The following is a 62,691-nucleotide window of genomic DNA, read 5'->3' as shown; positions in this document are numbered from 1 at the left end:
AGCTCCCTGCCTGGGCAAACATGCCACACTATATTAGTGGGAGTCCTTGGAAGTCACAAGGTCACACAGGTTGGTGTCCTTGCCAAGTGACCCTGGCAGTGTCTGAGCTCAGGGGTAGTTTGGACTTGAATCTATTTGTACTAGCTAGGAAACATTCTCTTAGTGGACAACAAAGCAATTTTATGAGTTACTATGGATAAGAGTGTGTGTTGAATGCCATAAATGCAAATGTAAATGTATTGTCTTTGTGATGCATTTATGTGTACATCAGATACACACAAATAAAATGTATAACATGGGCATTATCATTAACAACAGGAAATCAACTGAAAGATGAAATTAGGTGAGGGGTGCAAATTTGGGGGATCAACATTAAGAGGCTATAGTGCACATACAAACCTAGCACAAAGAAGTAATAAGATACCACTTTTTCTTTCCAATACTGATACTGAATCCTGCTGTATATAATTTCTGCTAACATTGGACCGATCCCATCGACTTTGCTAGCACAGCAAAACAGTTGCAGATTTCATGCATAAAACTAGGTGAACAAAGTACAGCTATGCCTTTTTCTAACCATATTCTCATGATATCTAGTGCTTTCTAGTCAATATTAAAACACAAAAACATACAATATTATTAACAGGAATTACATTTGCATATATATATATATATATATATATATATATATATATATATATATATATATATACACAAGTGGAATATATGTCTAAACAGGTGGAATCAGGTGTGCTGCTTGTTTGGAATGAAAACCCACAGCCTCACAAGCCGTTTGCGGACAAGACTGAACCCCTGTCTTAAATTGTATAAGATGCATTAAATTTACGTTATGCAGTACTGTCAATCTTGCATCTGTTTGTTACATTAGTCATTATTTACCGACTTCCAGTTAGCAACAAAATTCTGCTATAGATTCAAATGAATTCTATCTGAAGCAGATTGCTGCCGTTATGCAGAATGTTCCCGAATGCCATCTTTAGCTTATGGCAAGAAAATGTCCGTCAACAGACTCTGCACCTGAAACGTCAGACAGGCAGATGTGTGTGTGAGAGAGACTGATGGAATTTTTTTCACCTTTATTTTCTCTGCGTTTTTTTTTTCTGTCACTTGTGCAGTTCGCCTTCAGCAGCTGCAGCGGGCTTGATAAGAGACTCAGCTCTGCTCCTGAGTCGCTCTCCTTCCAAATGACCGTCAAACTCAATCTCACACACACACATAGGCCACACTCATGCGCATACACATATACAAACCTACACACATGTATAAATATATATATATATATATATATATATATATATATATACATACATATATATATATATATATATATACAAAGACCGGTTTACCATATTTTTGGTGAGTTTATAAAATCATTCCACTGCATACCTGAAGTTAATCCTGCTTTGCATTTTGATTCATATTTCCATAAGGTTAAAAAGATATTAGCATGCCAATGCAAAATGTTGATGCATTTCACATTTCACAACCTACAGAAACATCTGTAACACTTCATTTGAAAGTTGCCTACATAGGGACTTGATGACGCATGCGTAAGCACTGAATAACCTTTGAAAAGCAATACTTGTGTGTTTATGCACAGATCATGTCAATATTAGTAAGATGACATGAGAAGTAAATGAAATTATTTTGACATCAGGGCCCTTAAACTAATGTGACAGACATTTTCTGCATTTATAACACTGTTATGAAGCATCATTCACATGTAATGTAACTTCTAAAACAAAGGCCTAGTCAGGATCTTTATATATCAGTTCTATAAAGATTTTGCTGTCCTCAAACTAAAGTGGTCATTTTCATACATCTTCATGCCAGTACAGTGTCATAAAATGTTTCATGTCCTCACGCTTATGGATGTGTTGTGAAGTCCTTATGGAGGAAAAAAAAACTTATTGTTCTGTCTTTCTTTCTTTCTTGATTTCCTTCATTCTTTCTCTGACTCTGGTGGATCTAAGTGCCCGATTTCCATTGGAAATACTAAAGCTATCTTTTGTGCGCTAAGCTAAGTCTCAACCTTTGGGTGGGCCTATACTCTTGCTGGCTAAGTGCAGCTATCTGAAGCATCTAGGAGAGATTGACCAGTCCATCAGCTCTCCGAACCCTGCACTGTCCCCTGCCTTAGAGTCAGAGTCTTCCCAGAGAACCCTCTACACACCTCAAGTCTAATCTCCCTCAGAGCTTTTAACTAAAGTCATCAGCATCTGGGTCAGCATTTAGCAAGCCATCCAAGCATGACTGGCTTCTTTCACAGAAATTTTCACTCACCATCAATCAAGATGCAATTTCCCAAGGTAAAAGAGGAAAACAAGGCAATCAGCCTGATAGATCAAAAGTGCCTGTCGTTATATGTAATTATTTGAATATGTGTAATGTTTGAATGTTTAACACCAGCAGAATATTTTAAAAGTTTGTAGTGGTCTATTTACATAGCAATTATCTAAATACATTTTAACTAGCCTAGATCAGTACAAACTATATCATCAGGATAACATCTCAGAGGCACAGTGTTTCAGACTGTGATTTTTATGATATATACCCATTTTGTATTTAACCCGCAGTATTTAAAACATTTGAAATATATATGGTCATAAAAGAACCACCTATCATAACAGTGATATTATAGGTGAAGGGTAAACTACCATTAAATTCAGGGCAACATTACTGTAGATTTTATTCCAAGTAATTCTGAACCACTTCTATACATCCATTCATCATGAAATGTGCACACAATGTAAAGGGCAGCTGGCATTTTCCAATGTTGTAAAAAATAAATAAATAAAATGAATAATGAAAAAAGGATACTTATGAGCTCATATTACACTACCTAAATACTGCTTCTATTTCTACAATAGCCTATGCTGAAATGCTCGTGTCTGCAGTGACTGTGCAGTAATAAAACGCATGTGAAGGATTATAGCGACCAGCGGCAGGTTTCTATTTTAACACTGGAGCCGGTGTGTCTGTTGGCATATAGAGTAAGTGTGTGGAAATGAGGACACGAACACTGAAGAAGTGATGAATTAGAGGATGTTGATCTATCAGACAAACTGTCAGAGCAGCAGCTGGTGTTTCACCAGGAAGCTGCCACAGCCCAGGCTGTCCGCTGCGTGGACCAAGCTGCAGAAATTCCACATTAGAAATCACAAACACCTCACTACACCACTGCGTTGGGATGTGCGCTGTAGCGTCTAAGAGGCTGGAGGGCCTAATAATAGCTATTCACTGAGGCTGTGTGGCCTCAAGGATTTTTGAAAATTAAACTCGGTGTACATCATCCAGAGCAATTACGATCCTCAAAGGCTGCCGGTGGGGAGCAAAAAGAAAAGTCAGTGTCTATCTCAACCAAGACATGCATGTCTTACATGTCCCTCTTTGAGGTGTGGATGCAAACACACTTGCACGTACACACACACACACACAGACAGACGGGCACTTCGGACACTGCCTTGGCGTTCTGGCATGCCTTCCTTGGCATGAGCGCTTGTGCATTTTCATCCGTTGGCTTTGGCATAATGCGGTGACATTCTTTGTTTGAAGGACACTGGCAGACATCCAAGAGCCTCCACTCACCTCTCGTGCCCTTTAATTGAAACCTTAAAGAAGTTCTCGGCACAAAAGCCCTCATGTGGGCTTTGTCGCAATTAGATTGACCAGAGAGGGCAGGCCAGCTGATGAAACAGGATTAGGCAGTAACGTATTGCCTGTATATTATTATATGCAGCTGTGATATGATCATCTGTGCAGGAATTAACAGGGATTGGTCTGCTGAGGATAAAGATGTGGCAGGCAAATGACAGAACAATAGAGAGGCAGGAAACAGGTGCCGGCTGACGGAAAGCCCAGACGTATTACTCGAATTTGAGTTTAAAATCAGGTGCAAGAAGAACCGTGCTGGCCCAAGAGATGTCTGAGGCTTTGGAGTTAGAAGCAAAAGACTGTACAGAGACTAATGGATACATGGTTTATAGTTAACAGAGCAGACATGGCCTCAAGGCCTTCATAACAAAACATCTCGGAAATGTTAACTACAGTAACTGAAATGGTAACTGCTATTCCAAGAAATTTTGGACCATTTCCGTTTGTCCATTGCTTCATTACATGCAGTGTAACGGGCAACTGTCATTTTTTAAATTGGGAAAAAAAACATTAAAAACTAAACTGAAATAAAAATTTTGATATAACAGCAACAATATGAATCACAGGTCCCTCCTGAATAACTCCACCAATTATTCAATATTTCTGCATAATTAAATTGTTAAGATGTGAACAAAGTCGTTCAAAATGATTTGATGTGAAAAGTTTAATTTTAGAGAAACTCTTCAAAATCGTTCACAGTGATGGTGATAGGAACCAGAGGTCAGAAATGTTTCATGCCTCTCAAAGCTACGTCACAGCAGCTGCTACACAAAATGGCTGTGAATACGCTGCCTCACAACCTAAATGCTGCTTTACAGTAGAACTGAGATAAGGTTTTGGTCTAAAAAATTATTTTGTTTAATGTATTCATTGGTGGATAGGTACATGCAGGACATTATGAGACAAAATAGTGAGAATAGTGACTTTATATTTTTAACATTTTTTTTTATTTACCACTAATTTTCCACTATTTTATTAACAATACATATAAAAATTCAGAACATGTTTAGGTTTTGGATAGCAACGATATAAGATATAGAAGATAAGATATAATGGCTATATGTGTATTGTAGACATTGTAACTCACCACTGTAAATTCTCTGTAAATTTCCCGTAGAATGGAGCATTTTACATCACTGCGCTCTTAATGACTCACATATCCATAATCGAATTATGAAGAAGTTTTTTAAAAATCGGTGAAATTCCCTTTTAAAACAAAAACACATAAGTCATTAATAATAATACAGTCAGACATCATGGATGCGTTGTTTGGATTACTCTACAAGTGTGAATCAACCTCTCTGGGTCAGTTCCAGTAAGGGAGGGATGAGGTCAGTGCTAAACTGTGAGCTCAGAGTTTATGCACTGGGCTATGCAGAGCTGTAAAGCTGCCCTGACCTCAACACTCGCACTCTTTAACACAGAGCATCCCCATAGCAGCAACACCACAGCTGGATTACTGCTGTAAACCGCAGATGTCTGTACATATGTCGTATCACCACCTTTACAGGAGAGCAAGAAAACATTCTTATGTTTAATGTACTAATATATGTTAATCCTAAAAAATAGACAGTGTTTTAGATCCTTTCTGTTGGTCCATTCTAAATGAAATAATCATATAGTGTAAAAGGCTGCTGGTGTTTTCAGATGGTGTTGTGAGGTTTTGACTCTTGTGTTTTTCAAGTCCATGATCATGCAGATCTGTCCAGCTACTCCTCCATGAAAGACCATGAAATGAATGTGAAAATCACTGCTTGTCTGCGCACAGAGAAATACAACAAATAACTGAAACAGAATATAATTGGGTTTAAATTGAGTCTCAGTTAATGAATGCTATTAACAGAGTCTGATGCAGAAAGACTGGCTTTTGTCTTCATTGTGCAGTGATGCCTAATGATGAGAAGTCTGATATGTCTACGTGTTTGTTTGACAGGTGAGTTTGAGCTGTTTTCTGAGGGAAGAGGCACAGGGGATGAGTGGATGAGAGGAGCAGACGGACGCTCTGGTGGGGCGGGTCAGCTGGTGTTGTGAATCAGGCCGCCGTAGTGAGAGGGAACGGCTTCTTCACAACACCAGGGTCACACCCTACCACACGCAGCACCAGCGCACACACACACGGGTCTGTTTTTGTACAATGTCAGGATGTGGGGTCGTACATATGTGCCACATAAAGTACACGTGCATCTGAGCAAATAATATCTGTTTATCAAAAATACCAGCATTAGATTAAAAGCAAATAAACAAATAAACAATACATTGTGATTAAATGAGTTAACCCAGGGGTGGCACAGTGTGGTCCTGGAGGGCTGGTGACCAGCACAGGTGATTTTGCTATTCTTAACACACCCACTAAACCTGGCAATTACTAATGAGTTGAATCAGGTATGCTTGAGTAGATAAAACAACAATCTGTGGTGGACACATGCCCTCCAGGACTGAAGTTCATCACCCCTGGTGTAACCAATTCCAAACCTCTCCTCAAGGATGTCCAGTATTTATGGTTACCTTCTAATACCTGCTTCATATAATCAGTCCATCATTACATGTACATGCGTACACTGACATTCAGATGTTTGGAATAATCATTTAAAAAGATCAGAATCAATGCTTTCAATAATATAAAACTAATTTGGTTATGGATAAAGGCTTTAAAATATGTGCAACTTCTCATGTTCCAAATAAATAGTAGGAAGCCAGAAAAAAGGAAGTTTCAGATGGATCCAGAATGAAGAACATACACAGAGCAGCATGGTGTATATGTATTGTTCTAAAATGACTGAGAAAGCTATATAACATCAATAATGAACTAACGCATAAATATCCAGAATGCCTTGTATTTAAATCTTGAAACTGAAAACTCATATTTGCTTAAGAAGTATTGTAAATAAATATAAAAATGTATTGAATATATATTGAGATATTGATAACAAAATCTAAAAATACCATTTGGTATCTAGTTTAAGTCTACATTGTGTAAATTGTTATTGTATATAATAAAATGACAAAGATTATTAATCTGACTTTTTTGGTTTAAAAAAATGAATCATGCAGCTTTTGCTTACAATAAATACTTAGAACTTTAAAGTCTCCATTTTGATGATATGATACTGTATGTTAAACTTGTTTTTTTCTGTTTTCTTTCCTGAAAATGTACAAAAGCAAAACAAAAAGATACACAGTGTTGTTTTGTGAATTCAACCCACAAGTGCACTGTTTCTTCACCACCACACCCAATAGATCCTGAGCAGTACCAACTGACGACACAGCTGAGAAGATTTCATGAGAGAAAACTGGACTGAAGCTGCACTCTATGGTCACATACACATTAATGATTTATTGCTCCGAGAATAGATTTATGGTAGATTCGACAATACAAAGCAAATATTCATACAGAGAGTGTTCATGATGTGATGATGCAAACCTGTATATAAAATGCAAAGGTATACTTGTATGTAAGATTTTTTTTCCTTAAGCAAAAATGTGATGATGCAATGACATTTTATCATTTTAATCTAAACTGAATGTAGTTAAATGGATAAGGAGTTTACAGAATGTTCATGTTTTTTAAACTTGATCCTGAAAGTTTAAATAAAAATAATACAACAAAGCTGAAATTCAGTGTGTCTTGTTTTTGATCATCACGTAGCAATCTTCATAAATCAGTGTGAACATATTAAGTGAGCCCTAATAATTATTATTAATAATGCGTCATCTCAGTTGTATTATTTATAATTTATTCATATTCATTTTATGTATACTTTTTAAACAATTGACACAAAGCAGTATAGCACTAAATATTTTTAGGCTATTGTTATATTTGAACTCCAGCTTTGCAGACTTTACTCTAATAGCACTTATGTAACAACCTAAATATTTCAACCCTAGTTGTACATTTTAATACGATAGTCACACTCTTGAAGTCAAGTCATTGTAATCCAATATTGTGACACTAAATATCTGCTTTTATTGCCAGCTTGGGGCAGCCTAGCACATCAAATTCATCCAAATTCAGCAGACATGACAGCACTTTTTGCCACAGTCCCACAAACACACTGAATAAAAAAGGGAGTCTACTTGCAGCCTCAACAACTTATTCACAAGCAGCTCAGTTTGTATTATCAGCAACAACAGTGGACTGTAAAGGCAAAGGCCACATTACATGTTTAATCTTAGAAGTAGCTTCTAATTCAGCACTAATAGGCCTACTACACCCACAGGTTATTTGTACATACATTATGAGATACAGAACACAAAAAAAGAAACAAAGAATGTGTGCCATTAGCTCCCTCTAGTGGACACAAACCTTACCCGAGTTGAGCTGTAGTGGCTCGCCTAATCCAGTGTGGTGAGGGCAGGAGGGAGTTTATCTAACAGAACATGTTGAGACACTAAAGGGCCCATATCATGAAAACCATGTCAATGTTTCTCACTTGAAATACAAGAATTAGTATGCAAAACATTCTGTTCACTCCTCAGTCCACAAAGTCCATATATGAAAACTAATCAGCAAAAACATTCTGTTTTTGAATTCACTGTTTTTGTGATGTCACAAAAACCAGAACATTTACATATTTCCGCATAGACAGCCTAAAGCAGTTCGGCCCCGCCCATTCAAGCTGAAGTTGGGCATAGTTGGCAAAGTTGAATAAGGCATGATACAAAGCAGCCGAATAAAAACAGGTCATTTACATATATTAGTTGTAATGAGGCAGTCACAAAAACAGTCTGGTGATAAAGAGAGGCTGGAAAATGGTTGTGTAAAATCAGTTATGACTAGTTTTGGTACATAAACCTACATAAATTGTAGGATATGGGCAACAGCAGGAGGGTAAGATTGAGCTTAAGGGTCTGCACACTCCTGCATACAAACTAATACCTCAATAATAAATTACTTTTTTGATTATTTTTAGACAACTGAAATATCTGAGATTGGCCTGCCTCGGAGCTTGGAGTCTTCTCTTTACTCAAGAAAATCAGCACATTAAACAGCTCAACCACCATGAACTTATGCACCAACAAATTCAGAAATAGACATTAGAGAAACATGTTTATTTCTGTAACTTTGACCATATTTTATACAACCCCAAATCAGAAAAAGTTGTGACAGTATGGGAAATACAAATAAAAAGGCAGTGATTTCTAGAATTCACTTTGACGTATTTAACTGCAGACAGAATTAACACAACATATTTCATGTTTCGTCCAGTCAAACTTATTTCATCTATAAATATACATCCATTCCTGCGAAATAATAATAATACAGTATTAAAAATAATTAAATAGTGATGTGATTTGAAACAAGTGATGCCAACAGCTGCTGGTAATCATGATTTGGCACAAAAGCGGCATCCAGGAAAGGCCTCACCCTTTAGGAGCAAAGATGGGCTGAGGATCACCAGTTTGCCAACAAATGCATGAGAAAATTATTGTATGTTTAAAAACAAGTTCTCAAAGAAAGTTAGATAGGCATTTGTATTTAACCCTCTACAGTGCATAACATAATTTAAAAATTCAAGGAATCTGGAGGAATTTCAGTGCCTAAAGGGCAAGGGCGCAAGCCTGAGCTGAATAACTGTGCTACCTGATCCCTCTTATGGCACTGCATTAAGAACTGTCATTCACCAATAAGTGATGTAACTGCATGGGCTCAGGATTACTCTAGCAAACCTTTGTTAAGCACTACAATACGTAGTTACATCCACAAATGCCAGTTAGGACTTTTCTGAGCCAAAATGAAGCCTTTAACTGTGTCCAGGAGCGACGCCGATTTCTCTGGGCTCGGAGGCATCTGGGATGGACCATCGCACAGTTGATTGTGGCCAGACAAATCAGTATTTCAGGTCTTTTTTTGGAAGAAGTGGACGCTGTGTGCTCAGGACCAAAAGGGAAAAGGACCATCCAGACTGTTACCAGCAAGTCCAAAAGCCAGGGTCTGTCATTGTATGAGGTTGTGTCGGTGCCTTTGGCAAAGTTACATAGACAATTTGGAGCAACATATGCTGCCTTCAAAGTGACATATTTTCCAGGGACGGCAATGCATATTTCAGCAAGACAATGCAAAAACACACGTCAAATGTCTTTGAAGTGTTGTGAAAAAGAATGGCAACATTACAAAGTGGTAAATGCTTTACTGTCCCAACTTTTTTTCAAATATGTTGCAAGAATCAAAATTGAAATAAATGTTTACTTTGAAAAAAAAACACAATAAAATTCATGAAGTAAAACATAAAATAATTTGCTGCTGTATTGTTTTTAATGTAATACAGGTTAACAACAATTTACAAATCACTGTTTTTTTTAGTTTCATTTCATTTTTTACATTTTAATTTAACGTACCATCACAACTTTTTCCAGTTTGAGTTATACCTTAGACAGTGCAGCTTTTGTTTTGTATTTTGCATTTTAATTTCTATTTCATTACTGATAAACTATATGTCCAAAAAAGTATCCAAACATCCCTTCTAATTAGTGAATTTCGCTACTTTAAGGTGAACCCATTGCACAGGCATTCGTTTTTGCGCACACAGCGTACAATCTCCATAGAAAAACATTGCCAATAGAATGGGACACTTTGGGGCGCCCACAAATTTTGCCCAATTGCAAGCGTTGGCTAGAGCGGTATAAAGCTCCCCCCCAGCTCTGGGCTGTGGAGCAGTGGAACTGTGTTCTTTGGAGTCATGGGGCTCCATCCAGCGCCTTTGGGATGAGTTGGAGTGAGGTTTGTGATCCAGAACTAATCATCCAACATCACTGATGCTTTTGTGGCTGGATGTAGTCACATCCTCATAGCAATGTAGGATAACGCTATGGTTTCAGTGAGCAGATGTCTACAAACATTTTGAACACATCGTAAAGAAAAGGCTTTGACTCTGAAATGCAGTCAGATTTGGGAATGCTGAACCAAGCCCACTGCCTGGTGGTTTAGTCCCAGCCATCATCTAACATCTTCATCTAATCTCCTGATTCTGCTGAAGAGTCTGATGATTTGGGTTGAGTGTGTTAGATCAGGATCAGATGTGAGGGGTGCAGAGTGTACTGGGTGAACTTTTGGGTTACACTCCTGTTTACACCACTAGATGTCAACAGCGCCACCAAAACAATGAAGAGGAGCCTCTGACTTTCTGTAAACGTGCTGTGGGTGTTTACTTGAATGGCATCCTGAATGAACCGGACCTGCTTCACTGATTCATTCTTCAGTTATCACAGGTGACATGCAGTAATGCACGGCTAAAGGTAAACATCGTGTAGTATTTAATTCTGTTCATACTTGTGCATCGGTGGCTCGCTAGCCAGCTGGTATTCGTAAGCAAAGCCATGCAGCTAGTTAGCCAGCTAGCTAGCGGGTTAGTTCGCCCTTGCCTTGCGTAACCTAGCTAGAGAGATTTCGCTATTGCAGCGATCTTTTCTTACTAAATGAGTGGAAAAAATAGCCCCATACGACTACTTCAGTTATCTGTCTGTCATTTTAAGCGAACCATATTCTCACTGTTGAGTCTTGCTAGCTTGCTAACTTTTACAACAAGTAGGCCAGCTAACTTTAAGTTAGGGCGAAATGTTTTTGTTGTCTGCTGAGTTTTGTCCCCCACATGTGATTGTGTAACACTGACCTTATAGCTGCTTCAGAGAGTAGGGAAAAACCCTCACTGCCTGTTATGACATGCTTAGATACTTTACATATAGAGGTATAGTTTGTTCGTTTAACTTGTTGATGATAAAATAGGCTGCACTGCATTTAATGTATGCGGTATTATTTTCCAGGGATGGTTTCAGAGCTTGACTACTCTCTCCTGCGACAGCTAAAGTGATGTCTGTGTCCTCCTTCCTGCGTATGAGGTTGGTTAGCTTAATCAACAAAGAGCACAATAAGTGTCAGTGATGTCTGCACATCTAGTTGCCAGGACATGGATTAATGGATTAAACCTAGTCTTAGACTAAATTTCACTGTCGTTGGAGAATTAACAGCGGAAAGTCGTCTTAGTCTAGGTTTAATCTAGATATGGGCCTAGTGTTTACCACGGCTAGACATTGCAAATTGCAGAAGAAGTGTCATTCCCAAATGCTTCCATTCTTAAATTATGTTTTCAAAAAAAAATCCTGGTTTAACCTGTACTGGATGTAGGACATCAACCTAATATACTGTCATAAGACTATTTTACTGCCCATAAATGAACTCTACTCCATTCTTCTGTTCTTCTCTTAGGCTTGGTGGCAGATGCTGTGCTGCTCAGATAGTTCAGAAAAGAGCTCTGTCCGGGGCAGACGCTGTTAACGCTCTCAGACCATTTTACTTCGCAGTGCACCCTGACTTCTTTGGCCAGCACCCGAGAGAAAGGGTATGAGACTTAAACCTGGTGTCAGTGGGGTTTTATTGAGGTGAATGCTGCCTAAGCATATTTAAGTCTATATGTATGTTTTTAAGTGTGCTTGTATCCCTCTCAGTTTTCTCTCTTTTTGTGCTCTGGTTTGCAGGAAGTGAATGAAAACTCTCTTAAACGGCTCAATGGCTATTTGGAGAGTCTTCAAAAGCCAGGCATGAGGTCGATCAAGCCTACAAAGCTCACTTTTTATGTCCGGGACACAAAGGAGAAAATAGACGATGAGAGTGACCTGATTCCCTCTGGTAAGTTTAATGTTTCCCTAGTCAGGTTTGTCTGATCAATGCAAAGTGCACTGCATTTTTTTTGCCATTTAAAAAGACACTTGTTTTACCCGTGTACCACATACCTTGACAATTGGACAGACTCTCTAGAACCATCTCAGTTACGTCCTACCCACTCTGACATTGTTGCAAGTGTCTCTCCCTATTAAATTTCAATGGTATGTCTCCTTGATAGCAAATTTACTTTGGGACACCCTCACAATGCCATTTTCTAACCACCCACTTTTCCAGGAGATTGGCAGAACTGCATTGCAAGTCATCATGAGATTGCAGTTATCTGTGCTCATTTAATCTTAACAACAAAAGCCGCTGTTTACACTGCTGTACAATGCATTGAAGCAGTCATTTGTAATAACATACTAAACAGTAGGGTTTGTGTCATCATGCATTGTAAGGTCTATTGGCCTACTACCTCATATAACAGCTTAATTTGTCTCTTAAACAATAAGCAATACTAATTTTGGTGTTCTGTCACGTTTCCAACCAAGAATGGCTGGTTTTATGATTCACCCTCATTTGGTGCTGTTTTGAGAATCATTCCAGCATGGTACAGGCTTACACAAAAGGAGGTGGAGTAGTAAAGGGGAGAGTTTAGAGGGCAAGATTCTTTGCCCTAGTCTGTGCTTCCCTCCCTTTTTCACTGTTCATTATGTTTCCACAATTTAGCAAATATCAGTAACTGCATTTCCATCCATAGGATTTTTGTAAAAAACACTAACACTAAGTTGGTCGATGTACACTATGGAAATGGAAATTGTTTGTAATATTTTATGCATGTTGACAACTTTTTTCAGTTCAGTTTTAGTGTAGAATTTGTTGATTGATATCTGAGATGTTGAGAAAACGATGCATTTCCACTTTGTGTCATGACAGATTTCCCTAATGTGCCTCTTACCTGAAACAGAAACATGAACAATATGTAGGTATATAGCTCAACCGGGGAGGAAATGAGAGCACTATTAAAAAGAATGCTGCAACATTTTAACACTTGCAGAGAGACAGATGTCCAGGAAAGGATATAGCCTTTCTAAATGAAAGGGCTCAGATGGTTTTATATGGCAGAGAAACGTGATCTCTTCTGTTATGGTTTCAGTGGAAAAAAATTTACTTACTAATCCTTATCAATAAGTTATGGGGAAGTCAGGGGGGGTCAAAGGTACTGAAGTTGTGACAAACATTAAATTAGGGATGGAGCACCACTTTGTTTTTAATCGATGAACCAAAAGTTTTGTGACAACAGTTTTTGCAGGAAATGATGTCATTATTTGAAACATTGTGTTGCAAAAAGTCAGTCTGATTGTATGGAGCTCCTAAGGTGACATAGTTATAATTTATTAATGAGGAATGGCCACAAATAAATAGTTAAGTTTCTCTTGGCCATGTGGCCTCAATATATTATTTTGTAAGAAACTTAACTTGTGGCTATATATTAATTTGTAGCCACGCCTTATTTAAAATAATCACCATGTCACCGATACATTTTCATTTTATTGCTTGCAGTTTGTACAGAAAGTCTGTGGAAACATAGCTAATATATGTTAATATGTTAACAATATAATATATGTTCTTCCGTTTACCAGGTTTCCGATCAGTGACTTTCACTCTGCAGTCTAAGGATGTCCTGAGTACAGTGATGGAAGTTCTGAAGTCTTGTAGCTTGTCAGTGGAACACATGCAGGGACTACTGAAAGCCAGAGCAGAGAGCCAGAACTCACCAAAACAAGGTGGAATTCCTTTCTATCGCCCCATAAAATGGGACAAGACATACTACAGCTTCACAGGGTTCAGAGACCCAGAGCAGGAGCTGGAGCAGGCCAAGAAAATGGAGACAACACTCAGGTACTCCAGTTATATTTACACAATCAAACTTGTTTTTCCTTTTCCTTGAAATCTCAACATGATCTTCTGTGCTGTGCCGTGGCATGGTTTTTCTAACCAAACTTGTCAGATCAGGTCAAATCAGATTGTAGCATACAATCCTGCTGTGCACACATTTGTTTTAAAAAAAAAATAAACATTTTTTTTTTTATTTGTCCTCAGTTTGAGAATTTATACCTGCTATATTTGAATTTCAGTAGTTGTAGTAGAGTATGAAAAACCTTTATTAACCCTGGCCAAAAAAAAAACCTATAATAGCTAACACATTATCACATACCTTATCATTGAAATGAGCTTTCGTCAGTAACTGGTACTAGTTAAAACATAACCTGGAAGAGCGTAGAACAGGTCTGATGCTGAAGCAGACAGCTGTATACCTACTTTTCTCTTTTGAGTTTGTGTGATATGAATAAAGAAAAGATACTTACAAACAGTGTGTTTATGCAGTGTACAACAGAAAAATGCTCAGTGCTCAAGACAGTGCTTATTTTTTGCCTTGCATTGACAGAGCTTCAAATGCCACTGGTACTGCAGGGCTATATCACTATGATTTGCAATATATTGTTTACTGTGCTCTGTTGTCTGTAAACCCAGAGCTAGTACTGACAGTAACTGTGGCACTGTGTTTAATAAAGTACTAACTGGGGCTTGCTGTCTTACAGTTTTTTATTTATTTTTTTTTAAATGAAGTGGTTATGAAATGCAGAATTAGTACCTATTATATAGTTTAACGAAGTGCTGCTCTGTCATTTTAGTCTGTGGCTAAGGAACAAGGAACCGGAGGCCACGACGAAGCAGAATGCGAGCGTGCCCCGTCGAGCTGAGCTGAAAAGACTGAAGAGAGAGCTCATTGAGAAACTGGGTCTGGTTGATATCAGGTCAGCTTGAGAGTTTTTGTGAAAAAAGTTCTTTTTTCTATGCATCCTTGACTGCCATTGGGTTGTTTTCCTTTAAAAGTACTTAAAGGTATGTGCTCTGTGTTCTGATTGAACAATTTGAGGCAGTAAAATCAATACCAATTCAGGTTAGTTCTGGCTCTGAACAGTCTTATTACAATGCTTAGACATGCACCACGATAGATTGACATGAATAAGTATGATGCACTGCTTATCATGATTTGGAAACTCCTCAGTGTGAGTTTAAACTTTGGCTTCCAAGTACAGCACTGTTCAGACAGGCACATCAGAAGGCATGAAATTTGCATTGAAATAGTTGCATGTTGTCTTCTGTCCTACAGGTGGCAGCGCAAATGGGGAGTTGCACACAGGTGCTGTCAGCTACAGAGTCTGTGTCGACTCGCTTTACAGACCCCAGAAGCCCTGCTCAATCTGAGAGGTACTGTGTCCACGAACGCGTTATATATGATTATACACTGTAGTACACCATAGTATACAGTATACGGTTCAAACATTTTGAGTCAGTTCTCACGTTATTAATTTTATTAAATAGTAATAATGTACCTTTGTTATCTATTTACAGTGACGTTTTAAAGTTTCCTGTTTTGAGATTTGATCATTACTTTTGTAATATGGGGCACTCTGGATATTAATGGCAATCATTTACAAACACGCACAGTTTTTCATTTACAACACTAGTTACCAACACATTAGACCTGTTACTATTACCTAATCGTTTAATTGCAGTTATTTGAAATGGTTGCAGTCATTTGCAGTCATTTTACACGGTCGTTACATTTCACAGTCATATTATGCAGCAGCAGACAAAAACATGAATTAAGTGCATTGGATTGAGGCCAATGAATGTAAATTAAAAAAGCAGTAAGTACATTCATTAAGACACACCTTATAACAAGATTATAGTATAATGTTTGTTTCTTTGCTGGCTGTGTAAGTAAGTCTAATGACTTTAGTATCTATGCTGGCAGAATAAGTGTTTTTTTTCTGCTTATATTTGCACTTTTGTGAAGAACATTAAGCTTTGCTTCACTTTACACTTAATTCTGTGTAACTGTAGGCATTTCTATGAGTGTGCCTAAGTATACATTCGACAGTACAATCAGTGTTAGCTTCTAAGTAAACATAGCAAGTAAGGTGGCTAATCAGCCAATCTGACCACTTTAGGTTTGTTTTTTAATAGTTGCATAGAATGAGCAAGAAACATCAATTAAATCAATAATCACAATTATTTATTAATTAATTGTCAGCTAAAATTGCATTGTAACAGCCCTAATTCAAATATTAATTAGGTTAAGATTTTTTTATTAGGCTTAATTTATGTCTTCCTTGACTGTGAGTGGTGTATTTGTCCCCTGTGAAACTATATGCTGTCACATGAATATTTATAAGAACAGATGGTCTGACTACTTCTGCCTTGGGTTTAACCTAAAAGATGAGGATTTAGATCCATTTCTGAGCCTTTTTGCTGCAGAAGGTTGCACTACAGCCTACCAGCCATTTGCAGGAGAATAACAGTAAATTCAATTGTTTGATGACTGATAGAAGAAACTGTAATTGGTGACAAAAGAGATTAAATATGTCAAAACTAAGACAAGAGCTAGACTCAAATAATGTCTTTTACATGAATGGTATATCCATTCTCTAAGATATAGCTATTCCTTCTGTCTGTATTTCACTCAGGTTTAAATGAGCTTAATTGCTAGAAGCAGAGTACTTCTCTTTGAATTAGCTTACAATAGGGAATCTAAGCACAGCCTCTAAAATATTTCTCAGTACTCATCTTTTAAGTAAATATTAGATGAACCAGTAGCGTAACTGCATCTAGGCAATCTTTCGACCTAAGAGAAAGAGAATTCAGCCAGAACAGCTTTGTTAGTTACATCTTGTAGCTAGGTAACTTTTCCTCAAGTGCAGTGATCTCTCCCGCTGTTTTCTTCACTCTCTCTCATCCCCCTCCCCATGCTGCGTTCATGTAGCAGTCAAATTAGAAGCATGTTGTTTTTTCAAAACAGATAAAAAAAAATGCTTAACTTTTTTTAAACAGTCAAAATATACTTAAAGGGTGTGCACTCCACTGACAGCTTTCACTATGGTTCTTTCCTCTCACAGTTGTGGCTGCTAAGCAACACATATATAACCTGATGTCTTTTCTTTCTGTAGAACTTAAAATGTATGGAGCACTTTGCACTGTGATGGTGAAATGTTTTCTAAAGCATTAAACGCTGCGTAGCTTCTGTAGGCTTTGCCTACTCTGTTCCAGTACCATGGCAGGTGATTTAGAATTTTAAATATTGAATGAGGAAATTGGATCTGATCAGTAGCAGAAACTACATTTGACGGGGGCAAGTGTAGACATGTTAATGTTAATGCCAGATGTGAACCTGGTCTTTATGAGTAAGCAGATGGGTCAAAGTCCATGCATAAGTTCTTTTGTTTACTAGTCCTTTTTAACCCACACAGGGCACACAGTAATCTTCACTGACCAGTCAGGGATGAACGCCTCAGGCCATGTGATGTTGGGAACAATGGACGTGCATCATCAGTGGACAAGAGTAACGTATTCATTTTATTCCACTTTATAGTACATAGTCAAAATACTCCATTCCTCTCTCTGTATGCTTATTAGTAGCTGGTTGTCAATGATGTTTGCAGTCTGGGACTGTGTGTTGCTCTTTGCAGCTTTTCCAGAGGTTGCCCAGTTACTGTAGTCTGTTCCAGCAGACAGTGTGGCTAAAAGACAGGATCAGTTTTCTTTTAGGAGGGATCCAGGTGATCCATATGGAGCGAGTGGGTCCTGTTCTGCCACTAGAGGAGCATTACAGCACCCTCAACACCTTCCACAAGAGACTGCTGCCCCACCGGCTCGCCCTGCACCCCCGCAGCCTGGAGGGCCTCACCATGACCCTGGAGAAGTAAGGCTAATTTAACAGTTTTCTTAAGCGATTGCCTGTTGTTCATAAATTCATCCTGTGTACCATTTCAGGTGCTAAAATATTCAGGTTTACACACATTTCCTTCTCATAATTTTGAGATGAGTGCTATTCCATAGACCCGAAACCATTTTTGTCTGATGTCTGAAATCTGAAGCTGTGGTCTGAGGATGTCCTAAATCTTACACAATAACTAAGTGGCCTTTTTACATAGGCATAGGTTTATCTTGACACAATGGCATTTACTGCCAAACATACATATATGCATGCATACATCAATATACATACATACGTACATTCATCTACACACACACACACACACACACACACACACACACATAAAAAAAAATTAATTAAAACAATAAAATAATTTTTGTTCATTTATTATATTAGTAATTAGAACCTTATTTAACAACTGACCTATGTGTAAAAAATCTTTATTGTGCAAAAAAAGCTGAATAATATATAATAAACTGAACAATATAAACCTGTGGTGTGTACTTGTAAGCATGCAGCAGCTTCTCTGGCTCATCATATATGGTGCTGAATGTCATTTCACACCCAAGTTTTGCAAGTCATTTGTCTGATATGTGCGTACTGTACACTCATGAATACGTGTTCTGAGCGACAGACTCTGCTAGAGTTTAGTAAATATTACAGCGGCAGGTGACCAAGTACTGAAAGAAGCCTGAGTCAGATATTCAGGTAAGGGGCTCCCGTTAGCATATTTACACTGTTTGTATGTTGTTAACTGGCTTATTTGTGGCATACCAGCAAAACAAATTGCTTAGGAAGAGATCCAGCTGGCATATCACCCACTGACTGTTTTCAAAATACTGGTTTTACAAATTTTGCAATGAATTTACAAATATTGCAATTTTGCAATATATATATATATATTTTTTACTGCTGCTTGTCAACCCACACCAGCGACATGTTAAGTCTACCATCAAAAGTGCTTTGTGGTATCGGTCATAGGTATGGTTATCCTCATCGCTGATACCAATTCTGCGTGTGTATGCCAGTATCGGCACAACACTAATGTTCACGTATGAGCATACTTGTGCCTTCTATGAAATAAATTCATATATGGGCAATTCTTTTTTTTTTTTTAATGCGGTGTTTTGAAGACCTGTCTCCTACAGTAGTGCATACTTATAGGTAGATCCCTTCATAAAACTTTAGGTAGAGTATTTGATATTTTGATTTTAATAACCTAAATCACTGCATGAGAAATACTAATAATATGCCCATACTTGGTAGGACGTCTCAATGAATAGGACAAATTATTAGAACATCGGTAGTGAATAAGTTCTTACCTTCATTGAGGCACTGTTAGTACAGTAACCATCTCTAACCATGACCAGACACAGGCCTGTTATGACCTTTCATACCTTTATTTACATTTTGTCATGACTTTAGGAACTGAAAAGGCTGCGTTTAGCTGACGACAGATTCAGCTTCTATATCTAATACATCTACACAACTAATATATCTTGCAGTCTAGTTTAAGAAAAGCTGGGAAGTGTGAATGCATGTTTCATACTGACAGAATATTTGGTGTTAATATTTCTCCTCCTGCTTTTCTTTCAGTAAATTATTTTAAATTACATTGCTTTTCTGTTGAATGCAGCAGCCTATAAAACGGTCAGATTCTGTAGATTTCACTTTCTGCTCACTGACTGAATGTACTGTTGGTGTCTTTTCTGCTTTGGACCAGTGAGTCCTCAGTGTTCAGCAGTAGACTTAAACTCCTCTGTACTCTGTGTTCTGTGATTGCCATAGTGACCGTTCCACCCCCAGACTCCATGAGATGGGCCACTTCATCATCCCTGTAATGTGTGACGCTGTGCAGTTGCAGAACTTCCTGCAGAGCCACGCCCAGGAGGCCCGCAGACGCATGCAGCACAAGGACCAGTAAGTGCTACTGTGGCGAGTGCACACTTACTTAAGCAAGCAATTTAACTTGTACTTCTATCATTACAACTGGAACAGAAGATATTTCCTAGTTTCATTTCAAATAAATGATAATCGTTCATCAATATCTGTTTGGACATAAAAATCAAAGATGCCATTGTATTTACCAAAGCTTTGAGAAGCATTAGAATTGTGGCAACTTGAACATCCCAAGATGAATCTTATGTCCAAATTACTGTGAATTTTTTGTTTTGTTGTTTTTAAGAAAGACATAGTTTACCCATTGTTTGCAAGGTTTGATTGGGCAAAATATCTGCCCAAACCTGACTCAAAACCTGGTCTAGGATAGCTGATAGCAGATTTTTGTTTTGTTTGTCAATGATCTGAAGACAGTGGCCTAACCAGAATTTACTTTTACAGTGGGGTGATTAGGGGGCCCAACTAGCAGGCATTATGCCCCAAAGAAATAACTATAGTGATAAACATAGCCTTGTTTGCTGCAGCTCCCATAACCAGAGAAACAAAAAATGAAATTTAATACAACATCCAATTGCTAACTTTGCATTCAACCTCCTAGCTGACAGCATACCACAGCTAATTAACCATGGGCCTGCCTTGTATTAGTGCAGTATGCATAGATGCCTGGGGCGAATGGTTAAGACCTTCTGGGTTTTTTTTGTTGCAGTATTTCCTTTGCAATATTGGATAGTATTTCATCTGCAGCGTTGTTTCCTTTGCCACAGTAAACTTTATTACTTACCTGGCTCGCTAACTAGGTGAGAGGGACCCCCTGTAGCTACACGCTTGTCTGAGGTTATCCAGAGCCAGATAGGGATTTAGAATTTGTGGGTCAGATCACATTTGGGCAGTATCTTCTGGGGCTATATTCAGGTTTGGAACAAAGATTCAGGCCCAGGTAAAGTCTATTGTTGGGTTACTTGGAAAACTACAAAGCTACTTTTCGTGGTTCAGCAGAATCCGTTTGTGTTCCTGCAGGTTGGAGGCTGAGGAGGAGAATGTGATGTCCAGCTGTGTTCAAGACCTGTCTCTGCGCAGTCTGTCCAAAGAGCCCAGCGTTTCTAGCAGTCAAATGATCCCGTGCTGCAGACGGTTGATGGAGGAGAGGTCTCCCCACATGCAGGGCCTGCACCTCCATGTCTCACACTTCTACTCTGTTATGCAGGATGGCGATCTGTGTATTCCCTGGGACTGGAAGGGCTGATGCACTCTCACACACTCGCAAATACAAACACCCTGTGAGTGCTTGGGCAGCAAGACCTGTAGGACTTGCAGCTATATAGATGTGGAAGGTTGTAGTGGTTTGCCAACTTGTATGTATATCATATAATCTGAATGCACTTTGGTTTCATGACTCAAGCAGATGGGAGGTTTGCTTTTAAAGCAGTCAACATGAAATACCAAATGAAGGGTTCTTGTGCCATAAATTAGTATATTGGTTATGTTGACTGTAAATGTGACTTTGAATTGAAGCACTAACACTAAGGATTGAGTAAGTTGCCATTAGCCACATATTGCTTTGGATGAGTCATTTGTACAGTCACTTTATTTACAGTCTCGCAGGAGCCTGGAACGGTTATTGGATGTAAAGTATCTTTTTGTTATGGACTTGAATTACCTTTCCATGACTCAACAGCGTGAACCTCTGTTCCATTTTAAATGGCAAATGACACAAGTGTTGGCCAAAAGGAGAAGGGAATAGCTGTTGAGTATTAGCACACTACACTGCCTGAATTTGCTGCAGACTATGTAATGCATCTGCTGTCCACTAGATGGAAATCAACTGCAGTCATCAGGAAACTTCACTAAAAGTGTACCAGAAAAACACCCATTCCACTAACAGTGTATTTAATGGTCACTGATTTTCAGCATTTCATCCTCATCATGGAATAATATATTTTGCTTAATATACTGTGAAACAAGACTGCAAATGGCTGATAACTGTGTGCAGAAAGCTGTGAGATGTTGAGCTGGGTTTGGACCCCAGCAATGCTTTTTGAAACTTTCAGAGAAGAAACAGTTTAATTCCTGGGACCTGCCTCTTAAAGCTGTCTCACTCAAGTAAATAAATAAAGCTTGACTGTGGGTGTGCTTTTAGACCTCACTTGGACCCACTTATAAACTGTATGAATCTGTTCCACTTAGTTTTCAATATGAGCGCACAAGTGGCAGGAAAGTGACTTTGTTTTAAAGTTACTCAGCTATAAATGAATTAACCAGCTGACATTGGCTTGGAGAAACTTGCCAAAAGTTTTTTTTTTGAGTAATGACTTTATAAGAAAGTCAGTGCTGCTCTTTATATTACCCCACAAACCATGGAAGGTGTTAATCCTATACAGTTGTATGCAAATGGTTCAACATCTTTGGTCAAATGACGTGTTTTGTTGATTTACTAAGTGAAAATATGTCATATCATCAACAGGCAATAAACTCAAATATGGCAGATTTATGAGTTTAATATATTGGAGGAAAAAAAAATACAAAATATAACACAAAATATAAAATGTGTCATAACTTTTGCACAGGCCACATTTTGTGTTTGATTTTTTTCCCCTTAAAATATTAAATTCAACAAAACAGTAATGGTGCATTTGAATCTGCAGAAGTGTGTTCTCTGTAGAGGATAGATAACTTATTTTCACTTAGAGCATCAACAGAATGTCATTTGACCTGGGGCACCCAAACAACTGTAGATTAGTCTTTATTAATTGTAAGTCCTGAACTGTTGTCATGCAAGATACATGGTTATATTTAAATCTTGTGTGTGTATAATGTGTTATTTAGCACAGTGTTAATGTTTCAAATGTTGTAACTGCAAATGAGTAAATTATTTAATCTGTTCTATCAGAGTTTATCAGACTAATTGGGGTTAATAAAGCCGTATTCTAGTACTGCCTTATTTGTTATTTTTTGGGAAATCTCGGAAAAGACTGCTACTCCACATTTCTAGAGAGAAGTAAATTATATCCAACCAAACTGATTTTAGATGTACTAATCCATGCCAGTGTTTGTCTAAGGGAGAATCAGAAGTTAAAATGAAAATTGCTTATGGAAGGGTGAATAAAATGTTTTCATAGGGCAGTATAAAAAAATGAACGGGCACGAATTCAGGTTTTCCCTAACGTTTACAGCTTGTAGTTTTTAACCTTTCCGTACAGATCTACTTAATTTCCTTTCTTAGTAGCGACTACAGGTGTTCTCAGTAATGTGCAGGTCCTGTGTATTCTGCTGGTAAAAGTAGTAATGGCTCTGTGTGTTCTGCGTGAGCCAGTGTGTTTCTTTTTAGTGTTAATCTCTTTTGCCTCTCGTTCATTTTAAAGTAATAGTAGGTTGTTCAGTTACTGTGGAACCCCCTCTGAGTTCAAGTGCATGTCTGACAGCAGTGGCATTAAATCTTGAGCCTCCTTGAACTCTGTGACACACAATAGTTAGCGTGCATTAGGGTCCTGTCCAAATGACACAAAAAGGAACACTTACGTTGAATTACCATGGGAATCAAGTCCATTCCGTCCATTCTGCTGTACTGCCTGGAAAAAAAGAAAAAGGAAAGAAAGAAAGGGGATAGAAAGAAAACACATGTAGCACTTTAAGGAAACCTGCAGCTACACGGCTGCATCATCACAGACCACTTAAATAAAAACTGTAGAGAGTAGTATTGGGATTGTTACATAGAAATAGAACATTTGTCTTTGCCGATGTGGCCTGAAGTCAAGTGCTGCAACAAAATAAGAAATCAAATATACAGCTACAGGAAGTGTAATGTATAGCAGACAGTAAACCACATTCTCACAGTTTACTCCAGTTAGGCCTAAGGTGGGCCTATGTACAGCCTTAATGCCTGTAATGTCAATTGTACAGCTCTAAAACAGAAATGGTCTCTGGCAATACTGAAGTTTAGTAGTTTGTTCCATTTTTAATTAATGCCCCATCAGTGTTTCTAATTGATTGGGGTGCTATTGTACTTCTGTCAGACCTGGTGCTGTATTTCACTTTAGTGCCTCTCACTTCATTTATCAGGCTGCACCAGAGAGCTAAACAGATAAAAAAATGTAATAAACAATGTAATGAACTTGAGCCAACTCATCGAAAATCATCTCACAATGGCTAAACTGCAGCTGCACTCTTTGGTTTCAGGCTGTGTCTGATGTCTTTTGTTTTCATGGGACACAAAGCCCAGAAAGGGGATGATTTGTGGATTATTGTTACATTTATACAGTAGATTCAGTTACACAGAAAAGGAAAATGACCGATGGACAGGTAGCCTAACTCCTTTTTAAATAGCCCCACCCTCAAATCCACATTTCTGTTCTAGCTCTGAACACCTGAGCCAGGTAATCAAAGGGTGGTTCAAATGTGCAGAGAGATCCTCCAATGAGTTTGTAACCTCATTGTAACTTCACTAAGAGAACTCAAAAACTTGTAAAGCCAGTTTGAACCTCTAGATGTCAAAGTGAGCCAGATCTATTTGAATCTAAATGTATATGTTTTCCACCTGATGTTTGGTACGGCCTGCGGTTTCTGAACAGCAAAGTGAAGTTGGATTTATATTGGAAAGAAACTGGATGCAATTAGTCATTAGTTACTATAGAGTAAAAAAAATATTTACCTTTTTTTCACTCAAAGTGCCTCTTACTTAGCATTGATGAGCTCTTCAGATATTGTAAAGAACAAATATATCATCATGGTCATCACTGTGTCTCCATTTTTTATTTTTCAATTTTCTAAATCATTTGAGCACAGCAGCTGCACTTTACATTGAGTTAATATTTCATGATGAATGGATCAATAGAAGTGCTCCAAAATTGCTTGGAATAAAATCTCTTTAATTTACATTAAAAGTATTAAGGTTTTAGCCTTCTCCTGTGAAGTTCCCATATTGGAGATACTTTTTTGCACAGCAACAATATATAGACCACAACTTGTTGTGATAAGATTCAGTTCAAATTTGAAGCAGCTATAATCAAAGATAAGAATTTCACTAACCAAAACAGCAGTCACACTTTATCACCTTTAAGCTGTAAACATTGTTATCTGTACTCTTATCTAACCACTGATAGCAGTCATTTTCTCCCCGGTGTGCTGTTGTGTGCTGAAAGCATGCAAGTGAAGCATATTTGTTGTTGTTTTTTTGTTTTTTTTTATCTGAAATATTTTATACAATGGTACATTTATGCTACAGAAACACCCCAAAAATGCTGAAGCTTTGACATGATTATGATTAGATTAAAACACTGCATTGAACAAATGTTCTTTCTTTTTCCCTGAAAAGGTTCCGTACTGGAAGTATAAGGTTTTGTCATAGAGCCGCGTAATGAAAATGACTGGATAGGCGTGCATTGTGAGCCACCTGAGACAAAGGCTTCAGTTAACCCAGTGAATGTAAATGTAAAACATGGCTGATACTGTTCCCTGAGGGAATACCGCTGACTCTACTGCCGGTTGCACTGTGGCAGCTTGGATACATGGACCACATGTGGACACTCCCAAACGGCCCCTTTAACTACAATCTCACTCCGAAATAATGCACATTTGTTGACTATAATCAATTTGTTTTTGTTTCATTTACAATTTTATAGTTAATGAAACTGGAAACCAACTAATTGAACATTGTTTTCTTTTCTTCCCAAATGATTCCACAAAGTTCCTAACAACAACAACATGATATTGATGAGATTTCAGCTGTGTTTGAGTATTAGTGGGCTGAATATATTATATATTCACTATTTTAGACCTTTTTCTACATGAATTCAATTGGAATGTCTTTTATAGAATTATCCTCCATGGATGCTAAGTGAAAATGGCACTCAAAAGGACTGCTTGTTTCCTGTATCTAAAGAAGAACCAGCACCCCATTATACACACTCACTCACACACACACACACACACACACACATACAAATGCACACAACCCCCTCACCACATTGCCTGTGGTCATTTCCACCATGTGACATGACCCTTCCCTGGTTTGCTGAGTTTTGCAGTGCCCCTGCCCTCACCCCACCCCCATTCCGGCCTTTCCTCATGAAGATCAATGAAACGTCCTTGGGATGGCCAGAGCCTCCGAGCAGAGTGACCAGCTTCCACTATCCTTAATCCAGCCCACAATAATGGGGGTCAAAGGGTCTCTCCCGGAACCCTGTCATTCAGCCAGGCGTCCCACTGCTTTATTGGCCAGCCCGCATCTGGAGTGTAAACCCCACCGAGAGGCTTCCTCCTCAATCCCCAAAGCAACACTGACACCCCATCCTGAGAGCCTGTAAATGAGCTCAAAAGCCAGTCCTACATGTGGTATCTATCTTTTACATCAGGGGCCGTCACTGCAGCATTACAAAGGAGGGGGCTGGCTTTAGGCTTTATGTTTGGGTTTTCGAATGACAAAATTAAATGCTTTTGTTCTGTGAGTACAAATAATGAATACAAAAGCATGTGAAAAGAGAACAGAAATAAATTGCAAGTGTATTACAGGATAAAGTTTAATACTAATACAGTCCATATGCCTATAATACCAATACATTAACTTGTAATTTTCACTGCACTGTGTGAAAGAGATGACACGGGCCAATATTAATGCTGTACTATCGATTCTTTTCGTTAAATCGGTCGAACCGATTCACAAGCACAAATTAATTTAAGCTTTTTTTGTCGTGTTTAATGTTACAGCTGAAGACATTTCAGATATTTATTGCACAATATATGATATAAATTTTAATACAGTCATACCACATAGCAACATATATGAACAGACTCATTTATAATCGCTGATATTTGGCGATTCTACGGTTCTACGATTCTGCGAGGAGGTCGGGTTCTCTTTGTGAGTCTCGGCTCCTTTCTGTGTTTGCTCCTCATGCTCTGAGACTGTTGTTCCTGCTTCTGTCGTCCATGCTCAGTCCAGATTCCTGATCTCTGTTGTAAAAATCTATACAAATAAAACTGAATTAAAATGGATTGAACTATATTTTCTGTTTGTTTTGTGTATTCGCGTCACAGCCCGATTAATACTCCACTAGCAAGCAGCAGATTAGACTTAAAAGTCGTTGTATATGGAGGAAAAAGTTGACTTGGTTCGTTATTATGGGCCCCTGGCCTCCACTCCCATTCCTACTCCTCCTCTCCTCCTCTCCCCACCGACCGGGTACGAAAATGAGCAGTCGAAACGACAATTCAAAAGAATCGGCTCTGTGAATTGAATCGAACCTCCCGCAGCAACGATGAGTCCGAAAGAGTCGGTTCAGCAAAATGACTCGATCGTCTCTCCGCTACGGAGAGTGGGCCGCTGCCCCGCCCCTCCCCCCGCGCCCCTCCCCCCCTCGCCGCGCTGGCCTTGCCCCCGTGAGCTCAAGCGGAAATGTGCTTCAGTCTCCCAGTGCGGAGTCATTTTTGCTCGATTATGCTCTGCGATTCTCATTACATGGACGGAACGGCGACCGAAAGGCACGGAGGCTCACATGGCGTCGAGGACGTGCGACCTTGAGAGGAAAGCTGGAAGGGAACCAGCCTGTTTGGACGGCCCGTAGGGCGACGCTGAGACGGGGCTGCGGTGGCTTAGCTGCCGTTTACCGAGCAGTGGGGAACGGAAAGCTCTGGAAGAACGGAACTCTACTCTGCGCTGAGGGAGAAACGGTTCACTCACAGAAGTAGTTAACTATCCGCGAGTTAAGCCGAGAAGGCGAGTTTTTTCGGGGCCTAAGAGGGAGCTGCTAGCTCCAGAGCTACATGGGCTGGAGTAGTTCGGTGAATTATTTAATCTCCTCCAGCTCCGCGCCTCACACAGCCACCCGGAGGGACGGCGCTCGGAAACATGCGCGGAGGGAAGACGAGGATTAAATAGACCGTTTCATGGCTTTGGGTTTGGGACGAAAACCAGAAAAAAAAGACAGGAGCCCAGAAAGGTGCGAGCGTGTGGCCCGTGTGGAGGAGTCAGAGGAGTCATGCGGCGGTGGGGGAGGATCGGAGCGGGGAGCTCACTCACAGCAGTAGCAGGAGCGGCAGCCCACCACGCTAATGTAGGTCTCTGAACAACAACAACACGCCTAGCATGTTCCGCTGTTACACGTTTAATGCGAAGGAGAGGCTTCTAAACACATTCACTCGAGTCCTTACAGGCAGCTAAGTTAATCCGCCTCAGAGTTTATGCCAGTTGCACGTTTCACTTGAGCAAGATCAGAGCTCTCCACCAACAGCCACAGCACTATCTGACTGAAGTTAGGCTAGCAGCTCCACAAACACGCGCGCACGCGCCAGTGGTTTGTTTGGTTGCCACAGCTAACAGAGACGCTGGTAACCCATCGCCACTCTGATGATCTGATAGACCTTATCATTCACCATTAAGCCTAACAATCAGGGCCAAATCCTCGCATGTTTGTGTCTCCTTAAACGAGTCCGTGACCTGACCTGCGCTCAGAGGCCCAGATGGCGTCGTTTCCAGATTCTGACCTGCAGACATGCCCCCTGTGTAAGGAGCTGTGTGGCTCCTCCGCTCCGATCTCCTCCAGCTCATCTACCTCTTCATCCTCCTCCCAAACGTCCAACTCCTCTACCTCATCCACCAGAAGACTCCACGTCCTGCCCTGCCTGCACGCCTTCTGCAGGCAGTGCCTGGAGGGCCTGAGGAACAACGGCGACCCCCTAAAGCTCCGATGCCCGACTTGTGACCAAAAGGTGGCGATGTCCGAATCCGGCGTGGACGCTCTGCCCTCCTCCACGTTCCTGTTCAGCGACCTGCTGGACGTCGTAGGGTCCGCCGAGGAGCAGGGCAAAGGGAACAACTGCAGGGGCAACGGAAACCCTCACGGAGGGCTCCTGCGCGCGCACCACCTCGCGGACCCTCAATGCAGCTCCTGCGACGAAGGCAACCCCGCTACCTCGCACTGCCTGGACTGCCAGGAATACCTCTGTGACAACTGTGTGCGGGCCCACCAGAGGGTCCGCCTGACCAAAGACCACCTCATCGAGAGACGGATGGAGAGTTTGCACCTGGCAGGCCGAGCTAACAGCTCCAGCACTCCGCTCAGCCTGTCCCAGTCGTTCCACAACTTCTCCCTGCTCCCTGTTTTCCACGATCGAGTGGACTACTGTCAGCAGCACGACAACGCGGTGAGCTGTGCATTTAACTTTACTTTAATAGCTACATAAAACATGCCAAAGGTTTGTTTAATGGTTAAACAGACGTTTAGCAAATTAAACTAGTTCCATTCAGTCTTTCTATATGTACTTTATTTGGTTTGGACACTTCATACACTGTTTTTCCCTGTTGTGACTAATTAGTTAAACACAGAAGTAAACACCATATTCCTGACAGTGTCCCTTAAAACCTACAACAAGGATTCCTATAGAATTCTTTCAGAATAACATGCTTGTTAAATTCTATAAGAATCTGTACAATTCTGTAAGAATATATGCCTATAGAATTCCATAAGAATAATGTGCATGTAGAATTCTGTAAGAATATGCCTATAGAATTCCACAAGAATCATGTGCATGTAGAATTCTATAGGAATAATATGCCTATGTAATTCTATAAGAATCACACTGGTGATGATGTAGACCTGAAAAGCTCTGAATAATGACTGTCAGCCTGCTGTGCCTCCTCAATAGAGCATATTTTGCCTGCAAAGTAGCAACAACTTGCTCTGCCAGAAATCCACTGTCTCTGAGCCACACTGACAGACCGTTTCACCATGCTCTGTGCTGCTTTACTGGGCAGCAGTGGCTGAGTGCTCAGAAGGACATCACAAACCAGAAGGCTGCTTATTAAAGTCTCAGGCAGGACATCACAACTGCAGACTCATTGCTAGGGCTCTGCAGATTCTGTTACCACCAATATGTCTTTCCTCTGACTGCTGTTGTGCATTTGAGGAAGACGCTGTTCTCAGTTGTTTGAGTTGTAAGAGTAGAAGAAAGTGTGACTCGAATCCTGCCTCATCATGTATTTATGCCTGTTTTATTTACTAACAGAAAAGGACAGTCTTTTGTTTGCAAATGACTCACTGTACTCAAAAACTGGAGGGTCTGCCGAGCTCTTTGCAGAATTCTAAAAACCTTATATCTCCAAAATGGTAACTTTACAGGAGAAGGCAAAAATATTCTTAGATTGTAATGTAAGTTAATGTAACAAGATTTTATTTTCCCAAGAGAACTGAACAATTTCTGTTCGTTCTTGAAAATGTAACAATACAAAGAGGAACTGAAGTTTTTAATTATGCAAAAAAGTAAAAAAATGACAGTAATGGAGATAAAAGATTTTTGCATGACAGACATTTTTTAATTTTAAAATTTAAAAATAATCTTACATAACACCAGTGTCATGTCAAAACCTGGTGACCTGGGCATTTTTTATTATTTCTCTCCTTGAAATGACGTTATGTAAACATTTCATGATGAGTGGACCAGTACAAATGTTCCAAAGTCATCAAAGCATTAATGTTCAATAAAAGTTAAGAACATTTATTTCTCTTTTATAGGCTATATCTGTTTTTTTGGAATAGGCCCCTCAGAATCATTACATAATTGTCCCATCGCAGTTAATTTTCACAATTATATTTTGTCACAGCAAACAGAAAGTGAATTGGGTGTGTTTTCGTAAGTTGAGTTGAGGCAAACGCATGTAAATAGAAGAAAGCAGAAAATGCATTTGATGAGAATTTATTGAGTCATGGGTTTTTAGGAAAACAACAAAAGCTGTAACTCCTGTTGCTATATAGACGCGGACAATGTCTAAGAATAATTAGCACAATATTTTCTAGTTTAAAAAAAATCAAGATTATCAGTTATGTAAACCATGTAGTAAAAACAGTAACTTAAGCTGTACAGAAAATACTATGTTTTTCTCAGAAAGTAAATCACACCCACAGTGAAACCCACAGTGGAGACAGTGGGGAATTTGCTCTACTCTAGCCTAACAGCTTTTAAAGGCCCCATAACAACCCAGATGTAAATAAAACATTTATGTGTACGTTTAATCTTATTTGTTACCTTTTCCTAATGCTCTTTCATTGCCGCAGATGGGGATCAGAGGAACTTTCTCTCCTTCTAAAGGTCTCAGGTCTAGAGCTAGCTTAACTGCTCTATGAAGCAAGAGTTAAAGCTAATGTTACGGTGTGTGGCAGAAAGAACTGGGCAGGCAGCTCCTTAACAAGCTTCTCTCTCTCTTGTAAACACAAAAAATAACTTGACTGTTGGGGTGCTTGCGTGCACACTTCTTAAAGGAATGTGATCCCCAATTTCCCAACATAATTCACAAGCAAGTGATTATTGCCTTTTAAGCATCGTCATTGTGTTACTTGTCAGTTACGTACGATATCCAGTTACATCACCCTATTGCCCAAGCCTAGTCAAGAACACCTTTAGAGGGTGACAGTGAGTAATGTTTGTTTATTTGAGCTTGAGCTGTTTCTGTCTAGTTTAAAGCTATTAAGTATACTGAATTAGGAGGCAGGATAGCTGATCGGCTAATTCGGCCACTTCGGTCTTGTACTTTAAGAGCTGCATACAGTGAACAAAAGGACAATTAAATTTTTCCTTGCAGTTAATTGCATGGCAATGAATTGTCAGTTAAAATTTCATTAGTCATAGCCTTGTTTTGGAGGTGACAGTGTCCTCAGTCCCATAGTTTTTTGTTTCTTTAATTTAACACACCTGTTTGAACCCATCTGGTAATAATTTAACCCAGTAGCTTCTTTAGAAAAGGAAACCCCAGGAAAAGTGGGACTGGGATTGGGAACCTCTGATACATTGGCTAGTATTAGATCATCAAAGGGAACATGTACAGTACTGTTAGTGCTGTGTTTCTTATTTTAAGTGGATATAGTGACTAAAAATTGGCAGCAAGTGTAATAACAGTATAGCTGACTGCTGCTCTAGTATTAAAAATAAAGAGGAGTTTTGTATGTATGTGCAGGCGTATTAGAAACCATTGCTGTAGTTGAGTGGAGTTCCAGTGGAGAAAAACAGGAAGCTGTCGGAATGCCGTGGCATCAACTCCCAGTAGCTGTAGGGTTCTCGTTCACATCTCTGCACACACTGCACATTCTCTGTGTCTCTGTCCCTGTCTCTCTCTTTCTCTGTCTCTCTTTCTCTGTCTCTCTCCATCTCTTCTCTCTCTCTCTCTCTCTCTCTCTCTCTCTCTCTCTCTGTCTCTCTGTCTCTCTGTCTGTCTGTCTCAGATATTGTACAGTGCTATCTCCAGACCAGAGAGAGTTGTTAATTGTTCTGTTTAAGAATATTGATACATTGGGTGCACATGAATTGACAACAATATCTGGTACCACTGTAAGTAAATAATCCTTTTATTATGTGCTAAAACAACTATGCAGCCTCATAAACATCAGCCCCACAGAGCAAATAAAGATGGTAGACATTTTGACCAATCCTGCTGTGCTGCATCAGATTGCTGTGCTTTATGCCTGTAAATCACTATGACTTCTCCTAGGGCTGAAAAATTACTTTTTTATATCAAAATTGCAACTCAGAACAGTGCAGTTTTCAAATCACAGGAGCTGCATTTTTTTAATTACAGCCTATATTATCAACAATGTTGTTGTAACAAATGAGTTAGACCAATCAGAAGGAACCAAACTCCCATGTGCTGTGACATCACAGCTACAACTAACTGGCCATCTGGCACACTGTGCTCAGGCTTGAGCCAGAAAAAGTGTATATTCTGACTTTCACCTTAATTCATAGAAAACCGCTTCAATTTGAATTGCTGTCAAAATCACAATTAGATCGTTCAGCCCTTCTTCCTCCCTTTATCTGATATTCTTGTATCACAGTGATGCTGTGGGTGTAAAATAGTAGAATAGTAGAAAGTCGTTAATGTATTTCAAATGGTGTCATAAAGAATGGAATGTGGTTCTCTGATTGTTGGGTTTGCACAGCTTTAGTGCTCTGGTCTGGTAAGAGTGCAGGTCTGGCCATTAGCAGCCTTTAGCACTGCCTTTCTGAGAGCGGTGTGTGTCTGTCTGTGTGTGTATGAGGGAGGGAGAGAGAATTTACAGGTGAAAGGTCAGATAATAGTGTGTGTGAGCACAGGGTCAGGGGCCAAAGTCCGTCACCTTCCAACCTTTTGTCTTTTTTGTTGAAGTCACTGGCTTATAACAGTAACATCAGCCTCCAAGGCTTAAACTTGCCTGTAGATCTGTCCAGCTCCTAATTCAGTGTTCTTTAAAACTGTGACCCATAAAATACATCGTACAACTTAGTTTTGAAGTTCATTTCTTTTTTGCTCAAAATTTGAGATTCACATTGTGCAGTCAAGTGCATATCTTGAAGAACACACTTCAGTGTGGCAGTTTTCTGCAAATGTTAGAGTATCTGTGTATTTACTGAATTTAACACTAAAACACATTAAATTTGCCGCAGCCTTTGTACATTTTATGGTTTTTTTTGTATGTTAAATTCAGCAAATTAAACAGTAATTAGTGTGGGGCTAAACTGATCAGGCAAATATATGCAAATACAAAAAAATATGTTTTTCAGCTTAGTTCCTATAAATGCAGTGTGTGGCACTGCAGGTACGTTTTGACATGTCCACATACTGCATCAAAATCCTTATTTAAAAAGTGAGCAATTTTCGGTACCATTATGTTTTTTTGTGTGTTTATTTTTTTTTTATAAACAGCTTTATAATCTCTCAAATCTTTTTTTAAAGCTTGCTGTGGCACTTGGCTCTTGTCCTGAAGATTAATATTCAAGGCATTTTTATGCCAAATTCCTGACATTAAATCTCCAAGAGGAGATTCCAAGAGGTAGCGCTGCTCATCACTTGATTACTGTATTAGACCAAATTACTGTACAGTATTCTTTTCTTTCTGACTACCTTGGAAGAACCATGTATTAAGAAACAGTAGTTTGAAGTACACAGATATTTTCCTGCAAACTGAAAACAGTAAAGTTGTATTTTTTCAAGAGGTGTCTTACAGTCAGTTCTGTATAGTGTTTCCAATTACTAATAGAGCACCACGTATACCCATATAGATATGATTGAGTATGAAATGCCTGTGGTTTTCGGTAGTGGGAAAAGAATGTGTTAAACATTTTACAGGCAGTTTTATAATCCTGTTTCTGCACTCCTTTTTGTTAATTAGTTCATAATGGTGAATTAATTAAACTCTGATACTGGTTATGTTTTTGCACATTTGTGTTAGAGGAAAAATAGGTAACTAAGGGTCCGTTTGAGTTGTGTGGTTGTGAATAAATAATTGCACGTTTAACTTTAACTCCTTTATGCTATTGTGACCAGACTGTTGACTTAGAATGAATGTGAGGTTAGTCCTTGTTGGTGGTGCTGTGGCTAGTTCAAAGTAACTCTGATATGAGAAGAGAGACGTAGCCTAGGACATAATTGCATGTTACTAGATGGCTCATAGTCATTGGCAGCCATGAGAAGAGAGAAGCATCATGGGAAATAACTGAAGGATTGTTGTCTACTGTCGCCTTAGGCTCTGGGTTAGGGGTCAACCCTGATAGTCAGATGGGCTGCTTTGTGGTATTAGTTGGGTCAGTGAGGAAATATAAAGACCCTTTTATGCTTTTTATTGTGATTTTTAAAATGAGCAGAAATAACTTTGCACTCAGTTTATCTGAACTGTGTTAAAAAGAAGGCTGCAACTTGGTAACCTGTTTATCTTGTGTTAGTTGTATTGGTTTGGCTTAGACCTACAAACAATGCATTTGCTTTGCATGTTGTAGCCTAAGTCTGTTTTAAATAGTGCAGATTTTTTTTAAAAGGTCTACTCATAAGATTAAACAAATAATGAAGTCACAGTCCTCCTGCCAGTGAAATCTGCCATTGTTGTTTATAATGCAATTTTTTATATTTGAACTTTTGGGCTTGTGTGATCGCAATGAAACCAAGACACATGTCAAAATCACATCGTTCAACTACTTGCCTTAGTTTTGATGTTTCCTCACATGTTCACCTTGACCAGAGCAACTGTATCAGACTATTCTATAGTAATAGAAAGAAATATATCATTGTTCTTTTGCTTTACCAGTTGACCAGTGCACCTGTATTCTGCATAATTAGCTTTATGCTGGTCATCTGAGATGCATGTGAGTCATGTGTTTTAGCTGTGTAAACGCACAACTGAACCTCTTCCTGAAACTGAACACAATTGAAAATCTTCCTCATGCAATACGTCACTGGGTACATGATTTGTGTCTGCGAGGAAGATAATCATGGAGGGTGCACGTGGTTGGGGACCAGATGAAATGAAATGTTTAATAGCAGTATGGACAGACACTACTGTGCAAAACAAACTGCACACAGTTTAATTAACACCTGGTAATTGGTTGCCATGTAATGAGTGGATTGGCATATTCTGTTCCACACAGCAATGGGATTTCAGTCTGCCTAACCAGAGACTCATTTGACTACCAAGTGTAAATGCATGTGGCTACAATCTTATCAGGATACAACTCCAGATACTGATCACATGAAGTGACCAGGTGTAAACAGGATCCTAGATTCAGTTTTCACAGAAATGCTGAGGATTTAATGGTAACAAATTAAAACAGACTTTCCATATAATTGCACAGAATTGAGTTGATGTGATTAGGCTGTCCTGTTCCTCAGTCTGTAGACAGCAGCGAAAACGTAAACTTTGAATAGCTTTAAATTAATACAAATGTGTTTTATCTGCATGTATCGTACTTTGTTTTACTTTAATAAATCATTAATTTTATAAACTGGCTCTATTCTAGACCAGGGTAAACAATTGCAATGCAAAATGGCCAAATGTACATAATAAAGCAGGCTGCAGTGTGGTAACCCAGTTACATTGTATTAGTTGTATTGGCTGTGAATTATTAGCAATACTTCTCCAAAATATCAGTTCAAGTCTCTGTAGGTCATTTGAAGGTGTAATTCTTTAAAGGTCCTTCAAGATTAAACTAATAATAAAGTAATGGTTCTGCTGCCATCAAAATCTATGTGTGTGAATGGCTAATTTCTAGACCAAATGTAACAATTGCAGTGAAAATAGTAAATATATAAAATTCTTGATGCAATGAAATACCTGCACAGACTGATAGACATTAGGTTTTCAATGTTAATGTCACCACCATCAGAAGTTTTCAAAAGTTTTATATAACTATAAAAACAGTCATGTGTCCTTAGGAGCTCTTTTCCACTTACTCAAATATTATTTATTTAATTAAAACATTGGATGAAGAATCAAAAGTTAAAATGTTAAAATAAAATGGCTACTTAAACATCCAATTTTGTCAGTTCCACAGAGTGTGAACTCCTTCAGTTATTTCATCTTAAATATTGGCATCAAGGTTGACAGAGTTGATTGTAATTAAAGAGGCCTGTTGGGTCAAAGTGCTAATAAACCTGGTTAAAGCAGGGAGCAGACTGAAAGAGTAGGCAAGAAGAAGGACCAAGACAAGACATGCAAGGAAACTGAAAGACCTCAGAAAAAGAAAATTAAGGGAAGTTGAGAAAATGGAGTAAAGTGAACGTCTGTATTAAAAAATGACATTTCCTGCTGATTCTTTTTCTAAAATAAATCTTTCCAAAAATAACAGTTTGGTATAAATAACAAGTAGAATGTGTCAAGTAGAAGTAACAAATTAAGTGATCAACTGCAGAAAAGATTTTGGGAAAAATAATGAAAAGCTTCAGCCACAGATCTAAAGGGTGTAAAATTCAGAATTGTAAAAGTTCAGTGAGGTTGCTTTTCACATACCTGTTTTTAGTGCCACATGTCTTCCAAATTACACAACATTCTTTCCATCATAAGAAAATCCTAGAAATGTTTTTCTCACAAATGCCAGCTATAGCTTCCATTCATCTTTTGCTTGTCTGCTGAAAAAAGACTTGAAGCAAAAAGAAACATATCTTCAGATCCCTTATGATTATCAGTCCAGTCATATATGATACTGTTTAATCATAAGTAAAAACTGTCCATTCTCCTTTCCATAGTGCCAGCATTGAGTTTGTATCAGGTTGCTATTGAAACACTTTTCTTTCCTCAAGTTTCATGACAAATGCTCCAAAATGACTTAAAATCTTGTTACATTATTTTACATTAAATGTTGGGAATGTTTTTCCTTCTACTGTCAAGAGACAGGAGATAAAGGGTTTTGTTCTGACAGCAACAATATTCAGAAGACTGGTGACATGTTTATTTGAAAATTCCCATAATCGTCCTCCACAAAATAAAATACATTTACTAGATGAAAAAATCAATATTATTATTATTAGCTTTACATCATGTGAGGCTCTTGAAATTTTAAAAAGATTCTTCACGCTCGCATCTCATTTACAAAAATGATTATTGAAGAACCGTCCATTGAAAGGTTCTTCAGAAAACTGAATGTGGTTCTTCTATGGCGTTCCTCAAAATAATTTTTTTTGGTTCTATTAGATCTTTCTTTTTAAGTGTAAATTCTTCATGCATGCGCAGCTTGCATCAGTCTTGAGGACTTTGTGATCTCAGTACCAGATAATCATATGATTTTAATTTACAGAAGGCTGTATAGAGAGAGTAACAGCTGCACAATGATCAAATTAATATATGGACTTTCTTCCGTTTTAGGCTTTTTAAAATTATTCCAGGATGTTGAATTCCACCTGGAGTTCTGTTGAATGAAAAATGGTAATATTTATTTAATATTTATGTATTTATAAGCTTAGCTTATTATCCAGTCCTAACACATGACTGTGTTTCTCACGCTGTAGAAAAATTGCAAACTTTTCTTCTTTTTTTTTTTCCTTTTATGAATTATACTTTTAATAAATCTTCATTCAGCCTTCACTTGAAGCTGTTTGGCTAAATAAGGTCACATGAGTAACAGAATCTGATCTAGGCTTGTTCCTGTTGTGTGTTTCATATCCCGTACAATACGGTCCTGCTCACACCAAATGAATCTACTCAGAAATAATTGTCAAAGAAACCCTAAAAGACAATAAACACTCTAAATATAAGCCTAGAGTAGCCTTTATTACTCTGGGAACTTGTTGATCATTTGTGCTGTCAGTTAAAACTTGCGTTGCGTAGTCCAAGCATTCTTTAGCTTGAACTTGTGTTTGCTCTCAGAGCTCTTCATGGCAAGTCTCCGGTTTCTAGCAGGGGTCTTCATACAAGCAGCCCCAAAAAGCCTTTGAGCATGCATTTTATGACCCTGTTTCAGTGACTCTATTTCCCTGCGCTTCTTTGTTTTTAACCATTTTCATGTGCACTACTCTTGAACCTTTGATATTGAATCTGGCAGGCCATACTTAAAACAAACCAAACCCTGAAGAAACCAAGACACAGGCCATCTGGTGTGGAGAGTTGATCTGAGAGTGTTTTTCGAGAGGCTTTCCACCAATGGAGTTGGTGCAATAGAGGAATGTGGAATGGTCAGCACATTGAGGAGTTCATTCTCCATAGATTGATGCCTGTAGACAGTCACAGAGAAAGGAGCAAAGCACCACCTAGTTGTGTGCATCAGGCTACTATTTCATACTTTTGCACAGCACTGAATTTACTAATATTGGGTGCATGAAAATGTTTGAGGGTTTTCACTCCATTACCATTTTTTCCTTAATATACATTGAAATGACAATCAGGGAAGTTTGTAGCTATTTGTTTTCATCAGCATTATGGTGGTAACTAGATCATTTTAATGCAAATTTAAATAGTACAGTTGGTATTTTTAGCTTTTTAATAAGGATATGCATGGATACACGGCTGTAAAGTTCGACAGCAAGTATGTTTCCATCAACTTCTGCGCGAATTGCAAGCGATGAAATGAAAAATGTTTACATTTTTTTTTTTTTTGATGCCCAGCAAACAAGCTGATTTTTAGCAATAAAATGCTTTACATAATGCAATAAACTGTTGTTGCATAGATTTCATCAATAAAATCAAACAAAGTTTTGTTGATATTTATGAAATATTACTGATAATTTATTTTTCCATAGCCTACATTGGCACACTCTCTGAAGTGTTTTGTTAAGAAAACACAATAAAAGACCGTTTGGATGTAAATAATACTGTGAAAAACAAGAGCCTTAACATGAGCACGTAGCCATGGTGTCATTAAGAATGTGATTGAGAATGCAGAGGTAATGCCCTTATTGGTTTTAGATATAATAAAAAACCAATGGAAAGAGGTTCCTTTGCTCTTAATGTTATCTTGACAAATCAATTTGCTGGCGTGTCATCCAATGAAAAGCCCACAAGTCGTCACCATTTACTGATGCGCTAGTTAGCTCTAGTGCTAGTGTTGGATCATTAGCTCATCTGAAAGTCTCTGTTACTCACAGAAACCTACCAGTTTAACCCACAATGTCCAAAAGATTCCCCTTTTCTACTTTCAAATAATAAAACATGTTTTCAAAGGTACACCTCTGTTTGCATCTACATTTCCTTTGTGACTTATTTTTATTTATTTGTGTATTTTATAGCCTGCTAGCAGTGCTCTAGGGTACTCTATTGCATACTGATTTAAAAGTCGCTCTGGATAACAGCGTCTGCTAAATGCTGTAAATGTACAAGCTACTATATGTTAATATCAGCTGAGGCTGAATGAATTAATCAGAATGCTTAACTTCATCATTAAATCCAGATGGTGTATCAGTGACCACTGGTTACTGCATTCTGCATGGTTACTGAGTTCTGTACATTTTAGGAAGGTGGCAAGCTCCAAAACCCTTTCTTCAGTGTTTTAGAAAATATGGTGGTTTTAATTAGGTGAGTATTAAACATAAACTTGGAGAGATGTGAGAGTCCAACTTTTCACCTGCTTTCACTTTTTCAAACCTGACGTCATATTCGTAGAGTTGTTTTTCCCATAGCTATAAAGCAGGACTCTGAGCGGAACATATGTCTGAACATTTAAATGCTGTTAAATGAAGGAAGACAGGCGTACCCAGCTGTGAGCGAGGGACTTAGAATGGCCTGCAGACGAACAGTGGAAACTTTCAGTGATTCCACTATCAAAACAGACCATGGCAAGTTTTACCAGGCGCTTACATGGAGTCTACACTCATGTTGTTTTGCCTCAGGGTTTCACATAACAGGGTTTTTATTAATAGAATAACACAGAAGGTCTTAAGAGAAATAATATTGTTAATGGTAGAAATAGAATTTTATGTTAATATGGCAAAAATGTACAGCTGTTTATGTAGCTTTATGGATGTTTAGTTTTCTTATGATTCTATTTGTACCCCTACTCGTTTTAACATGGTGTGTAACAGTTCAACAGTGCCCCCCCCTCATACACACACACACACACACACACACACACAGACCAGGATGCATGGAAGGTCTTACATAATATTATGTGAGCTGCTCCTGGCCCATCAAAGGGAGCCTTATGTGGGACAGAGTTGTAAATATCACTTCAGCATGTGACACTGGTTATCATGTGGTTAAAGATAGGATGGAGCATATTTGTTTTTCCACCAACTGTTGGGCTGGAACTGCAACTTGTTTCTTAATGAAAGTAACAATGAAAGTATGAAGAATCTGTATTCATACCTTGTAGCATTCGTACAATTGATGATGCATACTGTCTCTTCACAGAGATTAGTTAAGGGGCAGGCAGTTGTCACAAGTCTCCTCACAGTTGCTGCCTGTGTCAGGCTTCACACAAGTCTCTCTCACACAGGTGCGCACACACACACACACACACACACACACACACACACACACACACACACACACACAAACGTTGCATGCCAAGGACCCAGCTGATTTTGTTTGGCCTCTCACGACCAGCCAATAAGTTCACCCGAGTGGGCAGCCACCTCCCACCGCGGTCATAGGGCTATTGAGGGTTTGTGTGTGTGAGCGTGTGTGAATGTGAGAGGCACACAGGGCTTAGTACACTTCAGAAACATCAAGCCCTCGCTGTTCTGTGTTCTAGCTTCTTTAATATGGAAGAAGACCTGTTCAGATATTGCTTTTTTCCATTCAGTATTTTTAGCTACAGCTAAAATCAAATCACAAAAGTAGACCGGTATGTTCTTTAGCGTTCCCCTGAAATATGCACCTGAAATTTGGTCCGAAAAACTGAAATTTTGGTCTGAATGTGAATACAGGCTAGGAATTTTCTGTCTGAGTCCGGCTCTACTGGGCACAGCATCATTATCTAAGTCTGAAACTGACCTGAGCCCGACATAATTGCCAGATCCTGACCCAGTTCTAATTACGATATCAAGTTGCTTGTCCAGAACTGACCCAGGGCTCAACAAAATTCTGTCCAAAACAGATCAAAACTAGCCCATAGTAACTCAAAGCACCAAAAAAAAGCCTGATCTTTCTAATGATGGTGCCAATTATATTACTCTATAGAAACAATACCATTAAGATGTCATTAGACTACAAACATATAAAATATAATGTAAAAACAAGTAGTAATAATAAATAAAGTAAATAATAATTTGACAATAAGATAATCAGGTGTCCATTCCATACAGCTCTATGCTCACGCTGTGCAGTGCTGATATAGCGAGATGTTTGTCTATTTCTTTAATAGAACAAATTACATGTAAAATATTGAACATAAAAATACTTTGCAAACAAATACAAGTCTTTTTGACGGCTCTGCTCATGGTCTTGTCCTGAATCAGTTTGTGGTTTTATTTCAAACGTCCTTTTTTCTCAGAAACGCTGTACTTGTGGACCTCTGTGCTAAATTCTTTCAACAACATGAGTGACCCCAGCATGCCAGATTAAAAAGTGCTTTAATGTAATGACCGTAGGGGGGAAGAATAAAGTGAGCAGGAAAACAAAACGGGGGAAGCACAGGGTAAAATATTTAACAGTTGGGAAGAAAAGGGAGGTGGGTCATGAGAATGTGAAATCTGAACCTGACCCAAGCCCAACATCCATCCTTCCATCCATCATCTAAACCGCTTATCCTTCTGGGTCGCGGTGGGGTGGTGGAGCCTATCCCAGCTGTCATATATTGACCAAATATTCTGAGCCCATTGTGAATTTGCCACACTGAAGGCATTAAGGGATGTGGGTGTTAACTTGTGTTACTTTGGTTTGGAATCTGTGTGTCTGCATGTGTGTATGTGAGAGTGGGGTGAGATGGAGGGACGTTTGTTGGAGAGAGGGAAATACTAAAGCAGAGGTCGGTTTTGTGAGTTTTGTAGATTTATGTATTTGTGGTGACCACCCCAGACAGTGAAGGAACACTTAGTGATGACCAAACTTTGTGCTTTTCAAATACATGTTTTGTTTTTTTTGTTTTTTTTACATACTAGAGTACACCTTTAGTTAAATGTAATACCTCTATGCTTTGTACTCAGTTCCAAATCTATGCTGCAGTCATGTGCTCATTGGAACGTTGGACGTACAAGATGGTTAATAAATAAATACATCTTCACTCTATTCAGATGCTTGTTGAAAGATACGCCCACCACTGGATGGAGATAGCATGGAGGTCCAGAGAATTCATTCTTATAGCTGTGTGTAGCCTTTTCTTTGCTGTTTTAAAAAGGACATATACTATATAGAAACACAGAAGCTGTATGTATTTTTCAGTGTTTGACCACTGGAAAAGGTGAAAGGTCACAGCAAAAGCCAGACACCACTCTTCGTTTATTTAATTAGTCATTAATTTTTCAGGAGATATTTCTGAGAAGATTATATATATAAAATAGTTCACTTGCATAAGAAAGAGGAAAGTCAACAGAAAATAAGTGAAAAGCAGGAGTTTCCAGAACTAGAGTTCAAGAAATGTTTCAAAGATACAGAGAAAATCCAATTCCTAATATCTGTGCAAGACCTGGTAGACCACTGAATCTGTCCCTATCAGATAAACAGCACTTAAAGCTTTAATCTTTGAGAGCGAGGAGGAAATCAAGCTCCACTCTTGCTTCAGATCTGAAAAAATCCACAAGAAAAAAATCCATCTTTCATTTGAATAAAACACTTTTTTTTTTTTTGATTTCTGTATAAAAATGTTTAACCTTTCAGCCCTAATTATAGATCTAAAATTTGCAAAAATTTGCAAATCAAACAAAGAAGATGCTGGTGTTCTCAGAACAATGGACTGAGTCCAGACCTCAGCATCATTGAATAAGGACACAATGAATACTGAAAAAAGATTATATTTAGTTGCTGAGGCTTTTGTCTTCTGTTAACTATGTTTTCTGATATTTTTTTCCTGCTGCTGAAAAATTGCCTGGAAATTAAATATCTGAAACTTTAAACTGTATTAACTAGAATACCTAGTTCCCCCCTGTAAATATGACTATTCTGTGCAATTTGCAAATCAGAAATTGGTACATTTTTTGGTAAATTTTGTTTTTGCTCCAACTCAACTCGAACACAGTCTTAACACCCATAGTTTATAAACCATTTTTTTTCTTAAATAATTGAGGAACATGAGTTTATGGCTTTTTTAAGAGGAGGAGAATTAGATGCAAAGAGTTTAACAGCTTGAAATGTGCTCCATTAGTTCACTCATTCTTTCTGCAGTTGGTAGATCTTTCCATAACAGCTAGAGAACTGCTGTGGCGTGCTTCCATATGTAGATGAAGGTCGTGCTACATTTAGCAGCATTTCATCAAACTGAAATGTTATGTACAAATTGTTCGCCCACATGATACACAAAATAGTTGGACAGCTCATGCAGACTTGTGGAGTCTAGCCCAGGAAACAGTTATCTGTAAGGTAATGATGGTTGGCAGCAATATGAATAATTAGCTGCCAGTATTTGCCAAAGGCTTAATTTAGCCACAAGCTTCTCTTTGTGCCTGAATCTCTACTTTATGTCCAAGATGGAGAAACTGAATCCTTCTATTCCTGTTAAGACGTTTAAGGAAGACCCATGGCTGCAAGCAAGAGGCCCTCCTCTCAGAGAGAGAAAGTGTGTGTGTGTGTGCAGGAGTGGAAGAGAGAGAGAGAGAGACACTGAAAAAGAGAATGAATGAGACAAAGAGAGAGCGCACACACAAAGACTTCACCAAAGATTTATACCAGCTGTCTGAGAGATGGCTTTGGTGTATGCAGCCAGGTAGAAATTGAAAGGAGCCTGTTTATAGAAAGAGTCCAAAATGTCAAACTTTTTTTTTGTCTAAAATTATTTCCTCTTTTTATTCAGTCCAGTATTTATATTTTGTTTAATTTTTTTGTTAACATCAAAGAAAAGTATGTTTTATTATTCAGTTATATATATTGTACTATACAGCCAAATCCTTTAGCTCTTTTTCATTAGATGTTTTTCTTTCTGTGTACACACAGTACATTTTTTTTTCGGTGAGTGTACACAAATAGATGGGAACTCCGCATTTGTTAGTCATCTCTCTAGAAGAGCTTTAGAGAACACCCGCCTTCTTCATCCGTCCTGAAGGCCTTTTCCCAGGATGCACTTCCACATGAACTCTATACACACTACCACTGTCGGGCCATCTGGTCCACAGAGAAAGGGCCGACTTTTACGAGCAGGTAACTCGAGTGGAATCACAACTCTGACTTTACTCGCAGCTGCTTCTGCTCTGTGGTCGGCAGAGATATAATTAGCGTTTGATCGGGCCTTTGGTAAAGCTGTTAAGTTTCGACAAGGCGGCATGAAGAGATCTCGAAAGGAACACTTTACATGAGAGTGGGCTGAGGGGTGTGTGTGTGTGTGTTTGTGTGGGGGTTGGGGGTTTGAAATGGAGATGGGTTGTGTGTGCATGTGCGTGCGTGCATGTGTGTGCGTGCATGTGTGTGCGTGTACGTGTGTGCATGTGTGGGTCCCTTTCCCTCCCCTCCCTTTATTCTCCTAAGGAAACATTTTATTTAGAAGCATATTTAGTGATTTTTTTTTCTATCTTGTTCAAATGCCGGAAAGCTTTTTTTCCTTAAAACTTGAGCCCTTAAAACCTGTAACCTAATCTTTTGATTGATGGACGTCCCTTAAACAACAATGAAATAATTCCTGAACAGATGAATGACAGAACAACAGGTCATCAATCCATCACCAACTTGTCAGAACATAGGAAACTGAGAGCAAGTGTGACTTTGTTTGGTGCTTGAAAGAACTGGCAAAGGCAGGGACCCCCTTTGCTCCACATCAGTGTTGCTCACTCAACTGATAAGCTATTGTGCTCATTCTCCACCCAAAGTGCCACTTTCTCAAACCTTGACAACTGTGTGTACAGATACAGAACACTGAGACTACTTGATAATTGTGTTATTTCAGACATATAACACTTAAGGGTTGCATGTTATGCCTAATGGTCAGTCACTGACCATGCACCTAAACCTTTCCTGAAATTGTGTTGTAAATGCAAAATGTTAATTAATTGAACTGAATTTGCATAAATTTATTAAGTGTAATTAGTCATGATTAGCTATAGAATAATTTTTTTGACATTTTGATTTTTGCCTTTAGCTCTTTTTGAAGCCTACTGTTGTCATAGAGAATTTCATATACTTGGCTCAAACTGAAGTTTGGAAATCAAAGTGGATAATAAGCAAATACATTGCACTTTATTGTACATATTTATAGGCTTGGCAGTTGAGCAGTGTAATAATTTAAGGGGGTGCATGTCATATTCCTGTTATTAATGTTGTGCAAACATGAATTATCAGTACTCCGTACTGAGTGTTCCTCTTTGAAAGTAAACTATATGGGATTGCCATTAGCAGTAACACAAGGGCAGAGCTGGCCCAGGGGGCAGATTTGGCCTAAAAAGACTTTTGTTTGGCATTCCAGGCATCATTTACTTTGTCAGTAACATGAGCCTTAGACGGCAGAGATCCAATACTTGTGAAGTTCCTTGTTTTTTGTGACATGGAACTCACTATTTGTATTATATTTATCTAATGTGGAAAAAATCACATCCAGGTGAAGATGAGAATTTGTGCGCATTTGAGCCGAATATACCCTGATTCAGTAAATCAAAGTTACATTGCTGTAAATGTGATGTTTTGTCCTTGTTTTCTCACAGGTGCTGCGTTTTTTCTGTGAGAGCTGCTCCGTGCCCATCTGTAGGGAGTGCAGTGTTGGGAGACACGTGGGCCACAGTGTCTCCTACCTGCAGGATGCGCTGCATGACTCCAGAGCGCTCACTATCCAGCTGCTTGCTGATGCGCAGCAGGGCAGACAGGCTGTGCAGGTACGGAACTACTCTTTACTACTTAACTACTCTTCATTATTTTGTGCATAGAATTTTTGTCATTTAGTTCTGTGGTCATTATAAAATGTTAATTTTGTCTTCGCTTTTCATGCATTCATGTAGACTCTATTTTATACTGCTTCAGCCTAAAATTCTTTATTGGCTGCCATAGTTTTAAAAGAGACCCAAGTAAAGGAAAAAAAACACACAAATATGTATGTATCCTTTCCAAAAAGACTGTCAAAAGAAGGCTGTGGTGTTTTCTAGAGGGGTCATCATGTCTCCACCCCTTCTTCGCCCTGAATAGAGCAGCTCTGTGTGCACTGCCAGCCTGTATTCACAGCCCTGATGGCCTGAGCAGGATGGATCATTAGTCCAACACAGAGGAAATGTTTCTATCACTCACACTTTTGCTTGAAAGAACGACAGCAGGGGGTCGGGGTGGGGTGGTGTGCATCCCCAGAGAGAGAGCTGTTCATGTGTTCTTTGGTGACACTGAGCAGAGCTGATCTGCAAGAAGACCCAGCAGAGAATTTGAAAGTGAAAGGCTAAACAGACTGGTCCATTTTGAGTGAGGCTGCTATTGAAGAGGCATTCCAGGGGGTGTTGCAGCCCCACCCTCTCTTTAATGTGGCAATTGCATTTGAATGCCCTTTCCTGCCCCCTCACCACCCCCTTTTGCCACACTAAGCTGCTTTGCACATGGGGTAGTACCCAAAACAAGTCTTAGATTGTTCAGGATGGGTATTGCTGCTCTAGTGCACTGATCTTTGGCTAGCTGGTGTACTGATGCACACATGCACAGACAGTTCTACTCATTGACTCTTTTACTAACTTGTTTTGGGGTTTAACAGTCCCCTGAAGTTTGTGTGATATTTATCTCCTGAAACTAAAGGTCACCTGGAAAATTGCACCGTACTGCTCACACTATTTTTGTGGAAGGCTTGCGATCCCCTTTTGTAGAACCTCATCAGCTCCAGGCCTGAAGCCTCGGAGTAGAGAGGCTGGCTGCAGCCGTACACGGTCGATTGGACTGTTGTACTTTGTCCTAATCCTATTACTGTGTGGTGTTAAATGGGAAGCTTCTAAACATTTATGGGCTTGAAAGCTCCTGCAGGGTTTTAACAATGCCAGTGGTAAACACAGTGCTGAAAGCGCCCTGACTGTGACAGGCCCGTGCCACAACAGACCCCTGACCACTCCAGCTGCATCAGCGCTAACTAATCCCATTTACCGGATTTTACCGGTTCAGTTCAGCAGCAGCTTATCCCACCTCACTTGGAGTTCCAATCAGGAGTTGCTGGAACAACTCTGCTGCTTTATTAACAGAGAGCATGGTAAACACATGCATGGGAGGATCTAATTGTTGACGTCGTGTGTTGCGTTCTGTCCTGTGACGGCAGTCTTTCTGGAATTGATATGAATGAGGAGTGATAGGGAGTTTGCCATTTTTGACTGACATTTTTAAGATGAGTGTTCTTACATGCCGGTGTACTTATATTCCACAGACCATGCCTGTGCATAACACCTAGTGGCTGAAACTAAGGACCTTAGCATGTAAATGATCAGTTTTTAAACCACAAATTGTTCAAGTAATGCTATCAGTTAGAGTAATTTAATTTGATTTAATTACTGATGAACAGTTACTATGTGAACGAGCAGGTTAATCATTCAAGTTGAGGAATGTTTTTGAATGGTACACACGAGGGCTTAATAGGAAATAGGTTGTGCTAGATAGGCCTACTAAAAATGAACTCCTATTCGAGAGGATGACAGCAGAACTACAATGATGTACCACATCAAAAACAAACATCCTCGTATGATAACACAAACAACATTATCACACATGGGTGTGCAGAATTATAGAGAAGGACTTGGTGGGTGGTGACGGCTTTCAAGAGGTACTGAGAACACTGAGCCAAAGCTGGCCACGGTAATTTGTTTTTGGGCTCATAATGAGAGTAAATAAACTTTAGCTCATCTTTAGATAAGTCATGTCAACTTTTTTATTAGTATTTGATCATATAATCATGAACATAGTATAATTTATAGTGTAAGCAAAACAAGATTCTTATGTAGGGCATGTTTTAATACAGTTTTGGGCTGTTTACTTCATATACATGCTTATGCCTGGAACGTCTATCAGTGCTACGTTCCACAGTCCATACAAGAAACATTTTTAATATATCTGTGTATTAATACAGAATTCAGGTGACGTGTGCGCTCATAAGTGTGCATTTGTCAATTATTTTACAACGCCTTACAATGTGGCTCAGCCAATCAGATTTCAGAACAAGATTTAGTTGTGACCAGCCATCACAAAACTGCATTTCTTACTGTCTATTTCTTAGTTAGCTGTTAAAAAAAAGTTAGACAGCTTTAGGTTTATGTAAAAGGTAGAAATAATCTCAAACTGAAAAAAGAACATTAAAGGCAGACGGTGAAAGTGTGATCTGAGGTCGCAGTTGACGTGCAGAGAGGGAGAGCTGTGCCCAGATCCCCTCTGCCAGAGCATTGTACTGTTTAGACAGAGGCCAAGGGTCATGACACTGCAGTTTGACCTCTTTTTTTTCCGCCTTCCCTCCTCCTCTTTAACGTCACAAAGGAAGCCCTCATGCTTTCTTGGGAACCGTTCAGGTTTTCTGGGCGTGTGTGTTTGTGGAAGGTCTTAATTTTGTAGATGTCTGTATTTAGGAATAATATATTCACTATCTTTTACTAAGAGCTTCTATCTATAGGTTTGGTAAGGTTTTCTGTTCTGGAATGAATTAAACTGTTTGTTGGAGTCTTTTTTCTTTGAAGACATGAAATTTGACTTTTTTGTGAAGCCAGGTGCTTTCTGTATGCTTTGTACTACAAGAATCAGTTTTATATGATAAAGTGCAAATGAGCCAAAAACAGCCATTGAATGGATGATGTTATTTTAAAAAATGTTTTTCCTTTCTTTCTGTTTTTCACTTACATTTTATTATATGCTGTCTTCCATTAACAATAAGTGGTCTGAATGTTGTTATTCACAGCTGAGCATTGAGAAGGCCCAAGCCATCGCTGAGCAGGTGGAGCTGAAGGCTAAGGTGGTGCAGTCAGAGGTAAAGACCACCACGCTCCGTCATAAGAAAGCCCTGGAGGAGCGCGAGTGTGAGCTGCTATGGAAGGTAAACAGGCACTGGGCTTTACTGCTCTTTAGAGAGGCCTGATCACATAACCATTAGCATTGGTAACAGGGGTTTTATTCACTTGACTGAAATATTGGCTTGCCACTAAGGCTACACTGGGCAGAAACATGCTCTATTCAGACACAAGCAATTCTTTGTGATGTTGAGGGTCAAACAGCTCTGTATAAAGTTACAGCTCGTTCTTTGTTTTTGAGCAGGAGGCTTTGCGTAGGCTTTCTTTTAACTCTGTGGTACCAAGTGTCATTCAAACAAACCACTGCATAAATTCTAAAGTTTCCTCACATTTTTTGGAGTCTATTGTTAAACCTACAACTGCAGTTTAGACTTGAAATCATAGCACAGTTTTACCGTGTCTTCTAGTGTATTGTCTAAAAAAGCCTTTTAAATGCAGTTATTTAAATATATATTCATATAGTTTAACAGTGGAAGTTTATGTGCTATAAACCAGTATGTCATGTACTAGTGCATTTCATGTTGCAGTCAGGTGGCCTAAATTAACCTTTAAACTGCTTTTTAAAGCATCGTCTCTTCCCTGTTCCATTCTCCATTCTTGTTTCCCTGTACAGTTGGAGAAGATCCGCCAAGTGAAGGCTAAGTCACTGTACCTTCAGGTAGAGAAGCTCCACCAGAACCTCACCAAGCTGGACAGCACTATTGCTACAGTGACAAAGGTGCTGGAGGAGGGTCGCAGCATGGACATCCTGCTAGCACGCGAGCACATGCTGAACCAGCTGCAGGAGCTCAAAGCGCTACGCTGCATTCTGCAGCCACAGGAGGACGACAGAATTATGTTCACACCTCCAGATCAGGCGCTTCTGATTGCCATTAAGTCCATGGGCCTCATCAGCAGTGGAGCTTTTGCATCAGCCACCAAAGCCCATGGGGAAGGCCTCAAGAGAGCTCTGCAGGGAAAGCTGACTTCATTTACGGTGGTGGGTTACGACCACGACGGAGAGCCACGGCTGTCTGGTGGTGATGGTGTTTCTGTGGTCTTAATGAGTCCAGATGGAAACCTGTCGAGTGCCGATGTATCTGACCACCAGGATGGCTCCTACACAGTCAGCTACCTCCCCAAAAGTGAAGGTGAGCACCTACTCTCCGTGCTTATCTGCAACCAGCACATTGAGGGAAGCCCCTTCAAAGTCATGGTCAAATCTGGCCGCAGCTATGGAGGCATTGGTCTGCCTGTTGCATCCTTTGGTGGAGAGGGTGATGGTGATGGACAGTTATGTCGACCCTGGGGGATCTGTGTTGATAAGGAAGGCTATGTGATTGTGGCTGACCGAAGCAACAATCGCATCCAGATCTTCAAGCCATGTGGCACCTTTCACCACAAATTCGGCACTTTGGGCTCACGGCCTGGCCAGTTTGACCGACCTGCGGGGGTTGCCTGCGACAGCCAGAGGAGAATCATTGTGGCTGATAAGGACAATCATCGCATCCAGATTTTTACCTTCGATGGTCAGTTCCTTCTCAAGTTTGGTGAAAAGGGAACCAAAAATGGGCAGTTCAACTACCCCTGGGATGTGGCTGTTAATTTGGAGGGGAAGATTCTGGTCTCAGACACGCGTAACCACCGAGTACAGCTGTTTGGGCCTGATGGAGTGTTCCTCAACAAGTACGGTTTCGAAGGCGCCCTCTGGAAGCATTTCGACTCTCCTCGAGGAGTTGCCTTCAATCAGGAGGGCCACCTAGTGGTGACTGACTTCAACAATCATCGTCTGCTCGTCATCAGGCCTGACTGCCAGTCGGCTCGCTTTCTTGGCTCCGAGGGAACGGGTAATGGGCAGTTCTTGCGTCCGCAAGGCGTAGCTGTAGACCAGGAGGATCGCATTATCGTGGCTGACTCTCGAAACCATCGTATTCAGGTGTTTGAACCCAACGGCAACTTCTTATGCAAGTTCGGGACTCAGGGTAGCGGCTTCGGGCAGATGGATCGCCCATCGGGTATAGCTGTTACCCCTGACGGAATGATTGTAGCCGTTGACTTCGGAAACAACCGAATCCTCATGTTCTGAGCTACTTTGTTCAAGGTTTGAAATATATGGTAGCTGAGGAGGTAAAAAGAAGATTTAGGTACACACTCATCAGGAGCAAACATGGCTGAAAGTATGGCAGTAGTACAGAGCCTTTTACACATCTATATTTATCATGATTGTAGTTTAATTTGCGCTGCTGGCGAAAGTGTCCCTGTTGTACACAAGCCATTTGAGTAGGAGTAGAGCAAAAAGACTGTGGTCGCTGGTAGTTTAGGCTATTTTGCTCTTGATCTGTGTCTTGAAATCTTTCTTGTTTGTTTGATTTTTTTCTCAGGGAATTTCTAGCATTCTTGAAATAATTTTCTGTCTCTGCATTATACCTACCTCATCTAGCCTATGTATGAATGTACTCTCTTGTGTGTGCAGAGTCTGTTCTGTGAAGTTTTATAAAGACGTCTACCTCAGTGCTTTTTTATTTGTAGAGTCAGAGAACATAACATAAGAAATGAAGCAATGTTTGGTTGATATTTGCACAGCTCGCACAAATTTCTTCTGATTGTTACTGTGCGCAGAACACAGGTTGGACCCCTGAATGTTTGAGTACAGTGCACCAAAAGACTAGGGCTGCATGGGCAGAAACATTTGGATAATGTTTTGATAAATCTACTGTTTTTTTTTCTGAATTTCATGTTTTAAAATTTTTCATTTGCGTCATACCTCATCTAAACCTCTTACCTCACAGCTTAAATGTACCTCTGTGTACAGTTGCCTCATTTTGCATACCTCACTTTGTGTTGTTTTTCATTTAAAGATTATGCAAGCCTATGGAAAACTACCAACTACCAAAATGCATGATTGCCTACAGAAATAATTATTACGAGCTTTTGCTAAATTACTTGGTAAGTCTATTAGTACAGAATAGAGTCCAGAGTTGAATAATGCAAGAAACTAATAGCTCCCATTTCAAAAAAAACATTTAAAAGAAAAGGGGCAAAAAGAATGCTATGAAGATTACTTTTTTATTATAAATTCTTTGGGACCTATGATAAAATTTAATCATCCCTTATTTTGCTTATTTATGTATTTGTTTGTTCTTCATCTAATGCACCATTAAGATGAAGTGAAGATTATCAGAAAGATTGTTTGGCACATGGCTGACTTGCTGTAATTGGCAAACTTGGATGTAATCCAAACCTGGTAGGACTCCATTGTTTATTTTGATGAAAGGCCTTTCCAAATGTCTGGAATGTATTTATTGGCCAAATCCAAAAAGAAATAACTTGGATCTCTTGGGAGACCATTTGCTCTGTCAGTGGAACACAGTTTGAAAACAAATCGAATCATTTGAGTGTGGTCTAAAATTAGAGATGTTTTGCTTTATTTGTGGGGAACCACTTTAATGAATGCTATTGCCTGCTTCTTTGATTATTTATTAAAAAGAAAGCATTGGAAAGCAACAAAAAAGACAAGCACTGACATCCATAAGTCCAACAGTACACAGCAGTTTTCCATGTAAGACATGTAATTAAAAAAAATGTCCATTTGAAAATAAAACTTTCCAGCAAAGTCTGGTCAAGTTTTCACTGAAAGGCAGTTAGAAATATGTATAACTGCTTGTTCCGACCACATGCCCTTGCCAAGGCCTAAAAAGTCTGCATGTCAGGTGCTGCTTTAGGTCGGCATCTCTTTTCTAGTCAGGCTTTCCTGTCTGTAAAGCTGCTTGAATTGTGGTGGAGGTGAGATTTATGAGGGCTTTTCTTGCTGACAGTGTGTCACTAGATGTCTGCTCTTAGGTCTGGTATATACCTTTTCAGAAACAAAAGGTAAAATCAGGCACAGTTGCTAGGCTAGTCTTATTCTGCTCTAATTTAGCATTAAATGGAGGCTCCATCTATGAGATGCATCCCGTTTTGATTTTTGAAATGGAAGAATGTTCACATGCTTGGCAGCTTTTCTATGAGTGGCAAGGCAAATAGTGGCTAATTTCTTGGTGTAATGCGCTGACAGTATTTCTATATAGGCTGCTGCTTTTTGTACCCGTTTGTTCCATTCACATGCTTCAGAATTCTGTCTTGCCAAATGGTGACAACTGGAAATAGGCATGTGCCAAAAAAGAAATGTACATGGACACTGGTTCTGAAGCTGGTCTTTAGATTGCTGTCATATTGAGTATTTTACCCTTGGTTTCTCAGAAGAATGGAGTCAAAGTCTAGCATTAACTTGCTGTTGTAGAAGAAGGGTTGTATACACAAAGAGTTGCCATTGCTTGAGCTGCTTATCCAAAACGGTTAGCAAGACCAGTTCAGCAAGTAAGGAACCTGATCCCAGAGTTGCAGGGTGATAAACAATTAGAAAATGTAAATGACTAAGGTATATTGAGAGGAGAGAAGAGTGTGGGCATTGGGCAGTAGTGGAATAAATAATGAAACATGAATTTTGCTACTTATAAATCTTCACATCGATTTGCCCTCTCATTCAGTATTAATGTCCATTATTTAATGTGTTTGAAACTTAGATGCGGCTCTGTCATTCAGAGATCCAAAGAAATCTCTTCTCTTTAAGAGAAAAAAAGAATTATTTTTGCATGCTTTAAAAGCCCTTGTAGACATGTGTATGTGGAAAGAGGTGATGGAGGGGAGACAATGACACATATGGATATATACCAAAAATGTTCTTTTGTTGGTTTGCGGTGGGTGGCTTTGACTACACGATTGTATTACTGTTTAATAAATAGCTTTACAGAGCAAGGTACTTTTTAGTGTGAGACCTTAGGAGAAAGGTTTAAATATGCCTTAACACTGCTGCAGTAAACTTCAACTTTTTTTCCCCTTCTTTTCCGCTCCTCTTTTGGAATTTAATCAGACTCTGAAAACTGCCAAAGAGCTTGCTCTGTTTTTTTCCCCTCCCTGTTAGTAATGGTGTTGGTAAAAGTATCCTATTACAACTGATTTAGGAGATATACTGAGAAATCTATACGGAGGAACTATCATGTGTCAGCCCACTAAACCCGAAATTTGTTGCATCGGTATATGCTTTGTGTGGTGGCTATTCGGAAAGCTCCTTAAGAGCAGATTAAATTGTGAGGGCTAGCTCACCTTCTCAGAACATAGTGCCAGTACAGTATGACGAATAGGGACATGTCTACAAGAAGTCTTTGCTGTTAATCGGACTCGAACGGTGCCCTTCAGAATGTCTAATCGCTGCATGGTATCTCTTGATAGGACCTTTGGTCAGTGTCTGTACGGGTTTCCCACCAATTATGGTGTATTCCAGCTTTTGACCTGTTTCCTAATCTGGAAAAAGCAGAAGGAAAATGTAAACAGTTCAGAAGTGCATGGTCTTTTTATGATTGTATTATCTATGAAGAAAAGAAAAACACAAAAAAACTCAGGTAGCTTTCTAGAGATTTGATTCGAATTCAATATTTGTTTCTTACAATCGGATAGAAAATCCTTTGTTAGTACTTCATAAAAGTTAGTATCTATTTTGTGTGTGCATTTATTGTATTGATCTATGAAAAAAAAAGAAAAAAAAACTTGTTGCTGTTGTTGAATTCCATAGGATCCTTTACAACCAAATTTGCAATTAGTTGTGTTAACTTTCAATTGGGGGGTGAGCAAAATGTAATATTTAGAGAAACGGCTGTCTAAATTCAACAATTCAAATAGCACTAAAGCAACTGCGCTGAGATATTTTTGATACCATGAGGATGTGATCTTGTTGATTGCTGTATTGATGGGAGAGATACTCAAAGTTCAGTATACTGAGAATCAAAATTGACCAAAGAAATAAACTGGCTGCCTAAAGAAATTATTTTGCCTTGGGATGCATCAGAAATTCCTTATTACAGTGTTTTTTCTGATAACAGCAGTCCATTTTTTTGTATATTTAGGAATCCAAATTGTATTACAGTATATCGTGTCTCCATTTCTTCAAATCATCACAGCTTTTTGTTTGATCGTTACTGGATCGTGGGCTTGGCTGTGAGACAGGCTAAGCCAAGAGATGTGGATAGATGGCTGCCTTAAGTTCAGACCAGGGCTCAGTTTTGCCTTTTAAAATATAATGATTAGGATAGAATCGAAGTAGCAAATGCAGATTCCTGGTCTGTCATCTTGGGTGGATGTAATGTTTGGTGCCCTCCAAGAGGTTCGCAGTTAGTTTTATCATTCTCTACTCTCCCTCTCTTGCTCTCTAAGCAGCACTCACCATCCCCAAACTTTCAATCAGAACAAAATACTCATGGATTCCTGTCTGGGTCAGACTGAGGAGACTGTATGAAATATTTGGTGGTCTACAGTCTTGTGCTCTTTTCTTTTGTGGACTTTAAACATTTTCCTATGCAGTTTTTGATTTTATGTTTGGTTGTTTACACTTAAATAAACTTGTATCTCTTGGGATCCTGAATTTCTGGTCAGTGTCTTCAGTTGCTGTTTTCATTTTCCAGTATTCCAGCCTCTTGTCAAAATTGTGATTTCAAAAAGTGTATCTAATTTTAACATTAACAAAAGCCAGCACGGCCACCAGTGTAGAGTGAGGAACCAGAGTGTCTACATACCAAAGGGGCAGGGGTCATGGCAGGGCCCTGCCCACAAGGTCAACACAGCTCAGCTTCACTCTACATGATAAGCAGAATGGCTGTGCAGATGGCCTCTTAAAATAACTGGTCTAAACCAGGTTTACACATGCAAACAGCTATGGTCAAATTTCAGTGGAATGCTGTTAATCTGTGTCCTGTAATCTCCCACAAAGTGTTGGATTGCTTAAATCTGATACAATGATGGCACAGATATTTCATTAAAGCTATTCACAGAATTGCCTTTTTTGTATGGAGTTTATCAGGTTTTAGAAAGCACACATACTTTTTAAGCTGCCGTATTGCTCTAAATGTATAACCTGAAATTAAGGCACATACAGGAATTTATTTTTAAGTAAAACATCCAAAGTTGCAGTATGAACAGAGGCATTATGTTTGAAGTAGCCCAGTTCTTTTAAAGGCTTTAACAAAGGATCTGCCTCTCGCTTTCTCTGGGAGATCATTGACAGAACATGTCAGAGTGAGATCTGAGCAACAATGCAGACAGATGGGGGAGGGGATGAGAGGAAAGGGGGGGTGGTAAAAAGATTTAGCATGAGAAAAGCTGCAAACATGGGAAAGGGGACCGGCCACCCTCGAGACACAGAGACAAAGAGGGGAATGGGACGGACCACACATGAAAGAAAGAGGTGGTCTGTCCACCCCCAGTGAACTGGCCTGAGCACAGGTCAGCAGGGAGAGTGCATTACACATTGAGCAGCCATTTGTTTGAGATCTACAGAAACAACAGAATGGGCACTAGCATCCCAAATTAGAGGCAAAATGGCCCTTCTTAAGTTTATGCTAATCGTTCTTCAATAGGACTGCTTTAAGGGGAGGAAAACCATTTGAAAGTAGGGATGTGTGAAAGTGCAGCATTCTTAGTAATTTACACTCACTATCATTTACAGCAATAACTGGGTTCATTTTTAATGTTTTTGATGTTATAAAATTACTAGCATTTCCTCTTCAGTTGCCACAGCTGAAAAAGTTGTAGGAATCAGTTGTTCATTAGACAGCTCTGAACAGTACACAGAGTATTAACAGACTTAGAAGGAAGAGCATATAACCCATTCTAACACCTCTCCGCTAGCTATCAAATGCTTTTAATGGTCCTTCACATTAAATCATTTAAGACCGGAGTGACCCTGCACCTCTTTAAAGTCAAAATTCATTATACAGTAACGAAATAAGATGTAAGTGTAACGCAATACCTTTAAAATGGGAAAAAGTGAGTTTTTATGATCTTGCCCTTTGGAATGCTCTACATTTTAAACTACCGTCGTATTAAGTCGATTTATTCAGTACAGCATATGAAGGAGTTTGCGAATAACATCACGACTGTGATGCGGCCGCAGACATCCTCGGACGTGCTTTAATACTAGCAGTTCCTCCGCCCAAAAATACTAACCCTTTGCGTTACGGACAGACACATAAACGGTCACGATGCTAAGTCCAGTCTATATTTTTTTAAGACTGCTGTTTCGTTCTAGCCAGTCTGTAAAACTTAAACTATTTCACAGCTCATCTTGTTTAGCAGTCTCTATACTGTTCGTTTCTGGCCAATTCCAGTTTGTTTAGCTGCTCATCTGTCCACCGAAAAGCTCGCTTAGGGTCAAATGTCAGAAATGTTCGGAATTTGAGGTTGTCCTGCCGTCACGCTCTTCTTCAGAGGCTGACTAAACGTGCTACAAGAGAAATATTATCTTGTATAAGTTATCTAGCGTGTCCAGTTTCTGTTTTTGCATGTGCTGAAGTAGAAACTTACCGGTAACGGTTAACTGCAGCAGTCGCTACTTGGCAACCGGTGCTCAGCGGAACGATACAGCTATTGTGGAAAATAACCGTCCTGTGACGAGATCGCTGCATAAAACTGATCGACTATTATTATTTTAAAACATACATTTGAATAGACATGTGAAGTGGTGGTAAAACATTCACCTGAGCTCCACCAAGGCAAAGAAATAAAATTGCGGAAGAGAAACAGAAAACACTTTCAGTTAAAAAAAAACAAATTAGTGTAAATAAAATTTATTTAGGATTTCATGGCCCCCAGAAGATGTCAATATACAGTTTTAACAGATGACAAGTTCTCAAAAAGCAACTCCTCTCCAATGGTAAGAGATTAATTCTCCCCAACCTCCATTTTCCTTCCTTCAGCCCTCCCTACCAATCCCTTTATCCGGCCTGTTTCACCAAGCTGCTCCAAGCTCATAAATAGTAAGTGTTAAAAAGGTGTATGACACTGGGTGGGGGGGTGGGGGGGGTGTACATCATTTGCGCTGAACTTGTGTGAAGGAAGAGGGCATCTTTATGGGCTGAATGGGCTGGCCTGGCTGGAAAGGTGGAGGCTTCTTGCGCAGGTCTGGAGAGGACGAGGGCTTGACTGATGGGAGTAACTGGTTCCGTTTGATGATCTGGAGAGCCAGCTGTGTGTTACCTGCAAGAGCCAAGCAGATCAATCACCCCCACTTACTAAAACTGCAGATACTGATTATCTGTTAGAGATGATGGATGGATGCAGGAGATGTGCTCTGTAAAACGGTCACTTTATAAAGCTAACAATAAATGTATACGCTATTAGCTCCAAGCAAGCAAATGCAGAAAGTGCAACGTGGGCATTCGGTTTTTATGTTGCTACTGTAGTACTACAGTTGCTCATTTTAATATAGCTCAAGATCAGGGCTTTGAAAGTACCATTTTGCAGCTCTAGGTAGACACCCAATAGAATAGCTTCTGGGGGAATTTCCTTTGGATTGACCATGGAAGCTGCCTATAGGGAGAGAAAGGGAAACAAACACACAGTTACACCATGCCTACAGTCATCTTACCTCAGGGAGTCAAGATACTTGTAACATACATGACATGGTTTAAAACATTTCAGCTTTTCAGTCCACAAAAGAAACATGGTTTGAGTTACGACCTTAAGTTGCATGTTTATCATTGGTATGTTACAGATGAGGTGTCTGCACTGTCATTCAACACTATTGGACTGAACCGACATATAATTCTCTTAAAATACGTCCAGCGTATTTCATTATGTGCAGAACACACTGGTTTAAATTTTGCTTTGAATTAGAAGAAAATACTAACCATAAACATTTTCTCATAATGTGGTGCTAAGCTTGAATAGCCACATTAACCCTTCTAAATATACTTTAATAATCTAATGTATCACTAAATCACAATGAGAAGATTAGGAAATGTTTGATTTAGACAAACCAGTTATCAGGGCCAAATGTTTAAATGTATGTGTGTCTTTCTTTACCTGATGAAGGCACTTGCGTGCTTTTTCATATTCACTCCGCAGACAGTAAGCACTGCCCAAATTGAAAAGCATCATGGCCCTTGCAGAGCTGACAGTACTGGGATAACACAGAGGAGTCTGCTTCCCTGCTACACACACACACACACACACACACAGATACAGAGAGTTTCAGACCACTGCATTCTCACTTTAAGTGCTGATAGACAAAACACAGAAACACAGCTGTGATATTGTGTACAAATGTCTTAAATATTTTATTACTGTGCAAAAACTACACAGGCTAGTGCTATCAGAAGCAGAAAAAGATAATGATGCAGAACACTCACAGGACTCAACTGGCTCTAGATCCCCTTTATCTGAACCTGCAGATTCAGACAGATGTGTGAAAACCAGATAAAAAAGAAACAGTCCAATTATTTTTTGTATGCACACTTTCAGCTCTTTGACGTGGGTGTTTACCTTGGTCCTGTTCACTGGGTGAAACTCCTAGTGATACATCAGTAACATTCTCTGGGTTGAGGTGAGCGATAGCATCAGAGATGCGGTCCAGAGAGATTAGAGCTTCAGCAGCGTACAGATGACCCAGGAACCTGAGGACAGGCATTAACCCTGTTACTGACCACCAGGACACATCATAAACTGACCCTGGAACAATTTAGCTAAATGTCTGAGGCCATTTAAGTCATAATATAATTATATTATAATTATAAAGACAGGTGTTTTATGGCAGGAATTTTCAGAAACATTGAGGAAAGACTTCCAGAGCATCAGTTGTGGCATGTCTTATTATACTCAACAACTGAAATACCAGCTGCTTTACTACAGCTAACAGCTATGCAACATTATTCCAGAAAAACAGACTGATGAAAACTATATTTCATACTAACAGCATCACTTCAAATAATATTTCTGACTATGTCTGATTTCAGGCATTATATTCTTAAACATTCCGCCTAATAGCTTTCTTTGAGGCAGCTTTTAGGGGCATTAACTGGTATGGACATCTGGTTTCTGTCACTGCTGTTGTGAACAAATTCTCTAGAATGGAGCACTTCATATCAAACCACTCTAACTGACTTCACATCTTAAATGTTTACATTAAGCAAAAATTGAGAAATCAGTAAAATTCCCTTTGACACAGAAAATATAATCAGACTAAAATCAACTGATTTAACAGAACACCTTAAAACAATTTCAGTGAAAGCTTTATAGAATTATATACATATATATACACAAACACACACATATGGAGAGAGAAAGAGAGAGAGATACAAAAAGAGAGAAGGATCAAGGAGTGTGGCCTGACTGGTTTAACCATACAGTCATTCGTTTGTCATTCATACCATCCATCCATCAATATGGCATCAAAATAAAAAAGGATAATAGTGATCTCTAGAATGGAATGCAAGGACTTTGAAAAGAGACTTTGAGAGACTTACTTTGAAACTTTGAAAAGAGAAGTTGAGAGACTTACTTGAGGGATCCTGACAGCTTGGGCTGATGTAAGAGCTTATCTGCATGGTTAAGAGCCATCAGGTTGTCCCCAAGGGCCAGAGCCACATACGCACTACAGGCTAAAATACAGCACCTGTGTGCAAGTTACACAGACAGAACATTCATGTCACTACACTGTGTTGAATACAAGAGCAAATTTGAACTCCATCTTCATAACATGCAAATTCAGTCTCTAAAGGAGGAAAAAATACAAAACATATAAACAGAAGGCAGGTAGAGCATATTTATTCAAGGAATGAATCACACACTCTAGGAGATTTAGGAAAATCTTTCAGTGGCGCCACATACACTGGTTCAGTCTACAAAAGAGTGGAGGGCAATGTCTGGCTTCTGTGACTCAATGATAGTCATGGATGCCAAACATAGCAAAGTTATCCCCAGCACTGTCTCAGAAATTGCAAATACTTCAAGGTTTAGGTGCAGTCTAGTCCTAATGTACAATAGAATGCAGTAATTGGCTGTTTAAAAAAACAGACACAGTGACCAGAACAATAAAAAGAAAACTGTAAAAGAGACTCTTCACTAAGCGACATTACTTTCCCTCTAAGAAATGTTCCTTGTGTGCGAAATCATTTGCACATGTTGTTCCCTGAGCAAAAACAAAAAGCCTGGAGGTCACAGCAAATAGCAAATGTTTGCATGTTATTTGTCTTTTACTCATGTACATTACTATTTCCACAAACTACAACTTGTATTGAGCATAGTGTTAGTAAACGGTCTCCTAAATGAACCAGAGTGGAGGTGTCACTAATAACTATACCCCTCCATAACCCCTCCACCTTGTTCTGTTTCCTGTTAGCTCCAGCTCTGCCACAAGTCCATCATTAAAGGGATAAGGAGAAAGAAAGGGAGACAGGGTGAAAAAGGGGGGGAACAGGCGCAGGCCCCTCAGCGGCTGGCTGGGACACAAAAGGCTCGCAGGATTCCGGGAAGTGAAACCTGAGTAAGTGGCGGCTATGCTCGTAAACATGTCACCGCATCAGGGTGTCAATCCAGGGTCACCCCTCAAAACCACCCGCCCTTTCCTTTCCACCGGGTCCGGATAGCCAACAGACGCAAATGAATGAAAAATGCCTCGCGTCAAACAGGGGAAGAGGGGGAGAGAGGGAGTAAGTACAGAATAGAGAGAGGTGTGAGAAAGAGTGGGGGAAAAAAAAAGAGATTTTTCCTAGCCAGTTCTAGAGACAAAAACCAGAGTAGGAGGAGAGGGCAACAGAGGAGAGTAAAGTGAAGGGCAAAAAGGTGCAGCTCTAGAGGTAAAAGCCCATTTATATGCTAAAGACTCATGCTATTTTCATCAATGGATGCTCTACAAAGCACATCATACATACATTATATTTACACTCTAATACGTTCCTAACAGATTTTTAGTAACAATTAGTATTTGAAATGGACACTAATCAGAGTAACCACTAGCACACATTCATCTCTCCTTAAACATCTGCATCTAATTTGTAATTAAATCTAAAAATAACGACTCTTTTCTGAAAACTCCAAAGAAACACAAACCACCACAATTGAGGATATTACCTGATTTACCCTCATGTAGGTTTAGCAGAATATTTTTTGAGGGATGTCTTTGATTTTACCTGAGGTTCTCAACTTCCTGTTTTCTGAGAGGTGATGAAGGTGCAGCAGGAATGAACTTGTCTCCCTCTTGGCCCTTTCCACTGTGAATCAAAGCAAGTGGGAGAAGGTTACTGGACCAACCCACTATCGTATGCTCAAAGGTGAGTGAGGAGAGTAGTTCAAGAGAATGTTTTGTCTCCACCGGAACAGCACGTGTCACTGTTAGATTTGTTGCTGTTCTGCTTCCAAGTACTACTTTCCAACTTGATAAATGGAGTCAGAATTACACAGGTGTGAGTGTGTGAGGTAGGCGTGCGCTGACATAAAAATGACCTAGCCTTTTATCATGGGTTATGATATCACCACATAAAGAAAAAAAAACAACAAAAAAAAACACTACAGATAATTTAGATAAAAAAAGATGATACAAGTACATGTTATACATTTCTGTCTTTAAATAAAACTTTCTTATGCCTTAATTGAACAGTAGGACTGTACATGGGCACTGGAGTACTCAAATACAATATTCCAATACAAAAATCACTATTCGAGACA

At 39.3% G+C, this 62,691-nt stretch overlaps 3 protein-coding genes and 1 long non-coding RNA gene across 6 annotated transcripts in view; 3 read left to right on the top strand and 1 right to left on the bottom strand.

Annotated features, from left to right (window-relative positions):
* LOC118813625 overlaps positions 1-7,230 on the top strand; it is a 24,026-nt gene extending 16,796 nt beyond the window's left edge. Inside the window, exon 3 of the long non-coding RNA XR_005007660.1 lies at positions 6,913-7,230. This is a non-coding gene — a long non-coding RNA (uncharacterized LOC118813625). The remainder of the gene's footprint in view (positions 1-6,912) is intronic.
* A 3,537-nt stretch (positions 7,231-10,767) lies between these two features.
* Positions 10,768-22,885, top strand: tcaim (T cell activation inhibitor, mitochondrial). 2 transcript variants are annotated; one of them, XM_036585449.1, is made up of 11 exons: positions 10,768-10,908; positions 11,434-11,508; positions 11,876-12,008; positions 12,145-12,295; positions 13,915-14,173; positions 14,968-15,090; positions 15,450-15,547; positions 17,590-17,681; positions 17,809-18,041; positions 19,845-19,976; positions 20,973-22,885. In XM_036585449.1, the coding sequence occupies exons 2-11, from the start codon at positions 11,480-11,482 to the stop codon at positions 21,196-21,198; spliced, it is 1,476 nt and encodes a 491-aa protein (XP_036441342.1). In that variant the 5' UTR covers positions 10,768-10,908; positions 11,434-11,479; the 3' UTR covers positions 21,199-22,885. The 2 variants fall into 2 exon arrangements, with proteins under 2 accessions (XP_036441342.1, XP_036441352.1); XM_036585459.1 differs by having other exon boundaries at positions 10,775-10,881.
* Positions 22,886-27,321: 4,436 nt separating this feature from the next.
* On the top strand, positions 27,322-55,615 carry trim71 (tripartite motif containing 71, E3 ubiquitin protein ligase). Its single transcript, XM_036585438.1, has 4 exons — positions 27,322-29,090; positions 45,886-46,053; positions 49,074-49,208; positions 49,796-55,615. The coding sequence occupies exons 1-4, from the start codon at positions 28,407-28,409 to the stop codon at positions 51,245-51,247; spliced, it is 2,439 nt and encodes an 812-aa protein (XP_036441331.1). The 5' UTR covers positions 27,322-28,406; the 3' UTR covers positions 51,248-55,615.
* A 2,184-nt stretch (positions 55,616-57,799) lies between these two features.
* cnot10 (CCR4-NOT transcription complex, subunit 10) overlaps positions 57,800-62,691 on the bottom strand; it is an 11,357-nt gene continuing 6,465 nt past the window's right edge. For both annotated transcript variants that reach the window (XM_036585419.1, XM_036585427.1), the window contains exons 13-19: positions 62,157-62,237; positions 60,527-60,640; positions 59,512-59,642; positions 59,379-59,414; positions 59,053-59,180; positions 58,482-58,557; positions 57,800-58,224 (exon numbers count right to left, since the gene is read on the bottom strand). In XM_036585419.1, coding sequence (XP_036441312.1) covers positions 58,058-58,224; positions 58,482-58,557; positions 59,053-59,180; positions 59,379-59,414; positions 59,512-59,642; positions 60,527-60,640; positions 62,157-62,237 — 733 coding nt within the window. In that variant the 3' untranslated portion in view covers positions 57,800-58,057. The remainder of the gene's footprint in view (positions 58,225-58,481; positions 58,558-59,052; positions 59,181-59,378; positions 59,415-59,511; positions 59,643-60,526; positions 60,641-62,156; positions 62,238-62,691) is intronic.

The sequence above is a fragment of the Colossoma macropomum genome, unplaced genomic scaffold (genome assembly GCF_904425465.1).
Source record: "Colossoma macropomum unplaced genomic scaffold, Colossoma_macropomum, whole genome shotgun sequence".
NCBI lineage: Eukaryota > Metazoa > Chordata > Actinopteri > Characiformes > Serrasalmidae > Colossoma > Colossoma macropomum.
Note: the sequence above shows the minus strand (reverse complement) of the source record. Positions and strands in the feature narration are given on the sequence as shown.

Bases quoted from the DNA above. Each gene is read 5' to 3' on its own strand.
- tcaim (XM_036585449.1), top strand. From the start codon at position 11,480: ATGTCTGTGTCCTCCTTCCTGCGTATGAG. The intron at 12,009-12,144 runs GTATGAGACTTA...TCTGGTTTGCAG, and splicing joins GCCAGCACCCGAGAGAAAGG to GAAGTGAATGAAAACTCTCT. The intron at 18,042-19,844 runs GTAAGGCTAATT...TGATTGCCATAG, and splicing joins CTCACCATGACCCTGGAGAA to TGACCGTTCCACCCCCAGAC.
- trim71 (XM_036585438.1), top strand. From the start codon at position 28,407: ATGGCGTCGTTTCCAGATTCTGACCTGCAGACATGCCCCCTGTGTAAG. The intron at 29,091-45,885 runs GTGAGCTGTGCA...GTTTTCTCACAG, and splicing joins GTCAGCAGCACGACAACGCG to GTGCTGCGTTTTTTCTGTGA. The intron at 46,054-49,073 runs GTACGGAACTAC...TGTTATTCACAG, and splicing joins AGGGCAGACAGGCTGTGCAG to CTGAGCATTGAGAAGGCCCA.